The sequence below is a fragment of the Pelobates fuscus genome, chromosome 12, assembly GCF_036172605.1.
Source record: "Pelobates fuscus isolate aPelFus1 chromosome 12, aPelFus1.pri, whole genome shotgun sequence".
Taxonomy (NCBI): domain Eukaryota; kingdom Metazoa; phylum Chordata; class Amphibia; order Anura; family Pelobatidae; genus Pelobates; species Pelobates fuscus.
In genome coordinates, this window is record NC_086328.1 from 61,532,088 (window position 1) to 61,604,176 (window position 72,089).

Sequence of the window (72,089 nt, forward strand, 5' to 3'; positions counted from 1 at the left end):
ATATCTGGTGTCTCTTTAGCGTGCTTTTACAACCAAAATTTTGTTTCCACTGTAATAGAAGAGCAGTTGCCTGCCTGCCAGCTTCTGTGTGAGGTTCACATTGGATACTGTGCCTATTTGCCCAGTGCCACCACTCATATCTGTTTTAACAATTGGTTAAGCTTTCGATTTAAAAGAAATAATTTTTTTTCACTGTAATAGAAGAGCAGTTAGTTGTCTGCAAGCGTCTGTGTTTCAGGCCTACTTCAGCGTGTGCTCTGCAGACCTGTGCCAGCGTGCTTTGACAGTTGCCAATCATATCTGGTGTCTCTATAGCGTGCTTTTATAACCAAAATTTTGTTTCCACTGTAATAGAAGAGCAGTTGCCTGCCTGCCAGCTTCTGTGTGAGGTTCACATTGGATACTGTGCCTATTTGCCCAGTGCCACCACTCATATCTGTTTTAACAATTGGTTAAGCTTTCGATTTAAAAGAAATAATTTTTTTTCACTGTAATAGAAGAGCAGTTAGTTGTCTGCAAGCGTCTGTGTTTCAGGCCTACTTCAGCGTGTGCTCTGCAGACCTGTGCCAGCGTGCTTTGACAGTTGCCAATCATATCTGGTGTCTCTATAGCGTGCTTTTACAACCAAAATTTTGTTTCCACTGTAATAGAAGAGCAGTTTCCTGCCTGCCTGGCAGCTCCTGTGTGAGGTTCACATTGGATACTGTGCCTATTTGCCCAGTGCCACCACTCATATCTGTTTTAACAATTGGTTAAGCTTTCGATTTAAAAGAAATAATTTTTTTTCACTGTAATAGAAGAGCAGTTAGTTGACTGCAAGCGTCTGTGTTTCAGGCCTACTTCAGCGTGTGCTCTGCAGACCTGTGCCAGCGTGCTTTGACAGTTGCCAATCATATCTGGTGTCTCTTTAGCGTGCTTTTACAACCAAAATTTTGTTTCCACTGTAATAGAAGAGCAGTTGCCTGCCTGCCAGCTTCTGTGTGAGGTTCACATTGGATACTGTGCCTATTTGCCCAGTGCCACCACTCATATCTGTTTTAACAGTTGGTTAAGCTTTCGATTTAAAAGAAATAATTTTTTTTCACTGTAATAGAAGAGCAGTTAGTTGTCTGCAAGCGTCTGTGTTTCAGGCCTACTTCAGCGTGTGCTCTGCAGACCTGTGCCAGCGTGCTTTGACAGTTGCCAATCATATCTGGTGTCTCTTTAGCGTGCTTTTACAACCAAAATTTTGTTTCCACTGTAATAGAAGAGCAGTTGCCTGCCTGCCAGCTTCTGTGTGAGGTTCACATTGGATACTGTGCCTATTTGCCCAGTGCCACCACTCATATCTGTTTTATTAATTGGTTAAGCTTTCGATTTAAAAGAAATAATTTTTTTTCACTGTAATAGAAGAGCAGTTAGTTGTCTGCAAGCGTCTGTGTTTCAGGCCTACTTCAGCGTGTGCTCTGCAGACCTGTGCCAGCGTGCTTTGACAGTTGCCAATCATATCTGGTGTCTCTTTAGCGTGCTTTTACAACCAAAATTTTGTTTCCACTGTAATAGAAGAGCAGTTGCCTGCCTGCCAGCTTCTGTGTGAGGTTCACATTGGATACTGTGCCTATTTGCCCAGTGCCACCACTCATATCTGTTTTAACAGTTGGTTAAGCTTTCGATTTAAAAGAAATAATTTTTTTTCACTGTAATAGAAGAGCAGTTGGTTGTCTGCAAGCGTCTGTGTTTCAGGCCTACTTCAGCGTGTGCTCTGCAGACCTGTGCCAGCGTGCTTTGACAGTTGCCAATCATATCTGGTGTCTCTTTAGCGTGCTTTTACAACCAAAATTTTGTTTCCACTGTAATAGAAGAGCAGTTGCCTGCCTGCCAGCTTCTGTGTGAGGTTCACACTGGATACTGTGCCTATTTGCCCAGTGCCACCATTCATATCTGTTTTATTAATTGGTTAAGCTTTCGATTTAAAATAAATAAAAAAATTTCACTGTAATAGAAGAGCAGTTAGTTGTCTGCAAGCGTCTGTGTTTCAGGCCTACTTCAGCGTGTGCTCTGCAGACCTGTGCCAGCGTGCTTTGACAGTTGCCAATCATATCTGGTGTCTCTTTAGCGTGCTTTTACAACCAAAATTTTGTTTCCACTGTAATAGAAGAGCAGTTGCCTGCCTGCCAGCTTCTGTGTGAGGTTTACATTGGATACTGTGCCTATTTGCCCAGTGCCACCACTCATATCTGTTTTAACAATTGGTTAAGCTTTCGATTTAAAAGAAATATTTTTTTTTCACTGTAATAGAAGAGCAGTTAGTTGTATGCAAGCGTCTGTGTTTCAGGCCTACTTCAGCGTGTGCTCTGCAGACCTGTGCCAGCGTGCTTTGACAGTTGCCAATCATATCTGGTGTCTCTATAGCGTGCTTTTACAACCAAAATTTTGTTTCCACTGTAATAGAAGAGCAGTTGCCTGCCTACCAGCTTCTGTGTGAGGTTCCCATTGGATACTGTGCCTATTTGCCCAGTGCCACCACTCATATCTGTTTTAACAATTGGTTAAGCTTTCGATTTAAAAGAAATATTTTTTTTTCACTGTAATAGAAGAGCAGTTAGTTGACTGCAAGCGTCTGTGTTTCAGGCCTACTTCAGCGTGTGCTCTGCAGACCTGTGCCAGCATGCTTTGACAGTTGCCAATCATATCTGGTGTCTCTTTAGCGTGCTTTTACAACCAAAATTTTGTTTCCACTGTAATAGAAGAGCAGTTGCCTGCCTGCCAGCTTCTGTGTGAGGTTCACATTGGATACTGTGCCTATTTGCCCAGTGCCACCACTCATATCTGTTTTAACAATTGGTTAAGCTTTCTATTTAAAAGAAATAATTTTTTTTCACTGTAATAGAAGAGCAGTTAGTTGTCTGCAAGCGTCTGTGTTTCAGGCCTACTTCAGCGTGTGCTCTGCAGACCTGTGCCAGCGTGCTTTGACAATTGCCAATCATATCTGGTGTCTCTATAGCGGGCTTTTACAACCAAAATTTTGTTTCCACTGTAATAGAAGAGCAGTTGCCTGCCTGCCAGCTTCTGTGTGAGGTTCACATTGGATACTGTGCCTATTTGCCCAGTACCACCACTCATATCTGTTTTAACAGTTGGTTAAGCTTTTGATTTAAAATAAATAATTTTTTTTCACTGTAATAGAAGAGCAGTTAGTTGTCTGCAAGCGTCTGTGTTTCAGGCCTACTTCAGCGTGTGCTCTGCAGACCTGTGCCAGTGTGCTTTGACAGTTGCCAATCATATCTGGTGTCTCTTTAGCGTGCTTTTACAACCAAAATTTTGTTTCCACTGTAATAGAAGAGCAGTTGCCTGCCTGCCAGCTTCTGTGTGAGGTTCACATTGGATACTGTGCCTATTTGCCCAGTGCCACCACTCATATCTGTTTTAACAATTGGTTAAGCTTTCGATTTAAAAGAAATTATTTTTTTTCACTGTAATAGAAGAGCAGTTAGTTGTCTGCAAGCGTCTGTGTTTCAGGCCTACTTCAGCGTGTGCTCTGCAGACCTGTGCCAGCGTGCTTTGACAGTTGCCAATCATATCTGGTGTCTCTTTAGCGTGCTTTTACAACCAAAATTTTGTTTCCACTGTAATAGAAGAGCAGTTGCCTGCCTGCCTGCCAGCTTCTGTGTGAGGTTCACATTGGATACTGTGCCTATTTGCCCAGTGCCACCACTCATATCTGTTTTAACAATTGGTTAAGCTTTCGATTTAAAAGAAATAATTTTTTTCACTGTAATAGAAGAGCAGTTAGTTGACTGCAAGCGTCTGTGTTTCAGGCCTACTTCAGCGTGTGCTCTGCAGACCTGTGCCAGCGTGCTTTGACAGTTGCCAATCATATCTGGTGTCTCTTTAGCGTGCTTTTACAACCAAAATTTTGTTTCCACTGTAATAGAAGAGCAGTTGCCTGCCTGCCAGCTTCTGTGTGAGGTTCACATTGGATACTGTGCCTATTTGCCCAGTGCCACCACTCATATCTGTTTTAACAATTGGTTAAGCTTTCGATTTAAAAGAAATAATTTTTTTTCACTGTAATAGAAGAGCAGTTAGTTGTCTGCAAGCGTCTGTGTTTCAGGCCTACTTCAGCGTGTGCTCTGCAGACCTGTGCCAGCGTGCTTTGACAGTTGCCAATCATATCTGGTGTCTCTTTAGCGTGCTTTTACAACCAAAATTTTGTTTCCACTGTAATAGAAGAGCAGTTGCCTGCCTGCCAGCTTCTGTGTGAGGTTCACATTGGATACTGTGCCTATTTGCCCAGTGCCACCACTCATATCTGTTTTATTAATTGGTTAAGCTTTTGATTTAAAATAAATAAAACATTTTCACTGTAATAGAAGAGCAGTTAGTTGTCTGCAAGCGTCTGTGTTTCAGACCTACTTCAGCGTGTGCTCTGCAGACCTGTGCCAGCGTGCTTTGACAGTTGCCAATCATATCTGGTGTCTCTTTAGCGTGCTTTTACAACCAAAATTTTGTTTCCACTGTAATAGAAGAGCAGTTGCCTGCCTGCCAGCTTCTGTGTGAGGTTCACATTGGATACTGTGCCTATTTGCCCAGTGCCACCACTCATATCTGTTTTATTAATTGGTTAAGCTTTTGATTTAAAATAAATAAAAAAATTTCACTGTAATAGAAGAGCAGTTAGTTGTCTGCAAGCGTCTGTGTTTCAGGCCTACTTCAGCGTGTCCTCTGCTGACCTGTGCCAGCGTGCTTTGACAGTTGCCAATCATATCTGGTGTCTCTTTAGCGTGCTTTTACAACCAAAATTTAGTTTCCACTGTAATAGAAGAGCAGTTGCCTGCCTGCCAGCTTCTGTGTGAGGTTCACATTGGATACTGTGCCTATTTGCCCAGTGCCACCACTCATATCTGTTTTAACAATTGGTTAAGCTTTCGATTTAAAAGAAATAATTTTTTTTCACTGTAATAGAAGAGCAGTTAGTTGTCTGCAAGCGTCTGTGTTTCAGGCCTACTTCAGCGTGTGCTCTGCAGACCTGTGCCAGCGTGCTTTGACAGTTGCCAATCATATCTGGTGTCTCTATAGCGTGCTTTTATAACCAAAATTTTGTTTCCACTGTAATAGAAGAGCAGTTGCCTGCCTGCCAGCTTCTGTGTGAGGTTCACATTGGATACTGTGCCTATTTGCCCAGTGCCACCACTCATATCTGTTTTAACAATTGGTTAAGCTTTCGATTTAAAAGAAATAATTTTTTTTCACTGTAATAGAAGAGCAGTTAGTTGTCTGCAAGCGTCTGTGTTTCAGGCCTACTTCAGCGTGTGCTCTGCAGACCTGTGCCAGCGTGCTTTGACAGTTGCCAATCATATCTGGTGTCTCTATAGCGTGCTTTTACAACCAAAATTTTGTTTCCACTGTAATAGAAGAGCAGTTTCCTGCCTGCCTGCCAGCTTCTGTGTGAGGTTCACATTGGATACTGTGCCTATTTGCCCAGTGCCACCACTCATATCTGTTTTAACAATTGGTTAAGCTTTCGATTTAAAAGAAATAATTTTTTTTCACTGTAATAGAAGAGCAGTTAGTTGACTGCAAGCGTCTGTGTTTCAGGCCTACTTCAGCGTGTGCTCTGCAGACCTGTGCCAGCGTGCTTTGACAGTTGCCAATCATATCTGGTGTCTCTTTAGCGTGCTTTTACAACCAAAATTTAGTTTCCACTGTAATAGAAGAGCAGTTGCCTGCCTGCCAGCTTCTGTGTGAGGTTCACATTGGATACTGTGCCTATTTGCCCAGTGCCACCACTCATATCTGTTTTAACAGTTGGTTAAGCTTTCGATTTAAAAGAAATAATTTTTTTTCACTGTAATAGAAGAGCAGTTAGTTGTCTGCAAGCGTCTGTGTTTCAGGCCTACTTCAGCGTGTGCTCTGCAGACCTGTGCCAGCGTGCTTTGACAGTTGCCAATCATATCTGGTGTCTCTTTAGCGTGCTTTTACAACCAAAATTTTGTTTCCACTGTAATAGAAGAGCAGTTGCCTGCCTGCCAGCTTCTGTGTGAGGTTCACATTGGATACTGTGCCTATTTGCCCAGTGCCACCACTCATATCTGTTTTAACAGTTGGTTAAGCTTTCGATTTAAAAGAAATAATTTTTTTTCACTGTAATAGAAGAGCAGTTGGTTGTCTGCAAGCGTCTGTGTTTCAGGCCTACTTCAGCGTGTGCTCTGCAGACCTGTGCCAGCGTGCTTTGACAGTTGCCAATCATATCTGGTGTCTCTATAGCGTGCTTTTATAACCAAAATTTTGTTTCCACTGTAATAGAAGAGCAGTTGCCTGCCTGCCAGCTTCTGTGTGAGGTTCACACTGGATACTGTGCCTATTTGCCCAGTGCCACCACTCATATCTGTTTTAACAATTGGTTAAGCTTTCGATTTAAAAGAAATAATTTTTTTTCACTGTAATAGAAGAGCAGTTAGTTGACTGCAAGCGTCTGTGTTTCAGGCCTACTTCAGCGTGTGCTCTGCAGACCTGTGCCAGCGTGCTTTGACAGTTGCCAATCATATCTGGTGTCTCTTTAGCGTGCTTTTACAACCAAAATTTTGTTTCCACTGTAATAGAAGAGCAGTTGCCTGCCTGCCAGCTTCTGTGTGAGGTTCACATTGGATACTGTGCCTATTTGCCCAGTGCCACCACTCATATCTGTTTTAACAATTGGTTAAGCTTTCGATTTAAAAGAAATAATTTTTTTTCACTGTAATAGAAGAGCAGTTAGTTGTCTGCAAGCGTCTGTGTTTCAGGCCTACTTCAGCGTGTGCTCTGCAGACCTGTGCCAGCGTGCTTTGACAGTTGTCAATCATATCTGGTGTCTCTATAGCGTGCTTTTACAACCAAAATTTTGTTTCCACTGTAATAGAAGAGCAGTTGCCTGCCTGCAAGCTTCTGTGTGAGGTTCACATTGGATACTGTGCCTATTTGCCCAGTGCCACCACTCATATCTGTTTTAACAGTTGGTTAAGCTTTCGATTTAAAAGAAATAATTTTTTTTCACTGTAATAGAAGAGCAGTTAGTTGTCTGCAAGCGTCTGTGTTTCAGGCCTACTTCAGCGTGTGCTCTGCAGACCTGTGCCAGCGTGCTTTGACAGTTGCCAATCATATCTGGTGTCTCTTTAGCGTGCTTTTACAACCAAAATTTTGTTTCCACTGTAATAGAAGAGCAGTTGCCTGCCTGCCAGCTTCTGTGTGAGGTTCACACTGGATACTGTGCCTATTTGCCCAGTGCCACCACTCATATCTGTTTTATTAATTGGTTAAGCTTTCGATTTAAAATAAATAAAAAAAATTCACTGTAATAGAAGAGCAGTTAGTTGTCTGCAAGCGTCTGTGTTTCAGGCCTACTTCAGCGTGTGCTCTGCAGACCTGTGCCAGCGTGCTTTGACAGTTGCCAATCATATCTGGTGTCTCTTTAGCGTGCTTTTACAACCAAAATTTTGTTTCCACTGTAATAGAAGAGCAGTTGCCTGCCTGCCAGCTTCTGTGTGAGGTTCACATTGGATACTGTGCCTATTTGCCCAGTGCCACCACTCATATCTGTTTTAACAATTGGTTAAGCTTTCGATTTAAAAGAAATATTTTTTTTTCACTGTAATAGAAGAGCAGTTAGTTGTATGCAAGCGTCTGTGTTTCAGGCCTACTTCAGCGTGTGCTCTGCAGACCTGTGCCAGCGTGCTTTGACAGTTGCCAATCATATCTGGTGTCTCTTTAGCGTGCTTTTACAACCAAAATTTTGTTTCCACTGTAATAGAAGAGCAGTTGCCTGCCTGCCAGCTTCTGTGTGAGGTTCACATTGGATACTGTGCATATTTGCCCAGTGCCACCACTCATATCTGTTTTATTAATTGGTTAAGCTTTCGATTTAAAAGAAATAATTTTTTTTCACTGTAATAGAAGAGCAGTTAGTTGTCTGCAAGCGTCTGTGTTTCAGGCCTACTTCAGCGTGTGCTCTGCAGACCTGTGCCAGCGTGCTTTGACAGTTGCCAATCATATCTGGTGTCTCTTTAGCCTGCTTTTATAACCAAAATTTTGTTTCCACTGTAATAGAAGAGCAGTTGCCTGCCTGCCAGCTTCTGTGTGAGGTTCACATTGGATACTGTGCCTATTTGCCCAGTGCCACCACTCATATCTGTTTTAACAATTGGTTAAGCTTTCGATTTAAAAGAAATAATTTTTTTTCACTGTAATAGAAGAGCAGTTAGTTGTCTGCAAGCGTCTGTGTTTCAGGCCTACTTCAGCGTGTGCTCTGCAGACCTGTGCCAGCGTGCTTTGACAGTTGCCAATCATATCTGGTGTCTCTATAGCGTGCTTTTACAACCAAAATTTTGTTTCCACTGTAATAGAAGAGCAGTTGCCTGCCTGCCAGCTTCTGTGTGATGTTCACATTGGATACTGTGCCTATTTGCACAGTGCCACCACTCATATCTGTTTTAACAATTGGTTAAGCTTTCGATTTAAAAGAAATTATTTTTTTTCACTGTAATAGAAGAGCAGTTAGTTGTCTGCAAGCGTCTGTGTTTCAGGCCTACTTCAGCGTGTGCTCTGCAGACCTGTGCCAGCGTGCTTTGACAGTTGCCAATCATATCTGGTGTCTCTATAGCGTGCTTTTACAACCAAAATTTTGTTTCCACTGTAATAGAAGAGCAGTTGCCTGCCTGCCAGCTTCTGTGTGATGTTCACATTGGATACTGTGCCTATTTGCACAGTGCCACCACTCATATCTGTTTTAACAGTTGGTTAAGCTTTCGATTTAAAAGAAATAATTTTTTTTCACTGTAATAGAAGAGCAGTTAGTTGTCTGCAAGCGTCTGTGTTTCAGGCCTACTTCAGCGTGTGCTCTGCAGACCTGTGCCAGCGTGCTTTGACAGTTGCCAATCATATCTGGTGTCTCTTTAGCGTGCTTTTACAACCAAAATTTTGTTTCCACTGTAGCAGAAGAGCAGTTGCCTGCCTGCCAGCTTCTGTGTGAGGTTCACATTGGATACTGTGCCTATTTGCCCAGTGCCACCACTCATATCTGTTTTAACAATTGGTTAAGCTTTCGATTTAAAAGAAATAATTATTTTTCACTGTAATAGAAGAGCAGTTAGTTGTCTGCAAGCGTCTGTGTTTCAGGCCTACTTCAGCGTGTGCTCTGCAGACCTGTGCCAGCGTGCTTTGACAGTTGCCAATCATATCTGGTGTCTCTATAGCGTGCTTTTACAACCAAAATTTTGTTTCCACTGTAATAGAAGAGCAGTTGCCTGCCTGCCAGCTTCTGTGTGAGGTTCACATTGGATACTGTGCCTATTTGCCCAGTGCCACCACTCATATCTGTTTTAACAGTTGGTTAAGCTTTCGATTTAAAAGAAATAATTTTTTTTCACTGTAATAGAAGAGCAGTTAGTTGTCTGCAAGCGTCTGTGTTTCAGGCCTACTTCAGCGTGTGCTCTGCAGACCTGTGCCAGCGTGCTTTGACAGTTGCCAATCATATCTGGTGTCTCTTTAGCGTGCTTTTACAACCAAAATTTTGTTTCCACTGTAATAGAAGAGCAGTTGCCTGCCTGCCAGCTTCTGTGTGAGGTTCACATTGGATACTGTGCCTATTTGCCCAGTGCCACCACTCATATCTGTTTTAACAATTGGTTAAGCTTTCGATTTAAAAGAAATAATTTTTTTTCACTGTAATAGAAGAGCAGTTAGTTGTCTGCAAGCGTCTGTGTTTCAGGCCTAATTCAGCGTGTGCTCTGCAGACCTGTGCCAGCGTGCTTTGACAGTTGTCAATCATATCTGGTGTCTCTTTAGAGTGCTTTTACAACCAAAATTTTGTTTCCACTGTAATAGAAGAGCAGTTGCCTGCCTGCCAGCTTCTGTGTGAGGTTCACACTGGATACTGTGCCTATTTGCCCAGTGCCACCACTCATATCTGTTTTAACAATTGGTTAAGCTTTTTTTTTTTATAAGAAATTATTTTTTTTCACTGGAATAGAAGAGCAGTTAGTTGTCTGCAAGCGTCTGTGTTTCAGGCCTATTTCAACGTGTGCTCTGCAGACCTGTGCCAGCGTGCTTTGACAGTTGCCAATCATATCTGGTGTCTCTATAGCGTGCTTTTACAACCAAAATTTAGTTTCCACTGTAATAGAAGAGCAGTTGCCTGCCTGCCAGCTTCTGTGTGAGGTTCACATTGGATACTGTGCCTATTTGCCCAGTGCCACCACTCATATCTGTTTTAACAATTGGTTAAGCTTTAGATTTAAAAGAAATTATTTTTTTTCACTGTAATAGAAGATCAGTTAGTTGTCTGCAAGCATCTTGGTGTCAGGCCTACTTCAGCGTGTGCTCTGCAGACCTGTGCCAGCGTGCTTTGACAGTTGCCACTCATATCTTGTGTCTCTATAGCGTGCTTTTACAACCAAAATTTGTTTTTCACTGTTATAGATTGAATAGCAGTTACTTGTCTTCAAGCGGGTGTCTCAGGCCTACAGTGTGTGCTCTGCAGAACTGTTCCAGTGCACATTGCCAATCATATCTGGTCTCACAGTAGCTTGCACGCATAGTACCACAAATCCCCAAAAAAATGACAGGCAGAGGCAGGCCACCCCGCAGGGGCCGTCATGGTCGTGGTGCTGTGATTCCCTTTTGCCCTAGAATAATGCCCAGTTTTCAGAAGCCACGTACCCTGAACTTGAAAAGTTCTGAGGACATAGTTGACTGGCTAACACAGGACACCCAATCTTGTACAGCCTCCGCTCGGAACCTTGACGCACCATCCTCCTCCAGCTTAGCTTCAGGCACCTCTCAAGATAGCACTCACCCGCCTGCCGCCACCACCAAAACTAGCACCACAGCCGCTTTACTTGGTTGTCAGAGGAGTTATTCATACACCCGTTTGAAGAAATGAGTGATGCGCAACCATTATTGCTAGAGGATGTAGATAACAGGGATATGTCAGGCAGCATTAAACACATGGAGGTACGGTGTGATGATGATGATGTTGTACCCGCTGCTGCTTCCTTTTCTGAGTTGTCAGATACAAGCGAAGCGGTTGATGATGACGATGCGTCCATGGATGTCACGTGGGTGCCCGCTAGAAGAGAAGAAGAACAGGGCGAAAGTTCAGATGGGGAGACAGAGAGGAGGAGGAGGAGACCAGTTGGAAGCAGGGGGGGGTCGTCGCAAGGAGCTAGTGGCACAGTCAGACAGCATGCATCGGCACCCGGGGTCAGCCCGACAGCACGCCAATCAACGCATGCTGTGTCCACCACCAGAATGCCGTCATTGCAGAGCTCAGCAGTGTGGCATTTTTTTTGTGTGTCTGCCTCTGACAACAGCGATGCCATTTGCAACCTGTGCCAAAGGAAACTGAGTCGTGGGAGGTCCAACACCCACCTAGGTACAACTGCTTTGCGTAGGCACATGATCTCACATCACAAACGCCTATGGGATCAACACATGAGTACAAGCAGCACGCCTACTCTAAGCCGCCATCCTCCTCCTGGTCCAGCATCTTCAGCCACGTCAACCACTGCTTTCCTTCTTGCCCCCTCTCAACCATCCGCCACTCCGTCTCCCGCCTTGAGCAGTTCCCGCTCATCTGCCCACAGTCATGTGTCTGTCAAGGACATGTTTGAGCGTAAGAAGCCAATGTCACCAAGTCACCCCCTTGCCCAGCGTCTGACAGCTGGCTTGTCCGAACTATTAGCCCGCCAGCTTTTACCATACAATCTGGTTGAGTCTGAGGAGTTCAAAAAATGTGTAGCTATTGGGACACCGCAGTGGAAGGTACCCGGACGGAATTTCTTTTCACAAAAGGCAATCCCCAACTTGTACTCGATTGTGCAAAAGGAAGTCATGGCATGTCTGGCACACAGTGTTGGGGCAAGGGTCCATCTGACCACTGATACCTGGTCTGCAAAGCATGGTCAGGGCAGGTATATCACCTACACTGCGCATTGGGTAAACCTGCTGACGGCTGACAAGCAAGGAATGCGTGGCATTGCAGAGGAGTTGGTGACACCGCCACGAATTGCAGGCAGTCCTGCTGCCACCTCCTCTACTCCTCCTACTCCATCCTCTTCCATAACCTCCTCGGCTGAGTCCTCTTGTGCCGCTGCTTCTTGCTCCACATCAACGGCACCCCCCCAGCTCCACAGGTACTATTCCACATCCCGGATACGGCAGTGTCACGCCGTCTTGGGTTTGACTTGCTTGAAAGCAGAGAGTCACACCGGACAAGCACTCCTGTCCGCCCTGAACGCACAGGTTGAAAAGTGGCTGACTCCGCAGCAACTGGATATCGGCAAAGTGGTGTGTGACAACGGAAAAAATTTGATAGCGGCATTGAAGTTGGGCAAGTTGACACATGTGCTGTGCATGGCACATGTGTGTAATCTGATCGTACAACGCTTTGTGCATAAGTACACAGGCTTACAGGACGTCCTGAAGCAGGCCAGGAAGCTGTGTGGCCATTTCAGGCGTTCCTACATGGCCATGGCTCACTTTGCCGATATCCAGCGGCGAAACAACATGCCAGTGAGGCGCTTGATTTGCGACAGCCCTACACGTTGGAATTCAACACTCCTAATGTTCGACCGCCTGCTCCAACAAGAAAAAGCTGGTAATGAATATTTGTATGACCGGGATGCTAGGACAGCCTCTGGGGAGCTGGGAATTTTTTTGCCACGTTACCGGACGCTCATGCGCAATGCCTGTAGGCTCATGCGTCCTTTTGAGGAGGTGACAAACCTAGTCAGTCGCAACGAAGGCACCATCAGCGACATCATACCATTTGTTTTCTTCATGGAGCGTGCCCTGCGAAGAGTGCTGGATCAGGCTGTAGATGAGCGTGAAGAGGAAGAGGAAGAGTTGTGGTCACCATCACCACCAGAAACAGCCTTATCAGCATCGCTTGCTGGACCTGCGGCAACGCTGGAAGAGGATTGTGAGGAAGAGGAGTCAGAGGAGGATTGTAGCTTTGAGGAGGAGGAGGAGGAGCAAGACCAAACACAACAGGCATCCCAGGGTGCTCGTTGTCACCTATCTGGTACCCGTGGTGTTGTACGTGGCTGGGGGGAAGAACATACCTTCAATGACATCAGTGAGGAGGAGGAACGGGAAATGAGTAGCTCGGCATCCAACCTTGTGCAAATGGGGTCTTTCATGCTGTCCTGCCTGTTGAGGGACAGTCTAGATTACCTCACCTTTATTAAGATGAATGAGGGATGGATCCCGAAGGGACTGACACTGGGCGATACATTCGATTAAAAAAGGCCTGATGAGATGAGCTGCCTTGGGCTAAAAATGGTCCACACGCTGCTGTATTTTAGCTCTGAATGACGTTTGACTTGCGTGACTTATCCGCCACCAACTAGGGTTCAAGCCGCCATGTTTTAGGGCACTTTCTGCCTGTGAAACAAACATCAATTTTTCTGGCCGCTGCTACAGCAGCGGCTGCAACAATACCAAATTTTTCGCTGCCATATACACGTCCACTGATAGGAGACGCGGAAGGTATTAAACTGCTCAGAACAATACTAAACTCACCACTCCTATCTGGTGGCACATTAGCTTGCCCGCACAGTGCCCAAAATTTAAAGTAAGAGGACCAACCAAGCATCTTCTTCCATCTCCCTGTTACATAAATCACTGCCATATCCATAGAAATTGTACATAATATCCAGGAGAATTTTACATGGCCAAATCTTGTCGCCTGTTGAAAGAGGTGACCTTGCTCGGGTCCCAGGTGTGCGGTTCCTAAAATGGCTGCCATATACACGTCCACTGATAGGAGACGCGGAAGGTATTAAACTGATATGAACATTTACTAAACTCACCACTCCAAGTGCTGTTATTTATTTAAATTTTTTGTGGTGAGGCTTTACAGGACAGAGTGCTTCTCCACGGGACATGTTAACTCGCGGGCAGCTGGCTCATCAAGGAACCAGAGCAGCTTTAACGAGCAGCTTGAACGGTGTCCCAATAGCTTGCATTTAAAAACCTGTTAAATGTTATAATAACGTCAGATTGCTTTGCAGCAGGATATCGTTCCAGAAGAGATGTATTTGACAAAATGTTGTAATACCTTTAGTAAAAATTAGTGAAAAAATAAATCACAAGCAGGGTACAAATGGCTAATTAAAGCTAAGGATTTCAGGATTAACCATGTTTTAGAGAAGGAGATCCCACCAAAAAAAAAAAAAAAACACCTTGTTCGATTCTAGAAACCTCGTGTGTATGGTAATCTGACTCAAGTCAATGAGGCAAAACTGCAGATGGAGGAAACATGCAAACTCACAGGTTACATTAGCACCACCACTCAAAAAACACTGAATAAACAGACGCAGAACTGTAGCCGTCTCTATATTTTAAAGTAAATTAAGTCATACAATTCACCACCCTCATTTTCTAAAAGGGGAAAAATTACTATGGGTCACTTTACCACCAGTGAAGTTCAGCCCACCCCCGGCTCCAACCAAGTGACTGAAATCCTCCAAGATGGCACCAATATACCAGTGGTCTAAGCATCTTCCCACCTTGGCCTAAAAAGGGGAGATGATTCCACAATTAAAAATCGCTGCCATATACACGTCCACTAATAGGAGACGTGGAAGGTATTAAACTGATCAGAACAATACTAAACTCACCACTCCTATCTGGTGGCACATTAGCTTGCCCGCGCAGTGCCCCAAATTTCAAGTAAGAGAACCGACCAAGCATCTTCTTCCATCTCCCTGTTACAGAAATCACTGCCATATCCATAGAAATTGTAGAGAATATCCAGGATAGTTTTACAGGGCCAAATCATGTCGCCTGTTGAACGAGGTGACCTTGCTCGGATCCCAGGTGTGCGGTTCCTAAAATGGCTGCCATATACATGTCCACTGATAGGAGACGCGGAAGGTATTAAACTGATATGAACATTTACTAAACTCACCACTCCGAGTGCTGTTATTTATTTAATTTTTTTGTGGTGAGGCTTTACAGGACAGGGTGCTTCTCCACGGGACATGTTAACTCTCGGGCAGTTGGCTCATCAAGGAACCAGAGCAGCTTGAACGAGGTGACCTTGCTCGGGTCCCAGGTGTGCGGTTCCTAAAATGGCTGCCATATACACGTCCACTGATAGGAGACGCGGAAGGTATTAAACTGATATAAACAATACTCCACTCCTATCAGTAGGTCCCCCCCATTGTGATTTATGCCCCCCACCCACCGCGCAGGGATGGGGGCCGGGGGGGAGAAAAGTAGGTCCCCCCATTGTGAGTTATGGCCCCTACCCACCGCGCAGGGGTGGGGGCCGAGGGGGGGAGGACAGTAGGTCCCCCCATTGTGATTTATGGCCCCCACCCACCGCGCAGGGGTTGGGGAGGACAGGTATCAGTGTGTATCAGGGTCCCTGAGGACAGGTGTTAATCCCTACCTGCCAAGTGACCCTATGTAGGGGGAACAGTCTCTATTCTGCTCTGTGTCAGTGTGTATCATGGTCTCAGTAGGCGGGGAACAGTCTCTATTCTGCTCTGTGTCAGTGTGCATCAGGGGTTTTGAGGACAGGTGTCAATCCATATATGCCAAGTGACCCTATGTAGGGGGAACAGTCTCTATTCTGCTCTGTGTCAGTGTGTATCATGGGCTTTGAGGACAGGTGTCAATCCATACCTGCCAAGTGACCCTATGTAGGGGTAACAGTCTCTATTCTGCTCTGTGTCAGTGTGTATCATGGTCTCTGTGGACGGGGAACAGTCTCTATTCTGCTCTGTGTCAGTGTGTATCAGGGGCTTTGAGGACAGGTGTCAATCCATACCTGCCAAGTGACCCTATGTAGGGGGAACAGTCTCTATTCTGCTCTGTGTCAGTGTGTATCAGGGGCATTGAGGACAGGTGTCAATCCATACCTGCCAAGTGACCCTATGTAGGGGGAACAGTCTCTATTCTGCTCTGTGTCAGTGTGTATCATGGGCTTTGAGGATAGGTGTCAATCCATACCTGTCAAGTGACCCTATGTAGGGGTAACAGTCTCTATTCTGCTCTGTGTCAGTGTGTATTATGGTCTCTGTGGACGGGGAACAGTCTCTATTCTGCTCTGTGTCAGTGTGTATCAGGGGCTTTGAGGACAGGTGTCAATCCATACCTGCCAAGTGACCCTATGTAGGGGGAACAGTCTCTATTATGCTCTTTGTCAGTGTGTATCAGGGGCTTTGAGGACAGGTGTCAATCCATATCTGCCAAGTGACCCTATGTAGGGGGGACAGTCCCTATTCTGCTCTGTGTGAGAAAGAGGAACGGGAAATGAGTAGCTCGGCATCCAACCTTGTGCAAATGGGGTCTTTCATGCTGTCGTGCCTGTTGAGGGACCCTCGTATAAAAAGGCTGAAGGAGAATGACCTGTGCTGGGTGTCCACGCTACTAGACCCCCGGTCTCTATTATGCTCTGTGTCAGTGTGTATCATGGTCTCTGAGGATGGGGAACAGTCTCTATTCTGCTCTGTGTCAGTGTGTATCAGGGGTTTTGAGGACAGGTGTCAATCCATATCTGCCAAGTGACCCTATGTAGGGGGAACAGTCTCTATTCTGCTCTGTGTCAGTGTGTATCAGGGATCCTTAGGATAGGTGTCAATCCATATCTGCCAAGTAACCCTATGTAGGAGGAACAGTCCCTATTCTGCTCTGTGTCAGTGTGTATCAGGGATCCTTAGGATAGGTGTCAATCCATATCTGCCAAGTGACCCTATGTAGGAGGAACAGTCCCTATTCTGCTCTGTGTCAGTGTGTATCAGGGGTTTTGAGGACAGGTGTCAATCCATATCTGCCAAGTGACCCTATGTAGGGGGAACAGTCCCTATTCTGCTCTGTGTCAGTGTGTATCAGGGGCTTTGAGGACAGGTGTCAATCCATACCTGCCAAGTGACCCTATGTAGGGGGAACAGTTTCTATTCTGCTCTGTGTGAGGAGGAGGAACGGGAAATGAGTAGCTCGGCATCCAACCTTGTGCAAATGGGGTCTTTCATGCTGTCGTGCCTGTTGAGGGACCCTCGTATAAAAAGGCTGAAGGAGAACGACCTGTTCTGGGTGTCCACGCTACTAGACCCCCGGTATAAGCAGACAGTGGCGGAAATGTTACCGAATTTCAAGTCGGAAAGGATGCAGCATTTGCAAAATAAATTAAAAAGTATGGTTTACACAGCGTATAAGGGTGATGTCACAGCACAACGGGAATCTAACAGGGGAAGAGGTGAAAGTCATCCTCCTCCTCCTCCCACGACCACGCCATATCTGCCAAGTGACCCTATGTAGGGGGAACAGTCCCTATTCTGCTCTGTGTCCGTGTGCATCAGGGTCTCTGAGGACAGGTGTCAATCCATATGTCAAGGTGTCAATATGTCATATGTCAGGTGTCAATCCATATCCATTGTGATTTAGGAATGTTAGGTGATTTCTGCCCTTTATGGATTAAAACCAGACTCTGCATCAACTGTGTAATTTTCCATGGGAGTTTTGTCATGGATCCCCCTCCGGCATGCCACAGTCCAGGTGTTTGTCCCCTTGAAACAACTTTTCCATCACTTTTGTGGCCAGAAAGAGTCCCTGTTGGTTTTAAAATTCACCTGCCCATTGAAGTCAATGGCGGTTCGCAAGGTTCACCGGTTCGCGAACATTTGAGGAAGTTCGCGTTCGCCGTTCACGAACTGAAAATTTCGGGTTCGCAACAACACTAGTTGTCATTAATGGTAAATTTTCAAGCTGGACAGAGGTGGCAAGTGGTGTCCCTCAGAGGTCTGTTCTGGGACCCCTTCTATTTAACATGTTTATAAATGAGCTTGAAAAAAGCATTTAACCGCTTAAGGACCAAACTTCTGGAATAAAAGGGAATCATAAAATGTCACACATGTCATGTGTCCTTAAGGGGTTAAAGTCATGTTTCAGTGTTTGCAGATGACACAAAACTCTATAAAATAATACAATGTGAGCAAGATATTACTTTGCTGCAGAGGGATTTAGATAGACTGGGGACTGGGCACTCAAATGGCATTTGAAATTTAATGTTGAAAAATGCACTTTGGCGTAAAGAATACACAAGCAACGTATACCCTTAATAGAAGCGAATTAGGGATAACAACACACGAAAAGGACTTGGGAATTGTTATAGACAACAAACTTTGCAACAATGTGCAATGTCAATCCGCAGTGGCCAAGGCCAGTAAGGTATTGTCATGCATGAAAAAGGGCATTCATTCTCAGGACAAGAATATAATTTAGCCTCTTTATAAATCACTGGTAAGACCACACATTGAATATGCAGTGCAATTTTGGGCACCTGTTCTAAAGAAGGATATTATGGCATTAGAAAAAGTGCAGAGGCGGGCTACAAAATTAATAAAAGGAACATATCAGCTATGAAGAAAGGTTAACAAATGTAAACCTATTTAGTTTAGAAAAACGTCACCTGAGAGGGGATATGAGAACATTATACAAATATAATCAGGGCCAATACAAACCATTGTGTGGAAATCTATTCACAAACCGAACTTCACATAGGACATGAGGTCATACGTTTAGACTGGAAGAAAGAAGATTTCATCTAAGGCAAAGGAAAGGATTTTTTACTGTAAGAACAATAAGGATGTGGAATTCTCTGCCTGAAGAAGTGGTTTTATCAGAGTCCATACAGATGTTCAAACAGCTACTAGATGCATACTTGCAAAAACATAATATTCAAGGATATAATCTTTCAATGTAGGGTAATAACTGCTTGATCCAAGGATAAATCTGACTGCCATTCTGGGGTCAAGAAGGATTTTTTTTCCTAGCTTGTTACAAAATTGGAAGTGCCTTCTTTTGGATCAACAGCAAAAAACAAATGTGAGGAATGCTGAACTTGATGGACGCAAGTCTCTTTTCAGCTATGTAACTATGTAACTATGAAATAGCACTTCAGATACAGGTCATAGAAGTGGACGCCATTTGACATTCGAACACGTGGTGGCAGCGGCCGTTTTGTTTAGTCGAACATGTTCAGCTGTGTTTTGTCATCGAGTTCATGAAACTCAAATCGGACACGCGATGGCACGAACACTGCTGAACTTTACCTTCTCTGGAACTTCGATGGGAGTTGAACGGTGTTCAACAATTCGAAAATGGCCCCCATTCGTGCATTCGAACGGAACAGCCAAATTCTCTGGAACTGTTTTGGGCATGAAATCATGCATGCAGTTGGTCAAAAGAGACTTCCATGGAACTTTTGAATCCCTGCTCTGATCTGGGTGATTTTTGGATATGTTGTTCACCCAGATCAGCGCTATCCATGTATGATTTATGGGGATGTGTTTGAGTTTTGGGGTGTTTTTGAACTTTGGGTAAAAATGGGTATTTTCTGCCTGTGGATAATTGTTATTCCATTAGCTATGTTAATTATATCACAGGCAAACGGGAGGGCTAACTGACTGTATGTGGGAGTGTTACAGTAATAATTATTGTTCCTATTGGTCAATGTTCTTTTTGTCCCTGTGTTCCATCAGGGGTGTGCCCCTGGCCTGAAAATGTGTATAAAAGAAATGCATTTTGCTCAATAAACCAGACCTTCTTTACCCTCAACTCGCAGCCTTGTCTCGTGTTGTAGGGAACAGCTCTCTTCAGCTATACAGCTATACTCTCCTGGAGGAGAGGTCCTTCCCACATGGTCCTGGATCCAGAGGTTGGACCAGGGTGGGAAGGAGACGGCGAGACCCCAACCAGGCTATGGCAGTTTGTGGAGTCTGCAGTGCTTATGGTGTCTGGTGCGGTGCTGATGATCCTTGAAAAGCACTTGGAGTATCCCTCGGCAGAGGAACCCAGCCAGGTTACAGACAGTTCCATCACAATGTTCATCTCACCAACGCTGTACACTCTCCAGGGTTTCGTTCCACAGCTAGCTCCTTTCTGGCCTCCTCTCTGTAGTCCAACATGGCCGCCGCTGATACTAGCCCATCCTGTCTGTCCAAGAGGTTCTGCACCCTCCAGTAAAACTCCTCTTCCACTTTGAGCGCTGTCCAGGGACCAGCTGACTCCATATCGCTGTAGCCAGGGGCGCTGTACGGGGACAAGCGTTGCCCTCAACTATAGATCCATAACATTACCGGTGTCTCCGAGCTGCTTCTCCTCGCACTAGGATGCTATCCCACTGCTGCCACCAATGTAACGGAGCTAACCCCTCTCCCCCAAGGACAGCAGACACACACAGCTATTAGTATACAAGTAAATTCATTAGTTAACACTCAAAGGTTTAGAACAGCAACCAATCAATTTGGGCCTAAACAAACAGCCAATCACACTAAGCCCATTAATAACTAATAGGAAACACCATCACAGAATGTGGCGAAACCGACCTCGCCACGTGTCCTTGGAGGGGGCTGCTTGCCCGCCTCTTGCCTTTGGACTATGGACCAGACTTTATGTGAATGTGTTAACCCAGATAGCTATACCATGGAGCCTAATCATATAATGAAAGACTATGGGAAAGACTTTAGCTCCATGGCAATTGTACTGTGTGAATAGGATCTGCGCGCTATTCGGTAGTTTTGTGCGCTCAGATCCCAGCTATCTGGGGATATGTGAAATGTCTGTGTGTTATGGATAAAAAGTAACTTTCTGTATTTTAAAGTGTTTTATGTCTTTCTGTAACCATGTGGTTAATGGAGTCTGTCTCTGTGCTGGAGATAATTGGATTACTTCTCCAGCACAGAGAAGGCTCTGTAAAAACCGTTCTGAGCTGGAAAGCTAGGGGTTTTAAAAGATACTTTACTAACTTTTGAACCCCTGGGATTCATGCCATTTTTTAATATGTTGTTCCCCTGAATGGATTGATTGTGGATATGTATTTCTATGTGAATGTGATGTATGGTTTTAGAGTTATGAAAGTTGTGTAAAAAGTATATTTTAAACTGTATGCATAATGGGATTATGTGTCACAATAAGGGGAGGGGATGTGTGGGTTGCACCCGTGATACTATTGGTCATTGTATGCCTCCCCCTGGGTGTGGCCTGTATGTGTGAGATGGAAATAAAAGCCAGGCTGGATGAGCCAGTCCAGAGTTCCTGTTTTACCCTCAAAGTGAAGTGTCGTCTCATTATTGGGGGAAGGATTTATTGCATGCTGTTCCAGTTGACTGCTAGGAGTGTAAGCCTATTCGTATGGTTCCTATTCAACGGTCTACAGCATTCAGAGGCTTGAGAGGATTTATATGCTTCTCTGATTTGGTGATTGTGGTGTCTGCCAGAGTGCTTGGAGTCCTCAGGAAGCGCTAGGAGCATCCATTAACGGAGGTACCAAGTCGGGGTGCCAGGCGATCCGTTACATTGGTGGCAAGCGGTGGGATGGCGTCCTAGTGTGAGGTAAAGCAGCTCGGAGACACAGTTCGTTTGGATTACAAAGGGAGGGCAACGCTAGTACCCGTACAGCGCCCCTATCTACAAAAGAAGCAACGTCGGCAGGGCAAGCATGGCGCCCAGTTACAGTCAACAGGAGTTTGACGCTATGATGAAAATGCTGCTGGCTTTCTTTGGACCAGAACCCCCGGAGGAGAAATACATACAGAGCACAAGGAAAACAGCGGCAGCGTATCTGCAGGGTCGAGCAGACAAAAAGGCAGCTGAAGGTGCCGTCCTTCCTCCACAGCGACAATCTACGGTTCAGGGAGAGGAGCCAGTTATCCCCTCTCCCCAGTGGCTGAAAGTGTGTAAGGGAGAGGAGTTTGTTACCCCCTCTCCCCAGCGGCAGCTTAGCACACCAAGGGGAGACAGTAAGCCCCACACCAGCGCAGATGGGACCGTGGTCTCTGCGCCCAAGTTACAGGGAGCTGAAGGAGCCGTCCTCCCTCCCCAGCGGCAGTGTGAATTGTTGGGAATTGGGAGCCCGGTCTCCATTCCCCAGCGGCAGAGTATCCAGCAGGGAATGGAGAGCCCAGCCTCCTTTCCCCAACAGCAAGACTCTGTGTTGGGAGGAGAGACAGTCGGTCTCCCTCCGCAGAAACTGGAAGTATGTATGGGAGAGGAGATTGTTACCACCTCTCCCCAGCGGCAGATTATTAATGTACAGGGACTAGAGAGCCCAGTCTCCATTCCCCAGCGGCAGAGTGTTCTAATGGGAGAGGAGCTGGTTACCACCTCTCCCCAGCTGCAGATTATTAATGTACAGGGACTAGAGAGCCCAGTCTCCATTCCCCAGCGGCAGAGTGTTCTAATGGGAGAGGAGCTGGTTACCACCACTCCCCAGCAGCAGCTTAATGTACCAGAGGGAGACTGTAAGCCCCACACCTGTGCAGATGGGACCGTGGTCTCTGCACTTCCAGCACAGGGGGTAGGGACGGTCGGTCCTGCCACCCCACAACAGGGCTGTTTAGCCAAAGGGGAGACAGTCGGTCTCCAGCAGCAGAGCGGTGTATCTAAAGGGGAGACAGTCGGTCTCCAGCAACCAGGCTTCAACCCGACTACTCCCGTGGTAGTGCTGGCATGCGGGCAGAGTACCGCTGGTCTCTGCCCACTCAGCAACCCACCAAGGCAGCCTACCAGTCCCCCACACAGCCATGGTGAGGCACCTGGACATGGACCAATTTCTCCTCTACCCAGGTGTAGTAACCAGTTATTGTGGGTGGGCTGTACTGCTGTTTCTGTTTTGTGGGTGGGTTGCTGGTCTAACCAGGGCACTGACCGGCAGGAGGTCAGATACCCGGTTAGTCTGGGGGGTAAAGGGGAGAAGTGTGGCGAAACCGACCTCGCCACGTGTCCTTGGAGGGGGCTGCTTGCCCGCCTCTTGCCTTTGGACTATGGACCAGACTTTATGTGAATGTGTTAACCCAGATAGCTATACCATGGAGCCTATTCATATAATGAAAGACTATGGGAAAGACTTCATGCTCCATGGCAATTGTACTGTGTGAATAGGATCTGCGCGCTATTCGGTAGTTTTGTGCGCTCAGATCCCAGCTATCTGGGGATATGTGAAACGTCTGTGTGTTATAGATAAAAAGTAACTTTCTGTATTTTAAAGTGTTTTATGTCTTTCTGTAACCATGTGGTTAATGGAGTCTGTCTCTGTGCTGGAGATAATTGGATTACTTCTCCAGCACAGAGAAGGCTCTGTAAAAACCGGTCTGAGCTGGAAAGCTAGGGGTTTTAAAAGATACTTTACTAACTTTTGAACCCCTGGTCGGATTCATGCCATTTTTTAATATGTTGTTCCCCTGAGTGGATTGATTGTGGATATGTATTTCTATGTGAATGTGATGTATGGTTTTAGAGTTATGAAAGTTGTGTAAAAAGTATATTTTAAACTGTATGCATAATGGGATTATGTGTCACACTAAGGGGAGGGGATGTGTGGGTTGCACCCGTGATACTATTGGTCATTTTATGCCTCCCCCTGGGTGTGGCCTGTATGTGTGAGATGGAAATAAAAGCCAGGCTGGATGAGCCAGTCCAGAGTTCCTGTTTTACCCTCTGTCACGATTTGGGGAACCCAACACGCTAACACACACACAGACACACACACAGAAAGTGTGCAGTACCGGACCTTAGAGTGGCCGGGCTAAGCACACACAGAATAGTCAGGAGATAAGCCGAGTAAGGGGAACCAGAAAACAGAATAACGAGAAACAAGCCGAGGTCAAAGGGTAGGAGAAAGTCACAAAGTCAGTATAACAAGCCAGAGAGTACGTAACCAGAAAGCACACGTTCAGTATCAATACATAAAGCAAAGACCACAACAGGGCACCGAGAGGCAGGAAAGGTAAGTATAAATATCCTAGCCTTAATTCTGATTGGATAACTTCCAATCAGAATTAACAAACACACGTGGGGGGTATCTATACCCCCCACTGTGATTTTTGTACTGTCGCTTTAACGCCGGGTCACATGAGTGACCCCGGCGTACTGATATGGGTGCCGGCTCCCAGCGTGCAGCGTTAGACATGCTGCCGCTGGGGGGAGGAGAAGGAGAGGACGCGAGCGGCGTGTCAAGAGGAGAGGACGCCGCTCGCCGAACGGTAAGAGGAGGGGGGACCGCGGGCAGCGACGGACCGAGGGTGAGTGCTGCGAGCGGATTGCAGCCTCCCCTCACCGCTGCCCGCGGAGCCCTGACATAACTCCCCCCTCGAGGACCGCCCGGAGGGCGGGAAGCCGAAGGCTTCAAAGGAAACCGCGCATGAAAGGAGCGGATCAAAGAGGGCGCGTCCAAGTCAGAGACAGAAACCCACGACCGCTCCTCCGGGCCGTAACCCTTCCAATCAACCAGATACTGCAACCGACCTCGAGAGAAACGAGAATCAAGGACAGCAGCCACCTCATATACGTCACTAGAGACCGCACGGAGGGCATCGGAACGCCTGAGAGACCCAGAGAACCGATTACAGAGCAAGGGCTTCAAAAGGGAGGTGTGAAAGGTGTTAGGTATGCGCATGGAAGGGGGCAAGGCCAGGGAGTAGGATACAGGATTCACCCTACGCAACACCTTCTAGGGACCAAGGAACTTGGGCACGAACTTCATCGAGGGAACCCTAAGGCGGAGATTCCTAGAGGACAACCAAACCCTATCACCCGGAGCATAAGAAGGAGCCGCACACCTACGACGATCAGCAAACCTCTTTTGAGTAGCAGCAGCACGACAAAGAGCAGCATGGACCTGATCCCACATCTTCCGTAAGGAGGCGAGGTGCTCGTCCAAAGCGGGCATTCCCTTGTCGGAGAACACACCGGGAAGGACAGCAGGTTGGAACCCATAAGCCACCATAAAAGGACTTATGCCAGTAGAAGAATGAGACACAGTGTTCCTGGCAAACTCAGCCCAGGGAAGGAGACGGGACCAGTTGTCCTGGTGTGCATTCGTGAAACAGCGTAAATACAACTCCACAGACTGATTTGCTCGTTCGCCAGCTCCATTAGATTGCGGATGATAGGAGGAAGTAAACGATAAGGAGACCCCCATCTCAGCACAAAAGCCTCTCCAAAACCGAGAGACAAACTGCGGGCCCCTGTCAGATACGATATCTTGTGGTATACCATGCAAGCGGAACACTTCTTTGGCAAACACCTGAGCCAACTGAACCGCAGAAGGTAGCTTCTTAAGCGGAATGAAGTGCGCCATTTTGGAGAACCTATCCGTTACAGTCAAAATTACTGTCTGCCCATCAGATGAAGGAAGATCCACAATAAAGTCCATGGATAAGTGTGTCCACGGTTTCTTGGGTACAGATAGGGGCATAAGGAGTCCCAGGGGTTTAACATTAGGGGACACTGTGTACAGACACGGCAAGCCTGCACATAATCTGCCACATCTTTTTTAAGTGAAGGCCACCAAAACTGTTGGAGGAGACCGTTGTAAGTCTTGGTAACCCCTGGATGACCAGCCGTTTTGGCGGTGTGAAATAAAGTTAACAACTTCTTTCTGTCTTTTACTTTCACGTACAGCTTACCAATAGGAGTCTCAGAGGGTGCTTGGGATTGGTATGACTTGATACCATCAAGAAAAAGAGACGAGATGTGGGTACAATGGGCTCAGGAGTGGAGGTAACAGAATCTACAGGTTCGTACTGGCGGGAGATAGCATCAGCCTTGACATTTCAATAACCAGGCCTGTATGTGATTATGTACTGAAAACGTGAGAGAAACAAAGACCATCTAGCCTGACGGGAGGATAACCTCTTAGCATCTGCGATATAGGATAGATTTTTATGATCGGTTATAACCAGAATCTTGTGTCTAGCTCCTTCTAACAAGTACCTCCATTCCTTAAATGCCATCACTATAGCCAATAATTCCCTGTTCCCGACGTCGTAATTCTTTTCAGACTCTGACAAGCGTTTAGAAAAGTAACCACAGGGAAGGAGGGGTTCGTCATATGATTGTCTTTGTGACAACACTGCTCCTATACCTGATTCAGAGGCGTCTACTTCCAGTACAAAGGGAAGGGAAGGATCAGGATGGTGTAACACAGGGGCAGTGGCAAATGCCTTTTTTAGAGTCTCGAAGGCCACAATAGCATTAGGATTCCAAACCCTGGGGTGTAAACCCTTTTTTGTCAGTTTAGTGATAGGGGAAATAATGGATGAAAAGTTTTTAACGAACTTTCTATAATAATTGGCAAACCCTATAAATCGCTGTATTGCCTTAAGACCTTGGGGAAGGGGCCAGGACAATATGGCTTCCAATTTGGAAGGATCCATGCTGAATCCTTGTTCAGAAATAACATAACCCAGGAATTGTACAGAAGTTTGGTCGAATAAGCATTTTTCTAATTTACAATAAAGACCGTTCTGCAACAACCTCTTAACCACCATCCTAACATGAGTATGATGTGTCTTCAAATCTGGAGAATATACAAGTATGTCATCAAGGTAGACTACAGCACAGACATGCAGTAGATCTCTAAGGACATCGTTTATGAGGTCCTGAAAAACGGCAGGAGCATTACACAATCCAAAAGGCATGACCAGATACTCGTAATGCCCACTACGCGTATTGAACGCCGTTTTCCATTCATCGTTCTCCTTGATACGAACAAGGTTATAAGCCCCCCTGAGGTCTAGTTTAGTAAAATATCTAGAACCTTTGACACGATCAAACAATTCAGTAATGAGGGGGATCGGATAGGCATTTTTAATCGTTATATTGTTTAGGGCTCTGTAGTCTATACACGGTCTCAAATCGCCCTCCTTTTTTGCCACAAAAAAGAAACCAGCCCCGGCAGGAGAGGAAGACCTTCTAATAAAACCTTTACTTAAGGCCTCCCGTATGTACTCCTCCATGACCTGGTTTTCTTTCTCATAAAGAGGGTAGACCTTACCCCTAGGAGGCATAGTACCCGGTAATAGGTTTATGGCACAGTCATACTCACGGTGTGGGGGTAGCTTATCTGCCTCCCTTTTTTTGAAAACCAAAGCAAGGTCTGCATACACAGAGACAGAAACAGAAATCGGTTTAGCCGTGGGCACGTTAAGTAAACAAACGGGACGTACTTGGGCCATACAGTCTCGTTGACAGGATTCCCCCCAGGAGAGTATGTCTAAACAACCCCAATAAAGTACTGGGTTATATTTCACTAACCAGGGAAAACCCAGAACAATGGAAGCAGTAGGGGAGTCAATTATTTGGAAGGTTAACCTTTCCTTGTGTAAAGCACCCACAGACTCTCTCAAGTGGTCTACCATCTATGGCCTCAACGGCCAAGGGTGTGGCCTTTTGGATTAAGGTCAAGGCTGCGGTTCTGGCAAAGGTCTCATACATAAGGTTGTCAGCCGCACCTGAATCGATCAAGGCTTTAGTTGTTATGGTGGTTTTATTGACCAAAAGAGAGACCGTAATAAATGGTCTGGAGATGGACACATGAGGGGACAAAGTCATAACACCCGAGGCCGACCCCTCTCTAGGCCTTAGGTGCTGGAGTTTCCCTGTAATTTAGGGCATGTATTACAGTGGTGCCCCCTCTTTCCACAATAAAGACATAACCCCTCCCTTCTACGATCCGTTCTTTCAGCCTCAGTTAACCCCGTAGCACCCAATTGCATGGGTTCGGGGGATGGTTGCCTAGGAGCGGGTAACGCTAGTAATGCAGTACTGGGTACCCGTGTATCCAGCCGTCTTTGACTACGTCTCTCTCTAATGCGGTTATCAATAAGGATTACATAGTCTATAATATCATCTAGAAGGACAGGCAGTTCCCTGGATGCTATCTCATCCAGTATGTAAGCGGCCAAACCCTCCTGAAAGGCTGTTACGAGGGCGTCGTTATTCCAAACCACTTCAGCTGCTAGAGTGCGGAATTCTATAGTATAATCCGCTACAGATCTGTTACCCTGTCGAACCCTAAGCAGAGCTTTGCCAGCAGAGGCAACCCTACCGGGTTGATCAAACGTGCGTTTGAATGCTGACAAAAAATCTGCAAAGGACATAGGAGACATGTTTTCCCACATGGGGTTTGCCCATGCTAAAGCTCTTCCAGACAGGTGGTTTATCAAAAAGGCAATTTTGGATCTGTCGGTGGGATAGGAACGTGGATTCATCACCAAATGGATGTCAATTTGATTGAGGAAACCACGACACAATGCTGGGTCACCACTACAGCGCATATGGACTACATGAGCAGGAACGGGTACTGGAGTGGCAATGGGTTCGGACACAGCAGCAACCGCCTCCTGGACGGCAGGCTGCAGGTGTGCAGTACGAGCCAGTATGGTCTGCAAAGCTTGAGCAAACTGATCCATACGGTGGTCCAAGCCATCCATTCTAGCCTCCTGATTAACTAGGAGCTGTGGTATGTCAGCAGGTTCCATTATGGCCCTGTTGTAATGTCACGATTCGGGGAACCCAACACGCTAACACACACACAGACACATACACAGAAAGTGTGCAGTACCGGACCTTAGAGTGGCCGGGCTAAGCACACACAGAATAGTCAGGAGATAAGCCGAGTAAGGGGAACCAGAAAACAGAATAACGATAAACAAGCCGAGGTCAAAGGGTAGGAGAAAGTCACAAAGTCAGTATAACAAGCCAGAGAGTACGTAACCAGAAAGCACACGTTCAGTATCAATACATAAAGCAAAGACCACAACAGGGCACCGAGAGGCAGGAAAGGTAAGTATAAATATCCTAGCCTTAATTCTGATTGGATAACTTCCAATCAGAATTAACAAACACACGAGGGGGGTATCTATACCCCCCACTGTGATTTTTGTACTGTCGCTTTAACGCCGGGTCACGTGAGTGACCCCGGCGTACTGATATGGGTGCCGGCTCCCAGCGTGCAGCGTTAGACATGCTGCCGCTGGGGGGAGGAGAAGGAGAGGACGCGAGCGGCGTGTCAAGAGGAGAGGACGCCGCTCGCCGAACGGTAAGAGGAGGGGGGACCGCGGGCAGCGACGGACCGAGGGTGAGTGCTGCGAGCGGATTGCAGCCTCCCCTCACCGCTGCCCGCGGAGCCCTGACACCCTCAAAGTGAAGTGTTGTCTCATTATTGGGGGAAGGATTTATTGCATGCAGTTCCAGTTGACTGCTAGGAGTGTAAGCCTATTCGTATTGGTTCCTATTCAACGGTCTACAGCATTCAGAGGCTTGAGAGGATTTATATGCTTCTCTGATTCGGTGATTGTGGTGTCTGCCAGAGTGCTTGGAGTCCTCAGGAAGCGCTAGGAGCATCCATTAACGGAGGTACCAAGTCGGGGTGCCAGGCGATCCAGTACACAGAACACCTACTTTACACAGCAAAACATTATACATTAGGTAAAGAGATTAACACACAGTCAACAATAGGTTGCTCCCTGAGTCACAAAGGGGAAAGTCCCAATCCCCACCCATGTGTCATACAGTCTCTGGTTTAGTGCGATCTTGTCTCTCCATGTTGTGGCTAGGTTAAGTCTTGATGCCCAAGTGATGGCGTACCAGCGTTCCGTCACAGACCTATTCATCACTTCACAGGAATCGTAATTTTCCAGCTTTAAGCCAGTATAATAGGAGCTTCCGTGTCTTAATAAAATTCACTGATTTTACTATTAACATGACGTAAAGTCATGATTTTATTAACAACACAGAGGCGAGTATTATCCCTTCCCTGGATGCTGGTATACTCTGGGTAAGTTTCCTGGATTTCGGGTTTGTACCCCTATTAGGGTGATATTGGTTTCAACCATTTTAATGACTGACACCATCTTAAAAATTTGACTAAATATGAAATTGTGTATTAGATATTTACTTGCTATTTCACACAATATGATTTTTATGCATGAATCCAGTTTTATACTTGAATATTACCATATTCTACTCTTTCTTGCACTATTAAACTATTAGTGGTAGTACACTAAAGCTAGCATAATCTTCCATTTACTGGTAATTTGAGCAGCATGCTAATTTCATTACCAACCTTAACCTGGAAATTGCTGATCTGAAATAGACACACAAATGAACAGGGAACAATGAGGTTTATACTATGTTCCTCTCCAAGGGGGGTCAATTAGCAGACTATATAAATACCATCCTCAAACATTCCTACTGCCAGCACAATCAACTGTGTGAATAGGGTGATAAATACAATATAAAATTGTCACAACTTCTACACCATTTCTGAACACAACTATACATTTTGAAAGTAAAAGATCCATGGATGGCATAAACAAACTCCTGTCAGACATTTCTCAAGATTTTTTGGCATACTTATGATGGTGACCCTGGGAGGTTACCAGTTGATACTACACATTGACAATGGGCTAGGCCCATTACTTTTGGAAATTCTCAATTGCCTTTTGGATGGAGCTTTTTCCTCTGCTCATTTTACGTATGTTATTATCACGCTCCTGTCAAAAGAGGAAAACGACCCAGTGATTTGTTCTAGTTTTAGTCCTATTTCTATTTTTAATAGGAACCTTGAACTCTAATCTAATCTAAGGCTCTATGCCTTGTAGAGAGGTCCTGAATAATACTTTCTGGGTACTGAACTTGACGCATCAGTCAGGGAACACCAGTTCTCCTGCTCTCAACTCATGCAAAGAAAGTATTTGACTGGGTGAACTGGGGCTTCATGTATATTTTCTGAGATAAGTTGCTTTGGGTCTTAAGGGAACACTCTACTGCCTAAGTGGGCAAAAAGTATAATTCACTATTTAGTAGATATGCCCACAATGAATACATGCGTGTATCCATTGGGGGTATATCTTAAAAGAGCTTGTAAAAGCTGCAATTCTTATGACCTGTTGCCTTTACTGCTTATGGCATCCCAATTTTCCTCAGAAGAGACTACCTTCTGATTTAGAAGACTCTGAAGCTCTCCCTCCTTGCGAGCACACCTGATCGTGCACGCACCCACGCTACACAGTATTCTGATCTGAGAAGAGGCATGGGGAGGGGGAGACATGCTCTACTTCCATTAGCACAAAGGATTAAAAAGGCGGGGTGGAACTTAATTAATTAAACATAAAGCACTTTAGCAAGTTGTCTTTTAAGTTCTTGCTTTGGGTAGACATTGTTTTCAATGTTCCACAGCCCTTGTGATTGATCCCATGAAGAATGTTCGTATATAATGTCATTAGGGTGTCGCTATTGGGGGGGGGGGTTACATCCCGCCTGATATTAAAAGGCTTGTCACATCCATGTCGGGGTCCCTTCTTTGTGTGACATAGGATTTATCATTGTGGGGGCGTGGTTTTCTGGGTTATGGCCTGATATGAGGATTATTGAGAATAGTTGTTTTTTAGGTCGTAGTGAGTGAGGGTGTTAGTAGAAGGGAGGGGGATCTGAATGGGAGTGGGTAGGAGGCCGTGTGTGACTGGGAGGGAGGGGCAGCAGGAGAGGGAAGAGTCATAACAGTAAGTATTTCTGGGTTTAATTGTGGCCTCTGTTGCTGCAGTTGTGTATGTGTAACAGTTTACCAGGAGTTGGAGCCCAGTTGCAGGAGATGGCACAGGGAGGAAGCAAAAACCAAAAGCGCAGTACAGATTAAGGGGAAATCCAAAGGCAGGGTCAGACGAGAGGCAGAAGTCAGGGCTAGCAGCGGAGTAACGTAGTTGGTATAGGCACAGAGGTCAGAGTCCAGGAAATCAGTCAGCAGAGTATCAAAGATCTGGCAGGAAAAACCAAACAAACAAAATGACCAGATACCAGGCCTCAGGGAGAGTTGGCTTTTACAGCCTGCTGATTAGGAGCAGCTGACCCTTATTGGCAAGGGGCTGCAGGTGGATCAGCACTGCTCCATCCAGGCAAGGAGTCAGGAAGCAGACAGATACTGAAGCCCCCTGGTGGACAGCATGGTAGAGAACCTGACTGGGACGCTGGAGCTCTGAGCCCAAATTAAGCCAGGTCTCTAAAAGGGGCGGCCACACCTTGCTCTCTGCAGGGTGCACCATGACAGAGCCCCCCCCCCCCCCCACAAGGAGCGACCTCCAGGTGCCAACGGACAGGGCTCAGACAGGGAATCCGCGTCTGTATAGGCATTCAAATCATCAGGATCCGAGAGTGTTGGAACATTTTTCAGGTTGTCATTCTTCGAGAAGGCAGTGCAGGCAAGGATTCAAGAAGGGTATGCAGCTCTGGCCTTAACCCCTTAAGGACCAAACTTCTGGAATAAAAGGGAATCATGACGTGTCAGACACGGCATGTGTCCTTAAGGGGTTAAGAGCCTGCTCAAAGGGCTTTAGATATTGCCTGTGGACCACGGTTCCATTGGAGGCAATTACACAGTCTGGGGACAGATCCACTGTGTTGGAGCAGGAAACGTTAGGGGAGACAGAGGCTGAGGATTGGAAGGTAGCCACAGCAGCCTCCTCTTGAGGCTGTGATGGTGCCAATGACCTGGTTAGATGGGCTTTGCGGTATAGTCGCATGCAAAGTCGTACCCCAGCAACAAAGGTGCTTCATAGGCTGCCATGGAGGGCTTGCTGGATGGTGACACAGAGCCCCCACATGGCCATGTTTAGGTCGAGGAGGACGTACAGGACAATAGCTGATGTAGTGGCCTCCCTTGCCACAGTAGAAGCAAAGGCATTGGCTCTCCTTCTGAGCGGTGAGTTCAAATTCAGCCAGGTCTCTTAAAGGGGCGGCCACATCTTGCTGTCTGCAGGGCTCGGGGTGCACCGTGACAGTATGGCTACCAAAGGAGCAAATTGTCCCCCTCCAAGCAGGGGTCCAACACTTTGTGGAACGTTTTGGGGGTTTTGTGTATTTGTGCCGTAAGTCTGTCCATGTCCAGGTTTTCCTGTATTTTCTTAAGTATCACTTTTTGTAGGGGTATATTGGTGGATGCCCATACCTCTCCAATTGGCCTACGTGTGGCCAGGGCTACTCGTGCTATTAGTTTATTTTCGGCTTTTGTGTCCAATGACTTGGATAGAAGTATTGCCCAAGGATCTAGTGGGCATGGTTTGTTTAAAATTCTTGTGAGGAGGGATGTGATGGATTGAAAGGTTGGTGTAAGTTCGGGACATGTCCACCAGCAGTGGAGAGATGTTCCCACTTCCCCGCATTGTTTCCAACATAGATTTGTGGGCAAGCAATGCATGATAGCCAGTCATTGGGGTGTCAGGTACCCTTGGAAAAGCATGTTGTATGTTGTATGCTTGTTGATTGTAGGTTACACAAATTGTTAGGGATGATATAGCGTCCCATATATCTGACCAGTCTTCTGCGTCCTCGGGTGGTCCCAGGTCTGCCTCCCAGACTGTGATATATGGGAGGGAGATGTGGGTCATATGTGTTGCGATCGTGAGGTATAAGTCTGATATTTGGCTTTTCCTGGTAGGAGCTACCATGCAGTCCCTCTCAAAGGTAGGGAGTGGCGCTTTGCCTGCCTGTTGGATGTTGTGTATGGCTGCAAAACTGCGGTGTTGAATGTATCGAAAGTAATCAAATGTTGAGGGACTAAGCTTCTGTGATGTCTGTGTAGGAAATGATTTGGTCATTGGTAAACCGGTTGCCCAGTCTTGTTATTCCTCTCCTCTCGAATTGGGCAAAATGTTTGGACATGAGTCCTGGCGGGAGCAGTCTATTCCAAAGAATGGGGGTCTTTGGTGATAGGTAGGAGGAGGATAGGTCATATATATGTGTAGTTTATCCCACAGATCAAGTGAGTGAGTAATTGTAGGTGCCATCGGAGAGGGTAAAGAGTGATGTTGTCTGGGGAGCCACATGTAGAGGAAAGGGTGGTCCCCCCAAAGATTAAATGTTAAGTATCCACCCATTGTTTCTTCATGGGTGGCAGGTGCCACATCTGAATTTGGGTCAAGTGTGCTGCGTAAAGATGTAATGTAAGATGTTAGGGAGGCCCAGCCCACCCGACTTCCTAGGGACATATAATGTTTCCCTGCGAACTCTGGGATTGGTGCAATTTCAGATAAATGTAATAATTGCGTTCTGCAGGGATGTAAGGTCCGCTGTATGGAACAAGACAGGAAGGGTCTGGAACACGTGTAAAAAACAAGGTAGGAGATTCATATTGACAGAAGCGACACGGCCCAGCCACGAGATCCCCAATGATTCCCATGCTTTGAGATCAGCATATGCCATTTGAAGCATTAGAGTGTAGTTTGTTCAGTACAGGGCTGTGACGTCTGGGGTGAGTTGTATGCCTAGGTAGGCGATGCAGACTCACATTTGTAGCGGAAATTTTGCTTTTAGATGTGTGAGGTCAGCGCTAGTTACGTGGATCGGGAGGAGCTCAGAGTTTATGTTCAGCTTATACCCCGAGATAAGGGAGTACGAGTGTATCAGTTGTAATAAGTGGGCTATGGAGGTGGCCGGGTTAGTCAGGGTTAAGAGGACATCATCTGCATATGCAGAGACTTTATAGGGCTGGCCTCTGATGTTAATCTCATCTATGCCCAGACTGGACCATATCGCCTCCAGCAAGGGCTCCAGGGATATGGTGAACAAGAGGGGGGAAAGTGGGCATCCCTTTCTCATCCCGTTAGAGATGGTGATTCTGGGGGGGTTTATTTTGGGGAGGAGGAGTGCTCCCTGTGAATGGCAGTAGGTGGCCTCTAGGAATAGTAAGAATTGCGATGGGAATCCAAATTGTGTGAGTGTGTGGAAGAGGAAGGACCAGAGACTTTACAGGGCTGGCCTCTGATGTTAATCCCCTCTATGCCCAGACTGGACCGTATCACTCCAGCAAGGGCTCCAGGGATATGGCGGACAAGAGGGGGGAAAGTGGGCATCCTGGTGTTGTCCGCTGCTTGCCTGTTGGGGATGAACCCCACCTGGTCAGGATGTATTAGTGAGTTAAGGAGGGGATTAATTATATTGGCTAACACCTTGGTCATGATTTTTAAGTCTACAATTCATAACGATATTGGCCTGAAATGACCGGGTTTGTCGTGATGCTTGTCGGGTTTTGGGAAAAGGCAAATGTTGGCAGAGACCATGTCCGTCGGCAGTTTGTCCCCATGTAGCATTACATTGATTACTGTACATAGATGTTTCAGTAAGTGTTGGCTAAAGGTTTTGTAGTATAGGGCCCCAAACCCATCTGGCCCTAGGCTCATGAATGGCAATGGTCATTTCTTCCACTGTCACTTCCTCTGCCAAGGCCTGGCTGGATGCCGTGGGCATTCAGGAATTTATTTGTGAGGTTGGAGACATCAGGTGAGGTAGTCTGCTGTGATGTCGTGTAGTTATATAGATCTTGGGAATATGTCTGGAATAGACATGTGCAATTCGTTTTGGTCCGAATGTTAATTCGGACGAATTTTGGGCAATTCGGACATTCGGGTACTTCCGAATGCCCGAATAGATGAATTGCCGAATTGGCGAAGTTCCGAAGCACAGTATTGCCTAAGAACTAATATACTTACCCAGTGGAAGAATGACGAATGTTGACATCGCTGAACACAAATATTAGTGTTTCAAAACCGTAAAATGCATTACGATGATGATATCATCAGTGAAAGTGACGTTTTTTGCATTTTTCACACACAAACGGAACTTACACTGACGGTATAATTGCTGTGATACGTTTTATGGTTTTGAAACACTAATATTTGTGTTTAGTGATATCTCCTGAGTATACCAGTACCCCTCATGTACAGGTTTCATGGTGTTTTAAAAAGTTACAGAGTCAAATACAATGCTTGTGTTTCAGTTTTGTCACATTGAAATTTGCCAGATTGTTATGCTGCCTTTGAGATCGTATGGTCAGCCACTTACCTTAATCGAAGCGACGGGCTCCCTCTCCTCGACTTGCTGATGTCAGCGCCGAATGCGCATGCACGTCAAGAGACGCACGCAGATTCAAACCACCCATAGGAAAGCATTACTCAATGCTTTCCTATAGAAGTCCAGTGTCATCTCAGTGTGGTTTTCACACTGAGAATCGCGGAAGCAGCCTCTAGTGGCTGTCAGGGAGACAGCCACTAGAGGCTGGATTAACCCTCCTCAATGTAAACATGGCAGTTTCTCTGAAACTTCTATGTTTACAGCTGCAGGGTTAAAACTAGGGGGACCTAGCACCCAGACCACTTCATGGAGCTGAAGTGGTCTGGGTGCCTGTAGTGGTCCTTTTAGAGCTCCCCCTCTACGCCAGGATCTAACCCAATCAATTCACCTACGTAAGGCTCCGACCGCATGGAGCTCTTTTCGGTCACCCTGACCACAATGGTCGGTTAAAACTTTGACGCAATGGTGTTCAGACAACACAGATCGAGCGCTATCTTCACAGAATTGGCACTCAGATTAGCCCTTTCAAGTGATGTATGACATGTGGAGGTAACTTGTTGTTTTCTGTATGTTTTGGGGATATTTCTGTATGGCTCTCTCTGTATCTAGGGGAAAATGAGTTTACCGAGTATCAACTCAATAATAATAATATTATTATTATTATTATTATTATTTATAAAGCGCCACAAGTTCCATAATGCTGTACAATGGGTGGTCTAACAGACACGTATTTGTAACCAGACAAGTTTGACGCACAGGAACAGAGGGATTGAGGGCCCTGCTCAATGAGCTTACATGCTAGAGGGAGTGGGGTATAGTGACTGTGGCGAAACCAATCTCGCCACTGTAAACTGGAGAAGCCTGGTTGCTCACCTGCTTCCTTTGGACTATGGACCAGACTTTAAAAGGCTTATTTTCCCGGCAGAAAGGCTTATTCGTGCCTTTTCTGCCAGGGTGTTCGGTAGATTTTATCTACCGAACAAACTGACGAATGCGCGACCACCTGGGAGCTGGAGTGTGCCGTCAATTGACCGCCCAGAAGCTGTGGTTAACCGCAGCTTAATTGATGAACGCTGGGTGGCCTTTGTTCGTTTGCCGAACACGTGGCAGCGGACATTTTAACTCCCGAACGGCCAGCGGTGTTCAGCGCTCAAACTATGGAACTGAAAACGGACACTTTATTGCGCGAACACCGCTGAGTGTGAATAAATCAGTGTTGTTGCTGTTTAACCCTGAAGCTGAAGTGTTGTCTCATTCTTGGGGGGAATTTGACTGTATGCCAATTGCCAGGAGTGTAAGCTGATCGTATTGCTTTTCCTGTTCGGCTGCTTCGAGGGTTCTTGTGTCTGCTGTTCCAGAGTTGGTGAATACGTGCAGTTTGGAGTTCGGGAGGTTGGTGATTATAGTAGCTGCTGGTCTATCTGAAAGGGGATTATCGCCTAAACATTTTTTATCCCCTTCTGAGCGAAACGGTCCGTTACAGTGACACAAAAGGTAATGGTAGGGTAGAAAAGTAGGTTTCTAGGATAGTATTATCTCCCAGACACAGAGATGTCTGGACGGGCTTAAGTGGTTATGAATAGAGACCCCGTGCTGGGGGTCTGAGTATAAATATGTGTACATTTGGCTGAATAAATTCACTTCTTGTACCCAAAATGACTGGTTGAGTCCATTATATTGAGGGAATCTCTACACGGATAAATAGAACTATAACACTAATAAGCACATCTGGAACTAGGACTAGCGTAGGAGTGAAGGAACGGTGACAATAGCCAAGTAACCTCTTATTAGCAAACCTGATTTAAAGTCAAGTGTAAAATAAATGGTATGTGCTTATAATACAAATGAGTATGTGGAAACTTTATGGGTCGAAATAAATGCTTAGAAGGAAACAGGGGACATACATTAATAGTAGGAATATGTTACTAGCTCAAAACATCCATTCTGATGGGGAAGAGCACCTGCTATCTAAAATTATTAAGACTGCACATAATTTGAGATTTTAATTATCCTGACATTGATTGGACCAGAGAGACTAGAACAGCAAACAGGTATTTAAATCTCATAAAAATGACATGTCTATTTCTCAATTAGTAGAAGCACCAACTAGAATAGGTGCATGCCTGGATCATGTAATAACTAGTAATGTGGACCTCTGCTCTAGTGGATTATTCCACTGTTGAACTATTTGTGAATAGTGATGTCGTGAACATAAAATTTTCGGTTCGCGAATGGCGAACGCGAACTTCCGCAAATGTTCGCGAACTGGCGAACCGGGCGAACCGCCATAGACTTCAATGGGCAGGCGAATTTTAAAACCCACAGGGACTCTTTCTGGCCACAATAGTGATGGAAAAGTTGTTTCAAGGGGACTAACACCTGGACTGTGGCATGCCGGAGGGGGATCCATGGCAAAACTCCCATGGAAAATTACACAGTTGATGCAGAGTCTGGTTTTAATCCATAAAGGGCATAAATGACCTAACATTCCTAAATCACAATGGATATGGATTGACACCTGACATATGACATATTGACACCTTGACATATGGATTGACACCTGTCCTCAGAGACCCTGATACACACTGACACAGAGCAGAATAAGGACTGTTCCCCCTACATAGGGTCACTTGGCAGATATAGATTGACACCTGTCCTCAGGGACCCTGATACACACTGACACAGAGCAGAATAGGGACTGTTCCCCCTACATAGGGTCACTTGGCAGATATGGATTTACACCTGGCCTCAGGGACCCTGATACACACTGACACAGAGCAGAATAGGGACTGTTCCCCCTACATAGGGTCACTTGGCAGATATGTATTGACACCTGTCCTCAGAGACCCTGAAACACACTGACAAAGAGCAGAAAATTGACTGTTCCCCCTACATAGGGTCACTTGGCAGATATGGATTGACACCTGTCCTCAGGGACCCTGATATACACTGACACAGAGCAGAATAGGGACTGTTCCTCCTACATAGGGTCACTTGGCAGATATGGATTGACACCTGTCCTCAGAGACCCTGATACACACTGACACAGAGCAGAATAGGGAATATTCACTAAATGCCAAACATTGTTATACAGGGAAATATTCAGTAAATAAGGATAAGGGGGGGGGCCTACTGTCCTCCCGGCTGCCCCCACCCATGAGCGGTGGGTAGGGGCCATAAAAATAATGAGGGGGAGGACCTACTGTATGATGTTGTATCGATCAGGTAGTGTAAGGATTACAATAAAAAAAAGGGGGGTAAGGTTAGCGCTAATAATATATTAAACAGGCAGCGACCTTTAGAGGGTAACCCTCTAACCCTCTATATAAGAGATATACAGTAAAGGAAAAAAAAAGGTTGCGCCACAGATAAAATGGATCAAATAAAAGTAAAAACAACAATACAATAAAAATAAAAATATAAATAGGTATAGTCCAGAATGGTTTGTCAGTTCCAATAGATGTCTTGAGGTAAAGTAGGTATAGTCACTAATTCCGCTGTGGGGGTAGATTCTCTTGTTGTAGTATTTTTCTACCGTCTCGTAATATGGAAGACACAAGGTGAAAAAGACTAATCGTGCGGAGTGTATACACTTAATGCGATAGTATAAAAATGATATATGTTACACTCACATTTAGTTGAGCTATAGCCAGCTCTGGGTTTGTAGGCATACAGCGGTATAATCCCCGCTGATGGGATATATTGTTGCTTGTCCTCCAAGGGGTACGTCCAACTCTCAGGAGAAGAGGGAAATAAAAACAGCAGATAGTGCTCTCCGATTGATTGATTAAAAGGTGGTGAATAAAATAAGATAAAATATACTCACAAATAAAGTGCAGATCACACTGCACTCAGGTAATAGCGTTAGTGGTATAATCCCCACTTCAGGATATGTAGAATAAAAATGCCAGGAAAAAAGTAAATAAAATAAAATAATAGTAATAATTGTGTATATAAAATGATAGTGGTACACTAATTAGACCAAAAAAATCATTTATTATAAAATAACACAATATAAATAACCATTTAACGCGTTTCACCGCTGGGGCTTTATCAAAAATGGAATAACATATTACCTGGCACATAAAGAATTTATATAGGTACTGGTACTTTAAAAAATGGCGCCAAGATGACATCATTGTTCGGCAGCCAGTTAAAATCATACAATTAACATTTCACATAAAATAAGTAAAAGCTTTAAATAAGAATATGCATCATATTCCTTAATGTACCTTATCCTTGTGGGTTACATTCTGTTTAAAACCGAAGTCTTAAAACATAGATTTGAATAACTTTTAAAAATTGCGCGTCACGTGACTCGCACAGCATCTTGGGGAATGTAGTGTGCGAGTCACGTGATCGGCGTGAGGTAGTGCAGCCGTCCTATTGGTGGGCGGCATGTGCTCCTCTGAAGGTGGGGCAACGATCATCACGTGACCCGCGGCCAATAAGGAATTAGTGTGCGGGTCACGTGGTCGGCAGATCGGCGAAAGGGCGCTTTAAACTACATCTGCCCTTTTGTCTAAAAATCGGATTAAATGAAAAGGATTCTTTACTTTTACACATATAGATAGACTTAAAAATAGACATAATGTTTATATTTTGGTTGGACATATTTTGTATTCATATAAAAGTTAAATTGATTGTGTTGATATAAATTAGGGGGGGGGGAATTAATTAGAGACATGTGTATGGGAATTATATAACAAATATTAATAATATGATTATTAAAATACATAAAACAATTTTAAATCTAATAACACATTATATGAACCATTTTAAAAGGAGTATTTTAAATAAATATATTTTTTAAAAGTTTTTTTTTAAATTAACTTAGGTATAATATTTTGAGAACCATTATATAATAAAATGGTGATAGGTAAAAACATAGGAATGCCACATAAAAAAATGATTATAGTGGGGATTATATGTACATACTACAACTGTAATGCATACATTGAATGTGTGTTGACATATATATATATATATATATATATATATATATGCTGCAAATAGCAGTGAGGAATGCTGTCAGGTTGGGGGTATCCTAGACCATAATGCCGTAGTTGACAACTATGAGTAGGATAGCCCCAAACTGACAGCGAAGAAATAAAAATGATAATATAATTTAATAACATCATAAAAAATTAAATTAATCAAAATCAACATTAAGACCTTGGGGGGTTAAAGTTTGTAAATTAAACACCCACTCCATTTCTAATCTCCCTAGAATATTTTTCATATTTCCACCTCTCCATGGCATTTTGCATTTCTTGATTCCTATACATTTGAGGAATTTAGGATCTCGGTTATGTTTGACAAAATGCTTTGATACAGAGTGGTTGGGATATCCGTTCTTTATATTTCTGCAATGTTCTGCTAATCTAACCTTAAGACATCTGGTGGTCATGCCCACATATTGGAGGTCACAAGGGCACTCCAATAGATAGATGACATTGGTGGTATTACAGCCTATAAAGTCTTTTATAGTATAGTTCTTCTTAGTATTTTTAGATCTGAAGCTAGTAATTTTGGACTGTGTGGAGGGGTCAGTACTCTTGCATACAATGCATCTTTTGCACTTGTAAAAACCTTTAGCTCCATTTAAAAAAGTGTGTTGGGTATTTTTGATTTCTTTCGTGTAATTATTAGTCAGAATGGATCTAAAATTGGGAGCACCTCTAAAAACAATTTTCGGTTGTGTTGGTAAAATGTCTTTCAAGATATCGTCTTGTTTTAGGAGATGCCAATGCTTTTTGATTGTTTTCTTGATAAAACCACTTTTATTGTTATAGTTAAAAATAATCGGGAGGGTGGGGGCTTCTGTGTTACTTTTATCCCTATAGGTAAGAAGACTCTCTCTTGTTTTAAGTTTCACTGTTTGTATAGTGTTATCCAGTTTTGTGGGGGAATAGTTTTTTTCTTTAAATTGTTTCTTTAAAAACTGTGATTGCTCACTGAAATCATCGATATGGGAACAATTGCGTCGTATTCGTAAAAACTGACTTTTGGGTGCACTTTCAAGCCATGGTTTATAATGGCAACTGGTGTGGTCAATTGCAGTGTTAGTGCATACTTTTTTAAAATGTGTTTTAGTGTGAATTGTGCCTTCTTTGATAAAAATACATAAATCTAAAAAGTTAATTGTTTCTTTACTATATTCACATGTTAAAACAATCCCTCTATTATTAGAGTTAAGATGGGATATAAAAGAATTAAGTGAGTCCTCTGAGCCTTTCCATATAAAAAATAAATCATCAATATACCTAAAATAGGAGACCAGGTTTTGCTCCCAGGCATGTTGTCCCCAAATGGCGCTGGATTCCCAGTCTGCCATAAAGAGATTGGCATAGCTGGGAGCAAACCTGGTCCCCATAGCTGTCCCCCTCTTTTGGAGATAAAAAGAATCATAAAACCAGAAATAATTATTGGTTAAAATGATATTAATACCCTGCTGCCTGGATACGAAAATAGATCCGAACGGGCGCTACTTATTTCTAAAGGGTACAATTGCCGATAAGAAATATACGCTGGCTACGATTTACGCCCCGAACTCGGGACAACACCGATTTCTCTCAAAGACCCTCCAACTCCTAGACCAGTTCCGAGATGGACTACTCATTGTAGCTGGGGACACCAATGTCCCATTAGACCCACGTCTCGACACCTCTAGAGGTTGCAGCTCGCACTCCGGTCTTTGTATCCGGACGGTCGGGAAGGCCCTGCGAGACTCGGGCTTGGCTGACGCCTGGAGAGTGCTCCATCCTGAAGACAAAGACTACTCGTTTTACTCACAGGTCCACCACGGTCACAGCCGCCTGGACTATATCCTGATTGCTCAGGAATACCTGCACCTCCTTCTGACCTGCGACATCCAGACGACAATTTGGTCAGACCATGCCCCGGTTCTAGCCACGCTGCGCTCACCCTTGTTTAAACCAAGTGACAGACAATGGAGACTGAATGAACAGGTGCTTGGAGATCCAGTTGTGTGCACAGACACGAGAGAGGTCATTCGGCGCTACTTCCTAGAGAACCCGGCTACGGACACCTCTCCACAAGTTCGATGGGAAGCTCATAAATGTGTCCTCCGCGGCCACTTTATTAAGACCTGCACAAGACGCAAACGGGAACAAAATCACGCACTGAAGGACCTACACAAACATACAGCGCAGCTGGAAATAGTACACAGAGCCGAACCGACTGAAGACAATCTCCGCCCCCTGCTAGAGGCGAGGAGGAACCTACGTTCCCTCTTGTCCCGGAACCTGACGCACACACTCCGCAAATCCCGGAGATTCTTCTATGAGAACTCAAACAAATGCGGTCGCCTGTTGGCCCGCATGCTCCGCAAGAAACAGAGGCAGTCCCGCATTACTCTCCTGCAAAAGGCTAATTCGCCCCCCGAGCGGAGGCCACAAGCCATTATGAAAGAATTTGGAGAGTTCTATGCGAAACTGTACAACCTACCGAAGGAGGTAGGAGCGGAGGCAAAACTACGGAGACGTGCCGACATTCAAGAATACCTGGAACAACATCTCACCCAGAAACTCACGCAGACCCAAGCAGAGGACCTAGACGCCCCCATCACCCTAGAGGAGCTCAAAGGAGCCCTTAAGGCGGCAAAAGCAAACAAGGCCCCGGGCCCCGACGGCTTCCCGGTGGGATATCTGCGGACATTTGAGGAGCTGCTCATGCCCGAACTACTGACAAGCCTTAATTCGTTGCTGGATGGTGGGAGGTTCCCGGAGGACACTTTGATGGCCACAGTAGCGGTGGTCCCCAAAGAGGGTAAGGACCCCACGTCCTGCGCCAGCTATCGACCTATCTCCCTCCTTAATGCGGACCTTAAGCTTTTCACGAAGATCCTGGCCCGCCGTGTGGGGGAGGTTGCACCAGATCTGGTGCACCCGGACCAAACAGGTTTCATCCCAGGACGCGAGGCGAAAGATAATACGACCAGAGCCCTCAATATCATCCATTCCGCTAAAACCACCTCCCGAGGGGGCCTCCTGCTCTCCACCGACGCCGAGAAGGCTTTTGACAGAGTCGACTGGCAATTCATGGAAGAAACCCTCCAGGCTATGGGTTTCGGCCCCAACATCCGATCATGGATAGCAGCCCTATATACGTCCCCGAAGGCCCGCCTGAGGATTAACGGAGCACTATCCCCTGCTTTCCCCATCAGCAATGGCACGCGGCAGGGGTGCCCCCTGTCCCCCCTCCTGTTTGCCCTCACGCCCCCAGGATGGGGGTATTACGGGAATAAAAGTAGCCAAAACGGAACACAAAGTGGCCGCTTATGCGGATGACTTGCTCTTCTTTATCGGCAATCCGATAGTCACGCTTCCCAACCTGCTACGGTCCTTTCAAATGTATGGAGCACTCTCCAACCTGCGCCTGAATACAGAGAAATCCGAGGCTCTGCCCTTGGAGCTCCCCCCCGGCCTAACAACCCACCTGAGAGCTAACTTCCCATTTCGTTGGTGCACGCAACGCATTAAATACCTCGGCATCTGGCTGATGAGTGATCTAGCAAAGATGTACACAGAAAACTTCCTTCCCCTCCTACGGACACTGGCCGCGGACATGAAAAGATGGGGGGGATCCTGTATATCATGGTTCGGAAGGATAAACGCGGTGAAGATGAACCTCCTACCGCGCCTCCTATACTTATTTCAGACGATCCCCATCAAAATCCCCAAAACCTTCTTCAACGAGATGTCCACGGCCATCAACCGCTTCGTCTGGGCTTCGGGAGTAGCCAGACTCCGATACACGCACCTGATTAGACCAAAACGCCAGGGTGGGTGGCACTTCCCTCGATTCAAATATACTACCAGGCAGCTCACCTCCTCAGGGTGATAGAATGGCACGTGCCGGACACTGATAAACAATGGGTTGGTCTAGAGCGAGCTGCTTCCAAGGAGCGCTTGCCCTGGATTACCTGGTTACCAAAACCCGCACAGACTAAAGAAATCCGGTCTCACCCACTCATTGGAGCTACCCTACAGATCTGGGCGACTCTACGGTACAAGCTCGACCTCACCACCAACCCTAACCCGCTGACCCCAGTGATCTATAATCCAGAGATTGCAGGCGGTTTGGCCCCCGGGGACATCATCGGCTTGGGTAACCCGAACGCCCCATGTCTTGGCGACTGGTGTGCAGACACACGTCTGAAACCTTTCGAGACACTAACCTCCTCAACACCTCCAACGGGGCTAGCCCGTTTCCGATACCAACAGATCCGACACTACCACAGCTCCCTCCAGGGAAAGCAACTACTATTCAGGAAAAAGACGGGCTTTGAGACCCTCTGTACGGAGGGACGACATCTTCCACGGGGTATCTCCACGCTGTACTCCATGATATTACAGGCTACCAGGCTCCCCCCTGCGAGATACCAATCTAAATGGGAACAAGTCACGGGGACTACCCTCTCTGAAATGGAATGGGAGAAAATACACGTCCTCGCCCATCAGGGTACGACCAGTGCGAAGCTTCAAGAAACCAATTACAAGCTCATGACGAACTGGTATCGGACCCCCCATAGGCTTTTCCAGATGGGGTTGCTGCGATCGGCTAGGTGCTGGAGATGTGGAGCGGACGATGGCACGGACCTACACATCTGGTGGTCTTGCCCCCCCATCGAGGCATTCTGGCGACAAGTACACAAGAAACTACGCGAGATCCTTGACTCCGACATACCACTGCAACCCCTACCGATGCTACTCCACCACTCCACGATGCCCCTTGGAGCCTACAAGAGATCTCTTACGCGACACTTCCTAAACGCAGCCAAGAGCCTAATTCCCACCCGCTGGAAATCCACAACAACCCCCACCATAGCTAACTGGATGGAAGCAGTAGAAGAGATATACAGTATGGAGAGCCTCACAGCTGACCTACAGGGGACGGCAGAAAAGTGCGCCCGGCTTTGGGCCCCCTGGATCGAATACATGGCTCGCGTACCGGCGGGTTCCCGGAGACGTGGGGCCGAATAGACGGGAGTGTGGGTGGACTCGGATTGTTGGGCTATGGGCCGGGGTGTCGCTGGCGGACCCTCCCCCTGGTTTCCTCCCTGCTGCTGCCGACCCTCTCTCCCCCCCCCCCTGTAATCCCTCCCCATCTGCCCTAAACTACCTTGCCCATGCAACAGTCCCCCCACTGTATGGCCCTCTGACCTAGCTATGGTTACGGATGTAACATACTGTATATAGACGACGAATTTACCCGCCTTCACTTGAGTTGTATGGATCGAGGTGCCTACCCACACCACCGGGCACCTAATTGACGTTGACAAGTCCTGACAAGGGACCCTTGACCACTCAGACTTACCCCCGACCTGTTTCTCTCTCCCTCCCCCCCCCTCCCCCCCCATAGGGGGACAGACAGAGACCGACTAGGGACAATATAGTTGCGCAGTTGCGCCTGTTCAGGGCATCTCCAATTAGGGTTTCAGTAGGGTGACAGTTCCAACATTGACCTAAGCGATTAGTCAACCAAGCTAACATACACCTGGGCTTAAGTTTGAAATTATGTAATAAAGCTGAGTTGGGGGGCATATGGGACCTATCAAGCAATCTCCGTGTTATAAGCACGACCCCCTAAGCAGAAAAGGGTCCTATGTGTCCCACCTGACTCTGGGTGACTAAGCTGAGCCTCCCCTTTACAAGACGGGGCTGAAAATCCCTGGTTGAGACTCCTGTTCCCTCAATGTAGAGGAGAACACCCAACCCGCTTTGTTCACCTATGTCGATATACTACTCCCACTATGTATGTTTACTCATTTTCCCTTATAACTGCTTATATGTTTGTTATGTTATAATGTCTTGATAAAATCTAAATAAACACTCAGATTGTCAAAAAAAAAAAAAAAATGATATTAATACCTTCTACAATAAAATCAATCTGAGTATCCGGAATTCTTTTTTCATTGGATAATATAGTTTTGACAGCATCACATCCAAGTTGGTGAGGGATGATGGTATATAATGAGGTGACATCACATGTGACAAGTATAAGATCTGGTTCCCAATTAAAACTGTTTAAAAATCTCAGCAGTGACATTGAATCTTTCAAATAAGATTTTGTAAGTTTTACTGCTGGTTGTAGCAAGATATCAATATACTGAGATAAATTACACAGTGGAGAGTTAATCCCGGATACAATTGGTCTACCTGGGGGATTTTTAGCATCTTTATGTATTTTTGGTAAAAAATAAATTACCGGAATCCGAGGGTACTTTAAAAACAAATAATCAGATTCTTTTTTGTTTATGAGACTCATAAAATTACCTACCTCAGATCAAGATGATCTAGAATTTATGAATGAGTGGAATGGTAAATTAGAAACTTGTACATTTGGTCTCATGGAAACCTTAATCAAGAAAAAAAGCAAAAAACTTTTAAACTTAGATAGGGAAATTAATGACCTAAGAGACAAACTTATGCCCTACACGGAAAGTAATGTGTATCAACAAAATTCAGTCTTAATTCAAAGCAAAATTGAAAAAATAGAAACAGATACCAAACACATCAAAGTAAAGAAATATATAAGAGACAAACAGGACTATGCCAATCGACAGGTGAGAACATACCATCTAAATAGAAAGTACACATCGGAACAACAACCATTTAATAGAACAGAGCCATATAAATACCAAAGACCAACAGCACCCCACACACGCTATGAACCCTCATATGCATATGATACTAAGAAACACTTTATCAACCCACAACAACCCTCTCATCACTCCCCATACAAACCAAGACCTCACTATAAGAACTTCAATCCCAACCATGCATCCACAACCTCATACCACCGACCAACCACATTTAAACCACGGAGAATTCCCCACCACACCTCTATGCACCAAGAATCCCGTTCTAACTATTACAATGCACGTAGCCCTGAAACCCAAAGACCTAGCCACTACTACAAAAATCACAGTGAAACCCCCATTTCACCAAATATTCAAAGACCTAGCCACTACTACAAAAATCACAGTGAAACCCCCATTACACATACCAATAGGTACCAACTATTATCTGTAGACTCCGAAATCGAAAATGAAGATCATTTTTTAGAGATTCAGACACACCCCAACACCTTCATAAATACACCACATCCAACAAGAGTAAAGAAAAGAACTCTAAGCCCAGAGGCAAACGGAGCGGCAGAAGAGAGCAAAAGAGAGAGATTAGAAAGACAATGATTGCACCAAACGAGTCCGATGCTGGTATTTTTAACTTATCACAGAAAGTTTTAAATGCAGCACAGATTTCAGTTTTAAGTAAAGGACTAAAATATGCACCAACCAACTCTTTTAAACCCTTTGAAGCATTTTTAGATGTAAACAAATTTGTACGGAAAGCCACACTCAAAAGATTTTTTAATGTACATAACTCAGAGGCCAATCCCCCCAACCCTTCTTCCCCACTCCCCTCGACCTCCACTGTCAACCCTTTTCATATCAACACTGACCTCAAACCAAAATCCACTTTTTATCCCTATCATTTTAAAACAGCCCCACTTGTGATGTTTGAAAAGTCTGTACTAAGAGATTTTAACAAAATTAAATACAATAAATATGACGCCCAAAATCTAAATACACTAGAAAAACAAGCAATTAAACAATTACAAGAAGATAAAGACATTGTTATCAAACCTGCCGACAAAGGTGGAGGCCTAGTTATCCAATCTAGCACAATGTATATAAAAGAAGCTTACAAACAACTGAATGATGTTGCTGTATAGGAAAAACTATCTAGTGACCCTACATCCTCTATACAGAAAAAAGCAATCACCTTTTTACAAAAAGGACTAGATAACAATATCATAAACAAAAAAGAATTTGATTATTTGTTTTTAAAGTACCCTCGGATTCCGGTAATTTATTTTTTACCAAAAATACATAAAGATGCTAAAAATCCCCCAGGTAGACCAATTGTATCCGGGATTAACTCTCCACTGTGTAATTTATCTCAGTATATTGATATCTTGCTACAACCAGCAGTAAAACTTACAAAATCTTATTTGAAAGATTCAATGTCACTGCTGAGATTTTTAAACAGTTTTAATTGGGAATCAGATCTTATACTTGTCACATGTGATGTCACCTCATTATATACCATCATCCCTCACCAACTTGGATGTGATGCTGTCAAAACTATATTATCCAATGAAAAAAGAATTCCGGATACTCAGATTGATTTTATTGTAGAAGGTATTAATATCATTTTAACCAATAATTATTTCTGGTTTTATGATTCTTTTTATCTCCAAAAGAGGGGGACAGCTATGGGGACCAGGTTTGCTCCCAGCTATGCCAATCTCTTTATGGCAGACTGGGAATCCAGCGCCATTTGGGGACAACATGCCTGGGAGCAAAACCTGGTCTCCTATTTTAGGTATATTGATGATTTATTTTTTATATGGAAAGGCTCAGAGGACTCACTTAATTCTTTTATATCCCATCTTAACTCTAATAATAGAGGGATTGTTTTAACATGTGAATATAGTAAAGAAACAATTAACTTTTTAGATTTATGTATTTTTATCAAAGAAGGCACAATTCACACTAAAACACATTTAAAAAAAGTATGCACTAACACTGCAATTGACCACACCAGTTGCCATTATAAACCATGGCTTGAAAGTGCACCCAAAAGTCAGTTTTTACGAATACGACGCAATTGTTCCCATATCGATGATTTCAGTGAACAATCACAGTTTTTAAAGAAACAATTTAAAGAAAAAAACTATTCCCCCACAAAACTGGATAACACTATACAAACAGTGAAAGATAAATCAAGAGAGAGTCTTCTTACCTATAGGGATAAAAGTAACACAGAAGCCCCCACCCTCCCGATTATTTTTAACTATAACAATAAAAGTGGTTTTATCAAGAAAACAATCAAAAAGCATTGGCATCTCCTAAAACAAGACGATATCTTGAAAGACATTTTACCAACACAACCGAAAATTGTTTTTAGAGGTGCTCCCAATTTTAGATCCATTCTGACTAATAATTACACGAAAGAAATCAAAAATACCCAACACACTTTTTTAAATGGAGCTAAAGGTTTTTACAAGTGCAAAAGATGCATTGTATGCAAGAGTACTGACCCCTCCACACAGTCCAAAATTACTAGCTTCAGATCTAACAATACTAAGAAGAACTATACTATAAAAGACTTTATAGGCTGTAATACCACCAATGTCATCTATCTATTGGAGTGCCCTTGTGGCCTCCAATATGTGGGCATGACCACCAGATGTCTTAAGGTTAGATTAGCAGAACATTGCAGAAATATAAAGAACGGATATCCCAACCACTCTGTATCAAAGCATTTTGTCAAACATAACCGAGATCCTAAATTCCTCAAATGTATAGGAATCAAGAAATGCAAAATGCCATGGAGAGGTGGAAATATGAAAAATATTCTAGGGAGATTAGAAATGGAGTGGGTGTTTAATTTACAAACTTTAACCCCCCAAGGTCTTAATGTTGATTTTGATTAATTTAATTTTTTATGATGTTATTAAATTATATTATCATTTTTATTTCTTCGCTGTCAGTTTGGGGCTATCCTACTCATAGTTGTCAACTACGGCATTATGGTCTAGGATACCCCCAACCTGACAGCATTCCTCACTGCTATTTGCAGCATATATATATATATATATATATATATATATGTCAACACACATTCAATGTATGCATTACAGTTGTAGTATGTACATATAATCCCCACTATAATCATTTTTTTATGTGGCATTCCTATGTTTTTACCTATCACCATTTTATTATATAATGGTTCTCAAAATATTATACCTAAGTTAATTTTAAAAAAAACTTTTAAAAAATATATTTATTTAAAATACTCCTTTTAAAATGGTTCATATAATGTGTTATTAGATTTAAAATTGTTTTATGTATTTTAATAATCATGTTATTAATATTTGTAATATAATTCCCATACACATGTCTCTAATTAATTCCCCCCCCCCTAATTTATATCAACACAATCAATTTAACTTTTATATGAATACAAAATATGTCCAACCAAAATATAAACATTATGTCTATTTTTAAGTCTATCTATATGTGTAAAAGTAAAGAATCCTTTTCATTTAATCCGATTTTTAGACAAAAGGGCGCTTTAAACTACATCTCCCAAGCGCCCTTTCGCCAATCTGCCGACCACGTGACCCGCACACTACTTCCTTATTGGCCGCGGGTCACGTGATGATCGTTGCCCCACCTTCAGAGGAGTACATGCCGCCCACCAATAGGACGGCTGCACTACCTCATGCCGATCACGTGACTCGCACACTACATTCCCCAAGATGCTGTGCGAGTCACGTGACGCGCAATTTTTAAAAGTTATTCAAATCTATGTTTTAAGACTTCGGTTTTAAACAGAATGTAACCCACAAGGATAAGGTACATTAAGGAATATGATGCATATTCTTATTTAAAGCTTTTACTTATTTTATGTGAAATGTTAATTGTATGATTTTAACTGGCTGCCGAACAATGATGTCATCTTGGCGCCATTTTTTAAAGTACCAGTACCTATATAAATTCTTTATGTGCCAGGTAATATGTTATTCCATTTTTGATAAAGCCCTAGCACCCCGGTCATACAAATATTCATTAACGGCTTTCTCTTGTTGGAGCAGGCGGTCGAACATTAGGAGTGTTGAATTCCAACGTGTGGGCTGTCGCAAATCAAGCGCCTCACTGGCATGTTGTGGCATGTTGTTTCGCCGCTGGATATCTGCAAAGTGCGCCATGGCCGTGTAGGAACGCCTGAAATGGCCACACACCTTCCTGGCCTGCTTCAGGACGTCCTGTAAGCCTGTTTACTTAAGCGTTGTACGATCAGATAACACACATGTGCCATGCACGGCACATGTGTCAAATTGCCCAACTTCAATGCCGCCAACAAATTTGTTCCGTTGTCACAAACAACTTTGCCGATCTCCAGTTGGTGCAGAGTCAGACACTTTTCCACCTGTGCGTTCAGGGCGGACAGGAGTGCTTGTCCAGTGTGACTCTCTGCTTTCAAGCAAGTCAAACCCAAGACGGCGTTACGGCGTTACACTGCCGTATCCGGGATGTGGAATTTTACCTGGGGAGCTGGGGGGGGGGGGGGGGGTGCCGTTGATGTGGAGCAAGACGCAGCAGCAGAAGAGGACTCAGCCAAGGAGGTTATGGAAGAGGATGGAGTAGGAGGAGTAGAGGAGGTGGCAGCAGGCCTGCCTGCAAGTCGTGGCGGTGTCACCAACTCCTCTGCAGAGCCACGCATTCCATGCTTGGCAGCCGTCAGCAGGTTTACCCAATGCGCAGTGTAGGTGATATACCTGCCCTGACCATGCTTTGCAGACCAGGTATCAGTGGTCAGATGGACCCTTGCCCCAACACTGTGTGCCAGACATGCCATTACTTCCTTTTGAACAATCGAGTATAGGTTGGGGATTGCCTTTTGTGAAAAGAAATTTCGTCCGGGTACCTTCCACTGCGCTGTCCCAATAGCTACAAATTTTTTGAACGCCTCAGACTCCACTAGCTTGTATGGTAAAAGCTGGCGGGCTAATAGTTCAGACAAGCCAGCTGTCAGATGCCGGGCAAGGGGGTGACTTTCTGACATTGGCTTCTTACGCTCAAACATGTCCTTGACAGACACCTGACTGTGGGCAGATGAGCGGGAACTGCTCAAGGCGAGAGACGGAGTTGCGGATGGTTGAGAGGGGGCAAGGAGGACAGCAGTGGTTGATGTGGCTGAAGATGCTGGACCAGGAGGAGGATGGCGGCTTTGAGTTTGTGTGCTGCTTGTACTCATGTGTTGATCCCATAGGCGTTTGTGATGTGCGATCATGTGCCTACGCAAAGCAGTTGTACCTAGGTGGGTGTTGGACTTCCCACGACTCAGTTTCTTTTGGCACAGGTTGCAAATGGCATCGCTGTTGTCAGAGGCAGACACACAAAAAAAATTCCACACTGCTGAGCTCTGCAATGACGGCATTCTGGTGGTGGACACAGCATGCGTTGATTGGCGTGCTGTCGGGCTGACCCCGGGTGCCGATGCATGCTGTCTGATTGTGCCACTAGCTCCTTGTGACGACCTCCCCCTGCTTCCAACTCGTCTCCTCCTCCTCTCTGTCTCCCCATCTGAACTTTCACCCGCGGGCACCCACGTGACATCCATGGACGCATCGTCATCATCAACCGCTTCACTTGTATCTGACAACTCAGCAAAGGAAACAGCAGCGGGTACAACATCATAATCATCATCACACCGTACGTCCATGTGTGTAATGCTGCCTGACTGAGACATATCCCTGTTATCTACATCCTCTGGCAATAATGGTTGCGCATTACTCATTTCTTCAAACGGATGTGTAAATAACTCCTCTGACAGATAAAGTGAAGCGGCTGTGGTGCTAGTGTTGGTGGTGGGGGCAGGGGTGTGAGTGGTATCTTGAGAGGTGCCCGAAGCTAATCTGGAGGAGGATGGTGCATCAAGGTTCCAAGCGGAAGCTGTAGAAGATTGGGTTTCCTGTGTTAGCCAGTCAACTATGTCCTCAGAACTTTTCAAGTTCAGGGTACGTGGCCTCTGAAAACTGGGCATTATTCTAGTGCAAAAGGGAATCACAGCACCACGACCACGACTGCCCCTGCGGGGTGGCCTGCCTCTGCCTGTCATTTTTTGTTGGATTGGTGGTACTATGCGTGCAAGCTACTGTGAGACCAGATATGAGTGGCACTGTGCAGTGGCAGAGGTTGGCAGAGTACACGCTGTAGGCCTGACACACCCGCTTGAAGACAACTAACTGCTATTCAATCTATAACAATGAAAAAAGTTTTGGGGTTTTTAAATGCACGCTATTGTGACACCAGATATGAGTGGCACTGTGCACTGGCAGAGGTTGGCAGAGTACACGCTGTAGGCCTGACACCCGCTTGCAGACAACTAACTGCTATTCAATCTATAACAGTGAAAAAAGTTTTGGGGTTTTTAAATGCAATCTATTGCGACACCAGATAAGAGTGGCACTGTGCACTGGCAGAGGTTGGCAGAGTACACGCTGTAGGGCTGATACACACTTATGAAGGACACTGACTGCTATTATATTACAGTCAAAAACTTTTTTGTTTTTAAATGCAAGCTATTGTGACACCAGATATGAGTGGCACTGTGCACTGGCAGAGGTTGGCAGAGTACACGCTGTAAGCCTGACACCCGCTTGCAGACAACTAACTGCTATTCAATCTATAACAGTGAAAAAACTTTTTTTGTTTTTAAATGCAATCTTTTGCGACACCAGATAAGAGTGGCACTGTGCACTGGCAGAGGTTGGTAGAGTACACGCTGTAGGCCTGACACACACTTATGAAGGACACTGACTGCTATTATATTACAGTCAAAAACGTATTTGTTTTTAAATGCAAGCTATTGTGACACCAGATATGAGGTGCACTGTGCACTGGCAGAGGTTGGCAGAGTACACGCTGTAGGCCTGACACCCGCTTGAAGGACACTGACTGCTATGAGATTACAGTCAAAATCGTTTTTTTTTGTTTTTAAATGCAAGCTACTGTGACACCAGATATGAGTGGCACTGTGCACTGGCAGAGGTTGGCAGAGTACACGCTGTAGGCCTGACACACACTTATGAAGGACACTGACTGCTATTATATTACAGTCAAAAACTTTTTTGTTTTTAAATGCATGCTATTGTGACACCAGATAAGAGTGGCACTGTGCACTGGCAGAGGTTGGCAGAGTATACACTGTAGGCCTGACACACACTTATGAAGGACACTGACTGTAATTATATAACAGTCAAAAACGTTTTTGTTTTTGAATGCAAGCTATTGTGACACCATATATGAGTGCACTGTGCACTGGCAGAGGTTGGCAGAGTACACGCTGTAGGCCTGACACCCGCTTGAAGGACACTGACTGCTATTAGATTACAGTCAAAAACTTTTTTGTTTTTAAATGCACGCTATTGTGACACCAGATATGAGTGGCACTGTGCACTGGCAGAGGTTGGCAGAGTACACGCTGTTGGCCTGACACACAGACGCTTGCAGACAAGTAACTGCTATTCAATCTATTACAGTGAAAAATTTTTTTTTGCTTTTAAATGCACGCTATTGTGACACCAGATATGAGTGGCACTGTGCACTGGCAGAGGTTGGCAGAGTACACGCTGTAGGCCTGACACACACTTATGAAGGACACTGACTGCTATTATATTACAGTCAAAAACTTTTTTGTTTTTAAATGCATGCTATTGTGACACCAGATAAGAGTGGCACTGTGCACTGGCAGAGGTTGGCAGAGTATACACTGTAGGCCTGACACACACTTATGAAGGACACTGACTGTAATTATATAACAGTCAAAAAATTTTTTGCTTTTAAATGCACGCTATTGTGACACCAGATAAGAGTGGCACTGTGCACTGGCAGAGGTTGGCAGAGTATACACTGTAGGCCTGACACACACTTATGAAGGACACTGACTGCTATTAGATTACAGTCAAAAACTTTTTTGCTTTTAAATGCACGCTATTGTGACACCAGATATGAGTGGCACTGTGCACTGGCAGAGGTTGGCAGAGTAGACGCTGTAGGCCTGACACACACGCATGAAGACAACTAACTGCTATTCAATCTGTGTGGCGAAGCCAACCTCGCCACTGTGAACTGGAGGAGCCTGGTTGCCCGCCTGCTGCCTTTAGATTATGGACCGGCAGCTAAAGGGTTACTTTTGCTGTGCAGGAGGATTTATTTCTCCCCCTCTGCACAGCCGTTCGGTAGATTATATCTACCGAACAAACAGCCTGTTTGCAACCTCCCCAGAGCCGTGGGAAGCCGGCCGGCGTTGTTAATTGGCCACCCAGAAGCTGGAGTGTGCTGCCAATTTACCTCCAACCGCAGCTTAATTGCTTGTTACTGGGTGGCCGCTGTTACACTTAGCGGCCGCTAGGTGGCGGTGTTCTGGAGCTCCCCGGGCAGCCAGCGCTTTTCTGCCCGGCTTTCATGCACCAAAATCGGACACTTTTACGTGCAGGCACCGCTGAACCTCCAGCCCCTGGTTCTAATTCGTATGGATTTGGTGAATGCAGGGAAATTCGGTATTTTATGTTTTATGTGAATGTTTTAACCCAGATAGCAATGCCATGGAGCCTGTTCGTATAATTAAAGACTTTGGCTCCATGGCACTTAAACTGTATTCGGGTGGTCTGAGTGCCATTCACCTAATAATGTGCACTCAGACCTGAGCTATCTGGGGATATGTTACATGTCTGTGTTTTAGGTATAAAATGTGTCTTTATGTATTTTAAAGTGATATACTGTTTCTGTGTCACCACGTGTATAATGGAGTCTTGCCTTTGTCCTGGGAGATAATTGAATTACTTCTCTAATTATCTCCAGGACAGAGAGGAGGAAACCAGGATGCATTGTGGGAAAGTATTGTGGCTGTGTGTACGAAAGTGATACATGTCTGTCTGCTGTTTCAGTCTTCCATTTGGTCCCTTAGGGGAGTGTCCACCAAGTGGGAGACCTGCATAAATACTGGGCAGGTAGCCCTCAGTAAAACAGATTCTGCTTGACCCTCAAACCGATGTGTCGTCTCGTTTTTTTGGGAATAGGATTGTATGCTGACTGCCAGGAGTGTAAGCGGATTGTATTCTTTTCCTGTTCGGCTGATTCCAGGGCTCGTGTGTTTCCAGTTCGGGAGTTTCCAGAATTCGTACAGTTTGCAGTTCGGGAGATTGGTGCTTGCAGTAGCTGCTGGTCTATGGAAAAAGGGGATTATCGCCTAAACGATTGTTATCCCCTTTTGAGCAAAACGGTCCGTTACAATCTATAACAGTGAAAAAACTTTTTTGTTTTTAAATGCAAGCTATTGTGACACCAGATATGAGTGGCACTGTGCACTGGCAGAGGTTGGCAGAGTACACGCTGTAGGCCTGACACACAGACGCTTGTGATATGAGTGGTGGCACTGGGCAAGTGGGCACAGTATCCACCGTGCGCCTGACACAGAAGCTGGCAGGCAGGCAACTGCAATTAGATTACACAGGAAAAAAAGCAGACTGATGTTCTAGCCCTAAAAAGGGCTTTTTGGGGTGCTGTCCTTACAGCAGAGATCAGATGAGTCCTTCAGAACTCTAGTGGACACTGAATACACTAGCCTAGCTATCCATTTCCCTATAAAATCAGCAGCAGCTACACTTTCCCTCCTCTCACTAAGAATGCAGCTTCAGAATTAATCTAAAATAGGTGCTGTACAGGAGGTGGGAGGGTCTGGAAGGGAGGGTCTGCTGCTGATTGGCTGGAATGTGTCTGCTGACTGTGAGGCACAGGGTCAAAGTTTACTCAATGATGACGAATAGGGGGCGGATCGAGCCGCGTATATGTTCGCCAGCCGTGGCGAACGCGGACACGCTATGTTCGCCGGGAACTATTCGTTGGGGAACCGTTCGGTACATCACTATTTGTGAACTTTGGATATTTGATTATTCTGCAGATTGAATAGATTATACACTTTGTCTGCTTATGACTAGCGATGTCGCAAACATAAACGTTTCCGTTCGCGAACGGCGAACGCGAACTTCCGCAAATGTTCGCGAACGGGCGAACCGTGCGAACCGCCATAGACTTCAATAGGCAGGCGAATTTTAAAACCCAAAAGGACTCTTTCTGGCCACAATAGTGATGGAAAAGTTGTTTCAAGGACTGTGGCATGCCGGAGGGGGATCCATGGCAAAACTCCCATGGAAAATTACATAGTTGATGCAGAGTCTGGTTTTAATCCATAAAGAGCATAAATCACCTAACATTCCTAAATTGTTTGAAATAACGTGCTTTAAAACATCAGGTATGATGTTGTATCGATCAGGTAGCGTAAGGGTTACGCCCGCTTCACAGTGACAGACCAAACTCCCCGTTTAACGCACTGCAAACAACCGCAAACAGTCCATTTGCACACCCGCAAACTCCCCATTTGCACAAGGTTGGATACCAAGCTAGCCATGTCCCGTTCCTTGTCCTCACTGATGTCATTGAATGTCTCTTCCTCCACCCAGCCATGTACAACACCAAGGGTCCCCGAAAGGTGACAACAAGCCCCCTGGGACGCCTGCTGTGTTTGGTCTTCCACCTCCTCAAAGCCACCTTCCTCTGACAATAACTCCTCTGACAGATCAAGTGAAGCGGTTGTGGTGCTAGTGTTGGTGGTGGCGGCAGGCGGGCGAGTGGTAACTTAAGAGGTGCCTGAAGCTAAGCTGGAGGAGGATGGTGGGTCAAGGTTCTGAGCAGAAGCTGTAGAAGATTGGGTGTCCTGTGTTAGCCAGTCAACTATGTCCTCAGAACTTTTCAAGTTCAGGGTACGTGGCCTCTGAACACTGGGCATTATTCTAGGGCCAAAGGGAATCACAGCACCACGACCACGACGGCCCCTGCGGGGTGGCCTCCCTCTGCCTGTCATTTTTTTTTCGATTAGTGGTACTATGCGTGCAAGCTACTGTGACAACAGATATGAGTGGCACTGTGGCAAAAACAGAATAATAGGTCGCGCTATACTAAAATAATCCAATAAAAAGAGAAATAAATATTAAGTTTACTCACATATATATACACATAGAATAAAATAAATATAAATGTGTGCGTAATAGTCCCAATATATAGTGGATTCCAATAGGCTGATGGAGACTTGATACTGTAGTAAATGGAAGGCTGAGTCTTCTATGGTGTAGGTAGTCTTGACTCAATGATGAGCATGTAAATAAAAAGACAAATAGACTCCAATAGTGCAGGCTGTATAGACGTAGATAAAATAGAGTGGATGTAGGGGGAGGTATTTCACTCACCTATGCAGGAGCATGTACTAGCTCAAGTGTAATCAGCGTTCAGTGGCGTTTTACCCCCCACTGGCGGGACATAGATGTAGGTAGTTCCTCGATGTAAAAGAGAGATAAAATATAGTGCTCACTGTATATAGAATAAAAATAAAACTTAAAAGTAGAGAACGTACTCACATTTAAATGAGCAAGATATACTGCTCACTTTGATGGCGTGGGTGGTTTGATCCCTCGAAGTAAAAGAGAAATAAAATATAGTGCTCACTGTATAAAATATAAAATAAAGTAGATGTAGGGGAGGTATATTACTCACCTATGCAAGAGCATGTACTTGCTCAAGTGTACTCAGCATTCAGTGGCGTTTTACCCCCCACTGGCGGGACATAGATGTAGGTAGTTCCTCGATGTAAAAGAGAGATAAAATATAGTGCTCACTGTATATAGAATAAAAATAAAACTTAAAAGTAGAGAACGTACTCACATTTAAATGAGCAAGATATACTGCTCACTTTGATGGCGTGGGTGGTTTGATCCCCACCTAGGATTCTTTGGACAATTTTCGGCTCCAAAATTACGTATAACCAGGTTGACGTATAACGTATAATGTAAATTTTTAAAAAAAATAAAAGTAAAACCTAGAATAAAAGGTATATGGCAAATGTATGGTGAAAAAGCCAATATTCCTTTATTAGTACAAATAAAATATATATATAAAATATGCCAAAACACGTTTCGCCACACAGGGCTTTATCAACTGGCAATAATATACATTAACCTGGTACAATGAAGCTTATATAAGCTTAGAGGATACATGATTGTTTGAATTTTGGCGCCAAAATGACGTCATCAGTACAATGAGAGTAATACAAAAATATTGAAAACATAAACATAACATAAAAATAACTGGAACATGGTTTAATAATAAAACTATATACTGAATACTATAAAAACCATGTAAAAACGAGTCTAATTAATGGTACATAAGGATAAAATAAATAATCATGTGATCGCGAGCTACCGCGATCACATGGTATGTCCCAATGCTTATTGGGAGGTGTAGTATATAGGTGGCGTTCAGGGAGACGAGAAGGAGAAGTGAAGGACACGTGACCGCGGTCGCTCGCGGTCACGTGACATAGCATAGGGCTCGGGAGGGATGCAGAGTCTGGACGGACGCTAGCCTATGAGGGCACACCTCCGTCCAATAGCAGCACTTGGGGAACACGTGATCGCGATCGTACGCGGTCACGTGTTATGGTGCAAAGCATTATGGGGGATGTAGTGTCTGGTAAGACACATCCCTAATGAAGTAAAAAAATAGAAAAACGGGAAAACGAAAACCTATGGGGAAAGGAAAAAATCTAAATCGGGAGATATATAAATACATGAGGAAAACAATATAATAAATAACTAAAAAATAAGAGGAACAATTTAAATAAATACTGAAGATATGAAAGGAATAAATGGAAATGGATGGGGAAATAGAACAAGGGAGTCTGGAATAAACAAAAAACATCCTATCTATATAAAATGCAAGGAGAAAGTGGAATGGATATATATATATATAAGTATAAAGAAGGGGCAAAAACTGTACTAAAAAAACAAAAAAGGCAAGTAAAAAAAATATATATATATAAAAAAAATATGTTTAAAATTAAAGGGTGCGGAAATAATAAAAATATATTAAAAATAAAGGGAAATAATATATATTATAAAAAGTTAAAAAGATCAAATTCAGCATTAAGTCCTTTTGGAGAGAGGGTTTTTAGTTGAAAAACCCAGTACATTTCCCTTTTTCCTAAAATATTTGTGATATCTCCACCTCTCCAAGGAAGGGTAACTTGTTCAATCCCAGTAGCTTTTAAGAGAGTCGGGTCTTTATTGTGGTTTATAAAGTGTTTAGAGACTGAATGGTTTTCATAGCCTTTTTTAATGTTACGGCAATGTTCTGCCAGTCTCACTTTAAAACATCTTTTGGTCATGCCCACGTATTGTAATCCACATGGGCATTCCAAAAGGTATATAACCCCTTTTGTATTGCATCCAATAAAATCTTTGATGGGGTAGGAAATTTTAGTGGTGGTGGAATTTTGAATTTGTGGTGTCTTTCGTGGTTTTACATACAATACATTTTTTGCATTTGAAGAACCCTTTAGGTCTAGATAAAAAATGTTCTTTTTGGTGTGTATTTTCTTTAGTATAATTTTTAGTCAGAATTTATCTAAAATTAGGGGCTCCTCTGAATATAACATTTGGTCTGTCTGGAACATGATCATTTTAAAAGGTCGTCCTGTTTTAGAATGTGCCAGTGTTTATTTATGATTTTTTTTAAAATTTTATTCTTATTATTAAAATCTTAAATAATAGGGAGTTGTGGGGGGTCTGTTTTTTTAGCTTTATATTTTAGGAGTTCCGTTCTTTCCTTCTCTTTTACTACCTCTAAGGCTGTGTTTAATTTGTCTGCTTCATAGTTTTTTTCTAAAAACATATTTTTTAATGAGGTGGACTGGGCATTAAAATCGGCTGTTGATGAGCAGTTACGGTGGAGGCGAAGAAATTGGCTCTTTGGGATACCATCCAACCAAGGTTTATAATGACAACTAGTTTGGTCTATAATTGTGTTTGTACAAACCTCTTTAAAAAAAGTTTTGGTTTGAATTCGCCCATCTTGAATAAAAATATTCAAATCTAAAAAGTTGACTGACACATTACTAGATTCTGATGTTAAAACAATACCCCTATCATTGATATTTAAATGTTCTAAAAACAATTTCAGAGATGTATCGGTACCTTGCCAAATAAAAAACAGATCATCAATATAACGGAAATAGGAAACCAGGTTTGCCCGCCAGCCATGATCGCCCCAGACAGCTGAAGATTCCCAGTCTGCCATGAAGAGGTTGGCATAGCTGGGGGCAAACCTGGTTCCCATAGCTGTACCCTTTCTTTGTATATAAAATGAGTCTGCGAACCAGAAACAATTGTTGGTGAGTATAAATTAATACCTTGTATAATAAAATCAATTTGAGAATTTGGAATTAAACTATTTTGTTTTAAAATCCTTTCAACTGCTTGGCATCCAATATTGTGGGGAATTATGGTGTACAGGGATTGTACGTCACAAGTTACTAGTATATAATCTGGGCACCAATTAAAATCACTTAAAAAGGATAAAAGAGTAAGAGAATCTTTCAAGTATGACCTAGTTTCTTTGACATAGGATTGTAATAAAATATCAATATATTCAGAAAGATTGGATAGTACAGAATTAATGCCAGATACTATAGGTCTTCCAGGAGGTTCTGTTGCATTTTTGTGTATTTTGGGAAGAAAGTAAATTACTGGAATTTTTGGGTAAAGGATATTAAGATAATCAAATTCTTGTTTTGTCAAGATACCACTATCTAGTCCTTTTTGTAAGAATTCACTTAAGATATTTTTGATATTGGAGGTAGGGTCAGAGGATAATTTATTATATACCTCAGGGTCATCAAGTTGATGGTTTGCTTCTTTTGTATACATGGATTTAGATAGAATGACTAAACCTCTGCCTTTATCGGCGGGTTTAATAACAATATCGTCATCTTTTTGTAATTCCTTTAGGGCTTTCCATTCCTTCTGGGTAAGGTTCTGTGGGTCGTGTTTTTTGTGTTTGATCTTTTCGAAGTCTTTTAGAACCAATTTTTAAAAGACTTCTATAGGTCCTGACTTAAAATTTGAAGGATAAAATTTAAAGGGATTTTTTAAAACAGTGTGTGTGATAGGGCATTCAATAGACGTATCTGGATTCTGAGTTTGCGAGGCTAAATTTGGTACAGTGGAAACATTACTATTTTGAGAAAAGAATCTTGAGTGGCACTGTGAGTGGCACTGTGCACTGGCAGAGTAGACGCTGTAGGCCCGACACACACGCTTGCAGACAACTAACTGCTATTCAATCTATTACAGTCAATTTTTTTTATTTTTTTTAAATGTACACTACTGTTACACCAGATATGAGTTGCACTGGTGTGACACTGTGCCCTGACAGGCCCTGAAACGCACACGTGTGAAGGAAACTGACTGCTATTATATTACAGTCAAAAAAGTTTTTTGTTTTTTTTAAATGCAAGGTATTGTGACACCAGATATGAGTGGTGGCACTGGGCAAGTGGGCACAGTATACGCTGTGAGCCTGACACACATGCTGGCAGACAGGCAACTGCAATTAGATTACACAAAAAAAAAAAAAAAAAAAGCAGAGATCAGATGAGTCCTTCAGGACTGTAGTTGACACTGAATACACTAGCCTAGCTATCGATTTCCCTATGAAATCAGCAGCAGCTACACTGTCCCTCCTCTCACTAAGAATGCAGCTTCCGGGGGGTGGGGCCTAACTGCAGAGCTGAACAGACGTGCTTGTCTGGGGCTCCAGCACTGCTGAGCCCAATCTTGTGTAATCTGCACTGACAAAGGCCAAAACCGGACTCAAATTGCAGCCCAAACGACAGATGACCGGGAGTACTATATGTAGATACCAAACATGTGGTGTTACTCATGGGACCCACGAACTTGGAAGCCGCGGCCTACCAGCAGGGATGGTGTGAGGGAGACGGCCGCTCCCCGACCAGCACCCCAAGCTGAACATGCCAGTGTGGAACCCCGTTCCCCCCCATGGACCGGCGGGGGTCATCCCAGTCCCCACCGACCAAGAGCACAAGACTATACCGCATCCTGCCATCCTCCGGGGAGCCGATGGGAACGGCACCGAGACAAATAAAATGGCGCCCGCGTCCTGGTCGGTTAGGCCAACTCCTCAGTCTCTAGACGGCAACTACGTGGAAGATGCACTCAAACAAGATATTCAATGACTTCTGGGTCAAACTATACAAGCGATTGGAACAACCGCCACCCCCAACAAAGCAGGAGGTAAAGGAGCAGGGAACGTGAGGGCCACACACCATGAGCACACTTCATCCCCAAGCTCCTGCTGTACAAACAGACAGCTCACCCAGTCTTAGGGTGGCAGAGGGCCCACCCCGATGTACCGCACACGCCGCAAGCAAACCCCTCGCCACCAGAGGAGACGTGCTCCCAAGCCCATGATAAAAAGGCCTCTGAGGCACACACGGAGAGACGAGAGGCACCGGACTGGACCCGTGAGACGGACCGACCAGGCCCAGCAGCCGAAAACACCGGGGCCGACTCAGAGCCCTGTCGGACTACAAACTCCTCACAGGTTGCTACAGCCCCTTCTGCAGGTACGAGACCGGACCGGCATCCTTACCAAGCACTGCAACGGGCATAGGATGACTGGGCACCAGGAGGCTACAGGACTCACCCACCGAATAGCATTGGCAACAATACCTGGCAATCTATGGCTCCTGAATAGCATTGGCAACAATACCCGGCAATCTATGGCTCCTGAATAGCAGTCGCAGAGATACAGCACCCACGGACTGGTGATCCTTAAGGTGCAGCTAAAGCCACTTCGTCTATAGACAGTCATAACAGTTAACCTTTCCACATCATATACATGTCGCAATGCATAGTCTCTGAGAGCGGTTGATCACGATTCATACTAGGATGTATTCCATGTTTTAGTGCAAACTAGTCTAACTACTAATATAGTTGAAACATGCTACTTTTATTCATGCCAGACAACCATGCAGGCCAGACTACCAAACATGCCAGGGCCAATCATAGTTAACCACCTCAGACATAGATAGCCTCACCCTGGTTGTCAGTATGTTGATTTATATACTCAGGCACTGCTTAATATAACGTATTCACTATGATGTAAGCTTAAGCCTGTTTAAATTCAAAGCTGTTCTTAAATTGTCTAAGGTTGTCTAAACACTACCAAGTTGTTGAATCTGACTGACAAACCTCATAATAATTTAACATATAAAATGTGCACGTATTAACATATACCCTATTGTTACAATTGTTACTTGAAAAGCATGAGGAATGCCATTGGGGTACCACATGCTCATTTGTTATACCTCCATGCACTACAAAAATAAAGAATTAAAAATAAAAATAAAAAAAAATAATAAAAGAAAATTAAAAAAAAATGTATGCAGCTTCCGAATGAATCTAAAATGGATGCTGTCCAGGAAGTGGGAGGGTCTGGGAGGGAGGGTCTGCTGCTGATTGGCTGGAATGTGTCTGCTGACTGTAAGGTACAGGGTCAAAGTTTACTCAATGATGACGAATAGGGGGCGGACCGAACATCGCATATGTTCGCCATCTGTGGCGAACGCGAACACTCTATGTTCACCAAGAACTATTCGCCAGCTAACTATTCGGGACATCTCTACTTCTGACCTTTTAAAGTGTGTTTAATTGCATTTGATTTATTTTTTTAGTATATGCAAACTGTACTATTGTAGCAGAGCTGACAGCAATTTGCAACATTTCATATGCTTTGTATTTTTATATTAAATGTTAGATTTGACAAATTTGCATGGACTTGTTTTAGTAATTTTTATTTTTATTTCCCCTTTTTTTTAAGCTCCAGGGTGGTGTTTCTGGCTACCTATTCTATTTTCAAGTTTAGTAGATATACTCCCTTTTTCACAGTCTATGATGAAATTAGTAGAAATATAGATCAAGTTTTTCAGTGTATGTGATCTACTTGGATTTTGCTAAGGCTTTTTAAAGAGTTTCACACAAAAGGTTTCTATTAAAACTGAAATCAGTTAATTTAGAGGAAAACTCCTGTGGTAAGTGGAGTACCTCAGGGTTCTGTCCTGGGCCCATTTCTCTTTGACTCATTACTTCCAATGCCTGCCCCAAGATTATTTACAAAAAGGTTAGTGTTAGCAGATGACACAACACTAGGTAAGAAAATACAGTATGCACATATAAAATTTTTACAGGGAGATTTGAATGAATTGGGTGGCAAGTGGCAGATGACATTTAATACAAATAAATGTAAAGTCATGCACTTTGGAAAAGGAACCCACAAGGCACTGGATCTGAGCGTCCAAGTTGTCCAAATAGCGCCCAGATTGTTGAGTGGGAGAAAATCGCCACTGGGGTAACATTCTGACTGGCTGGCCACGAGGTCGAAGCCCAAAACCATTTCACAGAAAATAGGTCAGCGGCCGGTCAATGTTCGTGAGTTCATGTGCGAAGACCAATGAAGGCACCCCCTGGCTTTTAGGGAGCGAACATCTTTCTCCCTAAGAGCGCTCTCCTAGCTGGTCTAGGAGGGGAGCAGGCAGCGGTATAATTTCCTCGATATTTGCGAGGTATTGTATCCGAAAAGGGTTCCAGACGCTCGACGACCATGTCCCACTGCCTTCCTTTGTGGTTAACACGCCAGGGGCTGGTCGGTGTTCGGTCTGTATAAAAGGGCAAGCCGAACCAGGTGGATTCGATGAACGTAATAAAGTATATAATGTAATAAAGTATATAACAGTCAGATAACGGTACATTCCGCCACAATGATGATACTATACAAATAGTACAAAACACGTGGTCAATATAATCCACTATGCACTAACCTTTTCATTAGCAAGAATATACAACAAACAAGAAAACACCTTTTGAGACTGGAAGGTGTTTTACAGTAAGACCAATACAAATTTGAAATTCTCTACCTAAAGTCAGATTTTATAGATAGTTTTTAATAAGGCCTGGATGTTTTTTTGGGTTTTTTTTTGTGTGAAAACAGAATATTCAAGGATATCAATGATATATAGGTTGTTGATGCAAGGAAAAATCTGATTGTCATTATGGAGTCAATAAGGACTTTTTCCCCATTTTGTGGCATAATTAGAAATCACTTCAACTGTGTTTTGCTTTTGATACCGGAGAAACTGACAGAAGCCAAGCACAGAGAGATGGACACAGGTTTCTTCAGGAAGGAAGAGATTCTTTATTCGGTTCACCGATCGGGACTCAGAGGGACTAATGTCACCAAAATACAGCAAGTTCTAAGCCCCGGACTATAGTGCAGGCTCCTTACATAGGCATATAACTCCTCCCATATTAAGCTCCACCTGCACATTCTCTTGACCAATCAATACAAATAAGAATTAACTTCCTGCTTGACCGCATGGCCTGTCCAGCACAATGGAGGAGGGGAATACTACATCCTGTATTCTCGCACATGCTCTGTACACTACTGATCGTATCTTGCCACGTGCAACCAACTGATCGATACGTCAGCATATGCACGTACACATGCCAATCTCGGCCTACTAAATTTATTTTTACCGAGATTCCACCACATTCCCCCCTTTGATGCCTCTTGATATTTTACAATTACTTGAGGCATCACTTAACCTTGGTTTGCATACACCTCAGGTTACCATGAACCAGACCAGACTTTTCCCATGATGTGAATCCCTCAACACTCCTCTTCCTGCGTTGGTTCTCCCTGATCTAGAGCCTTATATTTATATATGGCCATTATCTGTGCTGCAGCCTTCCTTTCTGCTATATTTTCTATCAGGCTTTGCACAGACCTAACTACTAAGGGGATAAGACATGGTAGGAGTAGACACAACATTAAAATCAGTATGATTCCACCTACCAATGCCTTAAGTCCTCCAAACTGCTCATACCAGCTACCAAACCAACTGCTTGGATTGTACCCTTTCCATACCTGAGTAGGCACATGTGCTAGTTTAACCATATGGCTAGTAAGCTCAGCTATTGCTTGCCCTTCGTCATCTATTTGAAGACAGCAATTGCTCAGGTTAAACTTCCCACATACACCTCCCTCTACTGCCAATAGGTAATCCAAGGCTAATCTATTTTGGTATACTGCTGTCCTCATCCTGGTATTATGCTTCGCTAGAAGATTGAGCGCTTGTGAGGTCTCATTAGTAATAATCTCAACCACCGCCTGTAATCTTATAATGCGGTTGAGCATATAAATTGGGGTTCTATATCCAAAAGTACCATCCTCTGCCCATGTGGCTGGCCCATAATACTCTATAATACGCTGGGGAGGCCATTCATCATCTTCCCAGGCGCCTATCTCTATGGGTCCCCTTTTCTTCCTATGATTCACATCATACACTTTAACACCCAAAGTCTCACCTGTTTCAATAGGTAACAAGAAGAAGGATGGTTTGAGCATACCCAACACACATGTCCCTTCCCAGTCCTGTGGCAACTCCGAATAGGCCTTTTTACCACAGATCCAGTACAAATTTGCTGGGGCTCTCCAACTAGATGTGATGGATAAATCAAACCACACGTCCTTTAAATTGGCATATCTTGCAAACGGGTTAGATGGTTCTGAGACATTTGAAGCCGACCACCAAGTTGTATTCTTTGTATCATCATCATAAGCTTTTTGCCCTAGACAAGTTAACTCTCCTACAGAAGTATAATACATCATTCCTTTCCTTGCTATGCAAACATAACCTATGATGGAGGTCTTTAATCTCCACTCAGATTTACCTCTAACACTCATCTGATAATCGGCTTGTGAGGATATTAATTGGTCAACTGCCTCAGAACCGGACATTACCTCCTTGGCTTCCCAAGGCCATTGGTCTCCCATGTTAGTACCTCCACACACATAGCAGTTGGTAACATTAAGACTACCGGCAATACTTTCAGCTAAATCAAAGAACAGGTTTTTAGCATTATGGGGGATCTTATTATCTATACTCATCTCTTCATAAAAGGAATGGTATACCTGATGAGTTTGGGAGGTTACCGTATCGGTCTCTATCCCTATAAACAATACTGTCCCAGGGTCTAAACCCGTCCCGTATATTTGAAACCCAAATAAATTACCATATCTATCTAAGAATTGGTCAGGATTATTTATAAGAATATGGACTGGATTGCATTCCATAGACTTACAGTATGGATTGGTAGGCAACTTAGTCACAATCATATCCTTGTCTGCTGTCTGTCCCCAAGTTGCCCACCCCACACAAGACCAATATGGGCAAAAGTTGTATTCTCTATTTGGGCATCTAGAACTCACATACTTATTTTTACTACTGGGACAAATATATTTATCATTAGACCCATACGTTCTCTCCCATCTAAGATCCCCACATACATTCCACGGCTTTCTACCACTTGATATTGCCTTACATGCATCAAATAGCAGAACACCCGAAGAATGTACGGATTCTAATATCGTTTTGTTTATTAGGGTCCCCTGAGGATCTCCGTTCCTGAGAGTCAACCAAATTGTACGGGGTTGATACTCTGGATTGAAGCACTTAGGTTCTCCTACCCCTAGATGGCATACACTATACTCTACATTTAGATATCTACACCTAGATACATCTCCTTTACATTCATATTGCGAATGCCAAATTAGGGTCTGGGAAATATGGTTACCTGTTCTTGTAGTCTTAATGCATACCTCACAGCTAGGAGTGTCGGTACCTCTACCTTCCTGAATATAAAAATACATATAAATAAACATTATCATAAGCACATCTTTCGTCGGCATCCTCAGTCTTCGTCCGTGCGATGGCACCTCAGCTTCCAGGGTGTAAGGGCTGCAGGGAATGGAGATCTGCTCGTCTTCACAGGGGTCCCTTCGAGACTTTTCCTGACTTTTAAACTACACGTCGGTGAGCGGACAGGCTTTATTATGGCCTTCTCACTCACTTACCAATCTCTGAAACAATAAAATTTGTAATCCACAAGGTTCCTCGTCACTCCGACTGAGTCGTGCGCTTTAACCGGATCTTGCAGGGATTCTCTGGATCTGCTGTAACTTGCCAAGAATCGACTGCTGCTGGTTTAACCCTGGAGTGATGTATCCACGGAGTCACTTCGGCCACTTTTATCGCTGTAGGGGTAGACAAAAGAACAACATAAGGACCTCTCCACTTGGGCCCTAACGGTACATTATTCCACTCTTTAATCCACACTTGGTCTCCTGGGTGGTAACTATGAACAGGGGGATAAATATTCACAGGTAATCTATCTTGTACCCATTTCTGTACCTCCTCCATAGTCTTACCCAACTCTACAACCTGCTGCCGAGTAATTCCTTCTCCCAACTGACTCAAATCCCCCCTTAAGTTACCAAGTACGGGAGGTGGTCGCCCATACATGATTTCAAAAGGAGAGAGGCCCATCCCTCTGATAGGTGTACTGCGGATTCGTAACAGAGCTATAGGCAAAAGAACATTCCACTTAAGTTTGGTTTCCTGACACATTTTTGCCAACTGGTTCTTAATAGTTCTATTCATTCTCTCTACCTTACCAGAACTCTGAGGTCTATATGCCGTATGAAGCCTCCACTTTATACCAAGCATATGAGTCAGTTGTTGTAGGCATTGATGAACAAAAGCTGGACCATTGTCCGATCCTATAGAGCAGGGTAGTCCATATCGGGGTATTATTTCTCGTAGCAGGAATCTCACAACTTCTCCTGCTTTCTCTGTACGAGTAGGACATGCTTCTACCCAGCCTGAATAGGTGCACACAACTACTAGTAGGTAGCGATGTCCACCAGATTTAGGCATTACTGTATAGTCAATTTGTAGATCGGACATAGGGAGTCCCCCCATAAACTGGACTCCTGGTGGCTTTACTGGTCCTTGCCTTGCATTATTTTTAGCACACGTCACACATCTTCGTACAATGGCTTGAGTTAAGTTGGACAATCTTGGTATGTAGAAATGTTTTCTGAGAGATTCTTCTGTACTGTCTCTCCCAGAATGTGTCCCGTTGTGATAGTTTTGGACAATTTCTACCGCTAGTGATGCTGGAATAACTATTCTCCCATCTTCTAACTGATACCATTTGTTCTCCAGGTACTTTCCAGGTTCAGTCTTTAACCACTCCTCTTCTTGAGCTGTATAAACTGGAGTCCATTGAGATAGTGGAGTTGGAATAAGAGCAGCTATATGTTCCACATATTCCTGTCTTCCTGATTCAGCGGCACGCTTAGCTGCATTATCTGCCATCCGGTTTCCTTTGGTTACATCATCATCTCCTCTCAGATGCGCTCGACAATGTATGATTCCGACTTCTTTCGGTTCCCATACTGCTTCCAATAGTTGTAGGATTTCAGCTGCGTACTTGATTTCTTTGCCCTCTGAATTCAATAGTCCTCTTTCTTTATACAAAGCTCCGTGGGCATGAGTGGTTAAAAACGCATACTTGGAGTCCGTGTAGATGTTCACTCTTAAACCTTCAGCCAATTGTAACGCTCGTGTCAGTGCTATCAATTCTGCCTTTTGTGCTGATGTTCCTTTTGCCAGTGGCCGAGCTTCTATCACCTTGTCTATTGTTGTTACTGCATATCCTGCATAGCGGATCCCTTCTTTCACATAACTACTGCCGTCTGTGTAATATTGAACGTCGGGGTTCTGGATGGGAAAATCACGAAGATCTGGTCTACTTGAGAATACTTCATCCATCATCTCCAAACAATCATGTTGACTTTCTGTAGGTTGTAGCAAAAGGGTAGCTGGATTTAAGGTATTTACAGTCTCTAAATGCACTCTTTGGTTTTCACACAACATTGCTTGATACTTAGTCATACGGCTATTACTAAACCAATGATTTCCTTTGTAATCCAACAACGTCTGTACTGCATGTGGGACTCGTATATAAAGTTCTTGACCCAGAGTGAGTTTATCGGCTTCAGCTACCAGCAGGGCGGCTGCAGCTACGGCTCTTAGACAAGGTGGAAGTCCACTGGCCACTGCATCCAATTGCTTAGACATGTAGGCAACAGGTCTTTGCCATGATCCCAAGTACTGTGTCAATACTCCCACAGCCATTCTTCTTTGCTCGTGTACATACAGGTAGAATGGTCGTGTGTGATCAGGCAGACCTAATGCTGGGGCACTCATCAAAGCCTTCTTCACATCTTCAAATGCCTTTTGCTGTTCTGGGGTCCATAGGAAGGGGTCGTGTTCTGTACCCTTGATAGCTGCATACAGAGGTTTTGCCAATATCGCGTAACTGGGAATCCATATCCTACAGAAGCCTGCTGCCCCCAAGAACTCTCGCACTTGTCTCCTATTCTTGGGTGTTGGTATTTGGCACACAGCTTCTTTTCTCTCTGGCCCCATTATCCTTTGACCTTCAGTGATATGGAATCCCAGATATTTGACAGTTGGCAGACACAACTGAGCCTTCTTCCTAGACACCTTGTATCCTGCCTTCCAGAGAATGTGTAGTAGATCGTGCGTTGCTTTCTGACATATTTCCCTTGTGACTGCGGCTATCAACAAGTCATCTACATATTGTAACAGTACACACTCTCCTGGGATGGACTCGAAATCCAGTACATCTTGACTTAGAGCTGAACCGAACAGGGTAGGTGAATTTTTAAACCCTTGGGGCAGTCTTGTCCAAGTCATTTGGCGTTTTGAGCCCGTTACAGCATTTTCCCATTGGAAAGCGAAGATACATTGGCTTTCTGCGGCAATTCGGAGGCAAAAGAATGCATCTTTGAGGTCTAAGACTGTAAAATAGGTAGCCCCGCCTGGAATTAAAGCAAGCAGGTTATATGGATTGGGCACAACTGGATGTATACGAACAACCGCATCATTGACTGCTCTCAAGTCCTGCACAGGGCGATACTCATCTGTACCGGGCTTTTG